Source organism: Rhinichthys klamathensis, unplaced genomic scaffold (genome assembly GCF_029890125.1).
Source record: "Rhinichthys klamathensis goyatoka isolate OS25496 unplaced genomic scaffold, OSU_Roscu_1.1 h1tg000241l_1, whole genome shotgun sequence".
In the NCBI taxonomy this organism is placed as follows: Eukaryota; Metazoa; Chordata; class Actinopteri; order Cypriniformes; family Leuciscidae; genus Rhinichthys; species Rhinichthys klamathensis.
In genome coordinates this window covers 594,806-654,616 of record NW_026606763.1, presented here as the reverse complement: position 1 = coordinate 654,616, position 59,811 = coordinate 594,806, and the positions used below count along the sequence as shown (strand labels likewise).

At 37.1% G+C, this 59,811-nt stretch overlaps 1 protein-coding gene across 9 annotated transcripts; it reads left to right on the top strand.

Annotated features, from left to right (window-relative positions):
• Positions 1-678: 678 nt before the first annotated feature.
• LOC130100390 (R3H domain-containing protein 1) lies at positions 679-44,835 on the top strand. 9 transcript variants are annotated; one of them, XM_056265839.1, is made up of 27 exons: positions 679-808; positions 11,697-11,883; positions 13,176-13,383; positions 14,401-14,436; positions 15,107-15,193; positions 19,398-19,527; positions 19,639-19,717; positions 25,965-26,024; positions 26,460-26,600; positions 26,684-26,792; positions 26,939-27,034; positions 27,614-27,642; positions 27,762-27,815; positions 27,939-28,156; positions 30,512-30,784; positions 30,962-31,122; positions 32,154-32,234; positions 34,056-34,298; positions 35,134-35,251; positions 36,832-36,986; positions 37,071-37,222; positions 37,361-37,464; positions 41,520-41,668; positions 41,758-41,905; positions 42,023-42,147; positions 42,307-42,391; positions 43,461-44,835. In XM_056265839.1, the coding sequence occupies exons 3-27, from the start codon at positions 13,207-13,209 to the stop codon at positions 43,802-43,804; spliced, it is 3,354 nt and encodes a 1,117-aa protein (XP_056121814.1). In that variant the 5' UTR covers positions 679-808; positions 11,697-11,883; positions 13,176-13,206; the 3' UTR covers positions 43,805-44,835. The 9 variants fall into 9 exon arrangements, with proteins under 9 accessions (XP_056121814.1, XP_056121815.1, XP_056121817.1 ...); XM_056265840.1 differs by lacking the exon at positions 679-808 and adding an exon at positions 6,675-6,823; XM_056265842.1 differs by lacking the exon at positions 679-808 and adding an exon at positions 6,675-6,857 and having other exon boundaries at positions 41,523-41,668.
• Positions 44,836-59,811: the final 14,976 nt, after the last annotated feature.

Sequence of the window (59,811 nt, the reverse complement as noted above, 5' to 3'; positions counted from 1 at the left end):
AATAAATTCAATAAGTAAAATAACATATTTACTATTATTACTGTTTAGTTTATGAATTATGACATATTGAAAGCTTATTCGCCATTAGATTAAATTAAACAATTATATTAAATTATTAAAGTGTTTATAATAAAGATAATAGGAAAAATAAAGGTTTAAGATTTAAATAAAAAATATTCTAAATGTATTTGCTTAAAGTATAATATTAAAGTGTTCAATGTAAATATAATAAACTTGTTTTAGTAATTTCTTTACTTTCCATATTATTTGCATGTTATTTTTTATTTAAAAAACGATTCTTTTTGTTTTTTAATTAGTGTGAAGTTCAATTAAATTTAAGCTCACACGTTGTTTTAAAGCTTAATATTTGTACTTATTAATTAAATAAATACACTGTATGAGAATATTACAACTTAAATTGTTTTTCCACAATAATTAGATTAATTATTTTGGGTTTTTTTGTTTACAATATTTTTTATCAATCTTTGAATTCTTGCAAACCTTTACTACATCTCAACTTAAAGTGGCTATAAACATATTGTTTTTTTTTAAATAATAATTTATAATTTCTGATAAAAAATATAAATTTATTTTTCATTCTGTTGAATTCTTGAGCCACTCTGCGCCCTCTTTCGGTATATTCATGCTACTTCACCGAATTGTATTTTATTTTCCCTTCCAGGTGTTTGAATATTGTGTCTTCAATGCCGCTGACAGACCGACAGCTTTGACTTGAGCCTTTAGCAGCCATTAGACTCATTATTTCTCTTCATTCCTTCAAATAGTTATTCGTCTATCTATCTTACAGGTAAGACTCAAGCATATTGCCATCCTTAACCCTTTAATATCTCGATTTTTGGTGTTATTCCTGTGAATTTGAATGATCTGGAAAAGCTGTATGTGTGTTTAAACTCATTTAGCTTTACCATGTGTGCTAACACACCACAGTGTTTTAGTCTCATTTTTATGATTTCAAAGCAAATATCCGCCTCAGATGACTGACAATGTGTCGTTTTCGTGTCAAAGAGTGTTTTATAGACAGGCTGTGTGTTTTGCTCCTCGTATATTTGAAGTAAATGTGATAAATGATCTTGTATATCAAGGGCCCAGGAGAGATCAGACACATGAAGAGTAAATAAACATGCAGGTTTATAAATCACAGATATGTTCATGCTTTGATATGCTTTATTTCATAATAAAGTAGTGCTGATATATTTTTGTAGCTTTAGGGTTGATCTTTGTAGGTTTGTGAAGCTCCAGGCTTCATTCATAAGGGCCTTTGCAGGTGATTAAACCACCAGGAGGAGATGTGTCAAGACAATTGTGTTTTTGTTCTAAATTTTTTTATTGAATGTTATTTTTTACTATTGACACTTATCTAACCTGTTCATTTACACCGATTTTAGACTCCGATGTTTTTTTTTTGGTCTGTTCAGATTTCAAACATAGCAATTATTAATCTTTTTTTTCTGCACATTACCCCCGCACAAATGTGCAAACTATGCACAGTATACATACTGCTTTGGTACAAATTTAGTGTGCTCCCTATCTAGACAGCTTTTTTTTGTGTCATAAGTAGTGAGCTGCTTTCCTAGACTACATTTTTGCACATCAACCCTAGATAGCAGCTTACCTGCTTTTTTATTTCATTTTTCAGTACTAAATGTTATTGAATACTTGAAAATATTTTTTTTAGGAAAATGTCTTGCGCTATTTTTTTTCCATATATACATTTATATATATATATATATATATATATATATATATATATATATATATATATATAGTATATTGCGACAACAATTTCACCAGATGCCTTCATGAATAGCTCTATTTGGAAAGAATGAATGGATGATTTGGGTGATTTTGTATTGGAGTGAATATGCATAGAAAATAAACAAATTACAAGCATCAGATGAATACAATAGAGCAAAGGTACAAATGAAATAAACAGTGCTTTAGGTTTTTCAGGTAGGCTAAGTCTAACAGTAGTATTCAGGTACAGAAATTGAATAATCAAATATAAAATAACAATGTATAAGTCTCGACTGTTTAAATTTAATTTAATTCATCTTTGTCAAAGCTATAAAAGTGATTTTCTCTTTGTATTTTGTTGTTTGATTAACATTAATGACACAGACATCAGCAGGTTTATTAGGCTGCTGTCACTTTAAGACCGAATGCACGGATCCAATATAATGTTACGCATCCGTTTTCTTTCTATATTGTGTACGTTCTCGTAAGCCATAAGCGACTGTGTTTACGAGGATACACACCGAGGCTGGTATTTTAACTTTGCATGTATGTGTCCGTTCACGCTCAACTAGAGGTGGAAGAGAACCGAATTCGGTGTTCATGTCAAGTCAAGTCATCTTCATTTATATAGCGCTTTTAACAATGGATTGTTTCAAAGCAGCTTTACAGCGATAAACATAATTTAAGGTAACAGAGATTGTTTTGGCTTTATAGCGGTTCTTGAATAATGTTATTTCCAGCTAAAGTTAATTTTGATTGATACACCTCCGTCGAAATGATCAGACTTTAAACGCGAACCTGTGATTAACGCTGACGGCGTTCACATGCTCATTCAGAATTGATTCTATAGTTATGTGCTTTTGAAAATATGTGCGCATTCACATATTCACAATTCCATACAACCCATGCCTAAACAAACTACTTGTCTTGCCTATAAATTTTGATACAGAATTTTGTTTTATTTTATCGCTTCGGGGTACGCGAATTCACAATGCTTTATCTGTAATGTTACAAAATGAGTTCTCTTTCTTGCGCTCAATTTGGCTTAAAATCACGTAAATGTTTAAACTGACAGAACCTAAAACCAATGCAAATAATATTTCACTCTATGATGGTTAAACTTTGAAAATTGTGTGCGTTTCGTACTGTGGTGCCTGGTCCGTACATATCACATATCCAACTATGATCGTCTTGACATCGCACATCCTGTGATGTGACATATCGCGGATGCACACATCGCAATATCGATGCTAAACCAATTTATCGTGCAGCCCTAATTCAGATCAATTACAGTGACAACTCAAGGTCACATCAGTGATTTCACAGATATTATAATCTGCAGCATTTTGCATTTCAAATCCAGATCTTTGACCATATTCCAGCCGCCAAACAATATAACCTGTATCTGGTACATGAACTTAATTTTTCTTGTGAAGCGCTGACATGATGCATAGTCTTGCGCTGGGGTTCTTTTTGACCTTGTGATTGTTCAGCTGTTATTTTATTTATATATATTTTTAAACACTCATGCGGTGTATTGTTAGGCGTCCTGGTTTCCTGTGCCGCCGGCCTGTTTCTGTCACGCCGAATATTAATGTTCGTGCGCGAGAGGCGCTGCGGTAAGGAATGATCCACGAGCTCCTGTTCGTACAAGCTCATCTGCATCACCACAGGAGAATTCTCACCTGCGCGCCCCTCTCCCCCCTTTCACCCGAGCATCACTTCATTCTGCAGCACCGCATTCATTATAGACAATGAGATGACTTTTATTTAATGACTTTTTAGCAGGCTAGGTGGACTGCCATTTGGGTTAAGAAATTAAACTAGTGCTGTGAAATGCAGTTAAACTGGTGTCCATAGGAGTATACAATATCAGTTTGTTAAATTTTTCTGTCATTGTGAACATTACCTGTTCACCACATGTGCCCTGTTCACCCATTAAGTTCTGTGAATTTAAAGCCGGCCATTTGTGTTGAGTATCATCCACTGTATCCTTACTGTTTGTGATATGTAGTTGAATTGGTGCCCCAAAGACGCCATAATCCCTTTGATAAGTTTTTAGCAAAATATTAGTTCTAGTTTTGAATGCTACCTTTTCACCCTGTGTGCCTTGTTCACCCAAAAAGTAGTGTGAATGTAGAGACAGACTTTAATGAGAGTACTGTAATATACAATTTTATTGGGTCCAAAAAAGATAAAAAAAATATATAGAAAATATAATAAATAGAATTGCATCTGTTATACTTGTGCATCTTGTTCACTCAAAAAGTACTTTGAATCTTTCTGCCAATTTTGTGTGTGTGTAGACTGTGGAGTGAACAGTTATATACAGTTGAATTGTTCCAGAATAGGCCATACTCACCAGGTTTTTAGCAAATGCCAGTTATTGTTTCGAATGTTACCTTTTCACCCTGTGCGCCCTATTCACCCAAAAAGTAGTGTGAATGAAGAGCCAGACTTTGTTAATGAGAGTACAATGATATATAAAGTTGAATTGGTGCCCAAAAGAAGTTATAATCATCTTGTTAATGAGAGTAGAGTGTTTTATATAGTTAAATTGATGTCTGAAATAGGCTAAAATCAACTTAATACGTTTTTAGCGAAATATTACTTTTTACCCGTTCACCCTCTGCACCCTGTTCACCCAATAAGTATTGTGACTCTAGAGCAGGACCACTTTATGTTTTTCGGGTAAGATTTCTTATCGCCTTTGCATCCAGATTTCCACAAAACTCTCGTCGACTCATTTTTCTCTGAAGCATCCAGGTCTCAGAGCTGTCCAGAGGTGTCAAATAGACCAGAGAAATGACCGTTGTGACGGTCACCTTTAAATGTCAACACGTTTTCTCATTCTGTTCTTACATGGCTGGAAAAGCCAGTGGACAGCAGACCTTCTCTCTTCCCCACGTATTAACGAGAATAATGGCTAGTTTGGTGAATTATGGCGGTGTGGTATTTTGGGGCGCTACAGAGTTATTGACCTATTCTATCTTTCGGTAATCAGTGTGGAGCTGGACATTTCTCCCTAATGAGATAATATCCGATACAAATTACTACTGTGCTACTTCTCGCTGTCTCCGCTGCTTCAGTAATCCATATCTTTTTAATTTATTCTTGTTGTTTTGCATAGGTAAAGTTTTTTTTTTTTTTTGTCAAGATAGCCCAGAACTTCAACGCTAAGTGCCCCTCCCCCAACATGCTTATTAGAAGGTGTCTGCAAATCCCGACCCTTATCCTGAGGCTATTCCCACCGTTCTTGCAGACACCGTCAGGGGGAAAGCAGAATAAACGCGGCTGTCACATTTCCTCCGCAGGCTAACGGCATCTTGGGCTACAATTAGCCAGCAGTGCCAGTCCTCCCCCCTCTGGTCTTTTGTTATGCAAATGAGACGCATGTAATGCGGCGTTTAGCTGGAATTTTTGCAGATTTTCTCTTTCACTGAAAGGAGCCGCTTGGTGAATGGGGAGTTTTACTTTAACTTGACTGGCTTTGTGCAACTGTCAGTTCGACTTTTATTCCTTTTTTTTTTACACGCAAAAACAGCGGTACTTGTTGTCAAAGTCAGTCACCATCATGTCAAGATTATGATTGTTTGTTAATTTGTAGTGTTGTCTGGATATGTTGTTTTGTCTGGAAGCATGTTTGGTTTGAATTGTCTTCCTAGACTGCGGTGAGCATCAAGCCTAGTGAGCTACCTACCTTGATGACATTCTGAGCATCAAACATTTTGACCTTCCTTCCTAGACAGAGTTTTTGAGCATTAAACAAGAAAGCCGAGGCGGCTTTTTTGCCGGCATACTTTGTCAACTCCCTACCTAGACAGCATTTTTAGACCTCAAACCTAGTGAGCTGCCTAGCTAGATAACATTTCTGGCATTGAACTTAGTAAGCTTCTCATCTAGGCAGATACTTAGTGAACTGCCTTAGTAGACTGACATTTGGGCATAAATCCTAGTTACATTTTGGGGGGTAAAACCTCCTGACCTCCCCATCTAGACAGCATTTTTGAGTGTCAAACCTTGTAAATTGCCTAGTTAGCTCCCTTTCTAGACAGCATTTTGGGCCATCAAAGCTAGTGAGTCCCCTACTACATAAATGGCATTTATGGGCATTTTACCTAGTTATCTCCCTATTTAGACAGCATTTTTGGACATCAAACCTAGCGTGCTCCCTGTCTAGATAGCAATTGTGCATCACAATCATACCCAATAAGCTGCCTACAGAAATAAATTTGGGCATCAAACCTAAGACCGCATGTTTGGGCATAGACAGCATTTTGTTAGTTTTGTCTGAAAATCGTTTAGTCTGAAAGCTTGTTTGTTTGGCTGTAGTTAACCTTTCGTTCATATTCAAAGCCATTTTTTGTCCTGCCCTTTGTTTTTGGGGCGACTTTTTAACAGTAACACGTAAATCATTTTCCGTGACCCACTTTTCTCCATGACCTCACGTCCCTGCGTCAGTCACCAATGGAAAGGGTGCTTGCTTGTTAAACCTGGGCGTCTACCTAACCACCAGGTATTCTTTTTTTCTGCAAAAATGTGCACGGAAATGTGGAGATTTGAGGCACAAGGGGACATCACTTTAAGTAGGGCGTGTGTGCGACTGCGGCACTGAGTTCGATGAGTAGCTTACATGCACCCTTTGCAACCGAATAAGGTGGATTTGCAGTGCTGGCGTGCTCCTACCCTGACAGACTGTCCCACAGTGGCACTTCGCCACAGTTGGTCGTGTGTGTGTGTGTGTGTCTTCGCCGTCTGCCTCTCTCTCCGGTCCACAGGGGCCATCTGATTGGCTCTCGAGGGTGGAGCCCTGCTTAGCGCTGACATACTGCACCCAGCCCTCAGGGCGTTCTGATTGGCCAGGGGAGGGGTGACATCACAAAGGCCAGCTGTTGATTTGGCGGCGAGTGTGTGTGTGTGAGAGAGAGAGAGAGGAGAATCAGGAAGGATTGCGGCAGCGATGGCTTTGGGCAGGTACGCGAACGCTCCACGCTCAGACGGAGGAGAGCAGAGCTGCACTGAGCGCGCTCCGTTTGATGCCACTCGGTCTGCTATGGAAACTAATGATGTGAGTCGAGCAGCGGATCATGAACGACAGGCAGGTGTGTGTGTGTGTGTGTGAAGTCTTGAACGTGTTGATTTACATGCTGGTGTTTTTTTTTTTTTCTTGCTCATTTTAATTGAGGTGAGCGTAAAAATAAATACGTGAAGTAGTAAAAAAAAAAAAAAACTTTTGAAATTTCCTACGTTTATTTTTTACAATGAAACACTTTGAAACGGAAAACATTGTAACATTTGAGCTTGGTCTTCAAATAAATATTTGCAAAAGTGATAAAATCATCTAAATTAGTTTTTAGTGCTAATTCCATAATAATTCTAAACCTTGGTTAAATTCATTGTGACTAAATTTGCATGTCAGCAAATTGCAGTCTCTGCTCGTGTGTGTGTGTGCGCACGCGCACTTTGTAATGACATTCTTGTAATTGCTCTATTTTATAATTTAAAAAAGCCCCCGAGGCGGCTATCAGCAGAAAGCTGGGTGTTTGTGTCGGTGTAAATTACAGCCGAAGGCAGCCCGGATAATATCGTTAATGTGGCGAATCGTGTAAATGAACTGATGAGGAGAGGAGAGGAGAAGAATAGCTCGACTGTGACAGCGGCCACACACTGAGAACACGGATTGTGACGGGAGGAGGAAAAGAGGGAAAACCATTAGCAACGCTTTTATCCAGAAATATGGGCCATTTGCATATTAGTCTAAAACAGGGGTGAAGTGAAATATGTGTAGCCTGGAGCTCGGCACGGTGGTGCGCTTCTTTTGTCAGGAGGGTAAGTGCTCGTTGCTTCCTGAAGTATGGTGATTAATAATTGATAATGGGAAATTACGGATGGGCTTTATTGTCTCGGACAACAAGGTTAAAGCGAGATGATGTTGCATCCATTTTTGTGGAAAGTTGTGGTTGTGTTTGTCTTTATTTATTGTACCTTGCATGTGTTAGTCTGTTTTTTTTTCTTTGTTTTTTTGTGGTTTGTTGAGACAAACTGATGTTTTTAGTTTCGTCTAAAGAAAGTCTGTATGTCCGTCCCAGATTTAGTGACATTATGACGGTCTCAAAAACCCAGTAAACTACCGTGGAAGCATTTTTGACCATCGCACTTAGTGAGCTTCCTACTTAGATGCCAACAAAGCTTATTAACTGTTTGCCTAGATGGCATTTGTGCATCACAATTAGTGCAGTTGCTTCTTAGACAGCATTTTTGGGCATAAAACCTTGTGAACTGCCTTGCCGGATGCATCTTTTAGGTATCATACATAGGAGGCTGCCTTCTTCGACTGCATTTTCGGGCATCAAAAGCTTATTAACTGTTTGTCTAGACAGCATTTGTGGGCATCATACTTAAGTTAGAGCATAATTTTTTGTCGGCTAAATACATAAATGTAAATGTAAACCCTTATTATACGCCTACCCAGACAGCATTTCTTGCCATCAAATCTAGTGAGGCATTTTAGGGCATTATACCAATTGAGCCACCTACCAAGACGGCATTTTCAGGCATCAAAAGCTTATTAACTGTTTGCCTAGACAGCAATTGCGGGCATCATACTTAGTGCACTGCCTTCCTACACAGCATTTTTTGTCATTATTCCTTGTGAGCTGCCTTTCTAGATGCATTTAGAGCATTATACCTTTTGTGCTGCCTTTAAGTAGTAGTTTTGAGCATCATTTTCATCTGCTAATGCATAAATGTGAATGTAAAACCTTGTTATACACCTACACAGACTGCATTTTTGACCATCAAATCTAGTGAGCTGGATGCATTTTAGGTCGTCATACCTATTGAGTCGCCTACCTAGACTAGGCATATAAGCTTTTGATGCTTGCAAATGCAGACAGCAATTGTGGGCATCATACTTAGTGCGCTACCTTCCTAGACAGCAGTTTTGGGCATTGTATCAAGTGAGCACTGAGCTTCCTACCTACACAGCATGTTTTGGCATCAAACCAAGTTAGCGAGCTGTCTACCTAGATGGCCTTACTTACCTTGACAATATTCTTGTGCACTACCTTTCTAGACAGCCATTTTGGGAATTGTACCCTTACTAAATGGCGATTCGGGGCATGAGACCTAGTTAGCCGCCTTTCTAGAAATCTTACCTCGACAACAGTACCAAGAGAGCTGCCTAAGACGGCAACATTTTTGAGCATTTTATATTGAAAATTATTTAAGGTGCCTATCTAGACAGCAGTATTTGAGTATTTTACCTTTTGAGACCTTGACTGTTTTTTGAGGGGGCTTTGTAGTGTACCTAGTGAGCTGCCTAGCTAGAACGCATTTATGGGCAATCTAGCTTTTTTGGGGCAACATACGTTATTCTTGTGCATCAATCGACTGGAAACACACCAATTATACCCAAAAATGCTGTCTAGGTAGTCAGCTGTGTCGTTTTTGAGAGACAGCCGGTGTATTTGTGTGTTTCTGCGGTGGTTGATTTTTGTCTCTCTTTTTTTTAATCCTCCAGCGTCAAACTCGGACATCTGTACTGTCAAGTTTGTGAAATATGCAGCCGCCGATATCCGCGGGGAGTATTTTTTCTCTAGTGATGCTCGGAAGAACTTATTGAATATGGAGTGAAAACTGTTGTGCTTGCAGGAGGGGAGGGTAGTTGCGGTGGAGGGCGTATTTTGAAATGCAGATTCGGATTTTTCTCTTCACCTCGACATAAGCGCTGTGTTCAGAGGAAAAGATACGGTAGCGCTGAGATTAGCCTGCAGCAAGAGAGATGCTTGGATATTTATGAACAGCGCTCGTGTAATTCCTGCCAACAGTAGGTGTTTCAATCCATGTGTGGGAGGAAAAGCACTCTCATAAGTCATAATTGTCCTTGAAAGCGTCAGTTGGTGCACGATTGTGCCGCTCTTTGTCCCTGCGCCCCAGATTGGTCTGTTCTGAGCCCAAAGAAGATCAAGAGACGCATTATCCACTCCTACTTCCGGCGGTGTTGTGGGATAATGCCAGTGACCTGTGCGCAAACACTCACGAAAAAGTCATGGCATTGTCTTGGATAATTCTGAGGGACCGTCTGGCTGTTGTCTTGAGTGTGGTCAAACCCACCTGTTCTTGTCATTACCACCTGCGCTACTGTCAAATCGCGCGTGATGCTAATCGCTTGAATTTTGATCAGTGTGTATGTTTCGTGGTATGATGGTTTTGGTAACTTGAATCTCTAGCAGGACCCTACCATGGTCAGATTGTACAGTGTATTTGGACCCAGTTGGTGTAGCTACCTTGCGGGATTACTGAGGCAGGTTAGGCCCGTTTGACCTCGAGATATATGGTGGGTCACAACTTGGCACAGGTTGCTAGATTGGCGGTGGCAGGATAGGCGAGGGCGGGGGCAGAGGCGGAGGTTGGGTGTTTTTGGGTCATTAATGCCCAGGCGAACACTGGCACTTATGTTCAGTTCATTCAGACACAAGCTTGAATGAATGAATCATACTGTTGGGAAGGCGTTACTTTAACGTCATAGGATTATTATGAAACAACTTATTAATATTCATTATTTTCTTGACTTGTCAGAACACCAAGTAATTTGAAAGAACTAAACATTCATTAGTAGGCTTGGTATTTGGTCATCTGTATTGAGTTGGCACCAGGGTTGTTGTCGAAATAAAGCTGAAATAAAGAAAAAAATACTAGGGATCGTTCACCCAAAATACATTTTTGGGTGAACTATCCCTTTAAGTTTTGTGAACGGAACCTATAGAAAGCTTACGTAACACTCTGACCTATTAAATATTCATATATTTCTTGACTTATCAACTGTGATGTTACCTTTTTACAGTATTATCATAATTTTTTATGATAATCATCCATAATGTTTTTTTTCTTTCTTGTGTTAGTGTTGCTTGGATACTACTGATGCAAATCGTTCATCATAGTAGTGCCCAAACGTTTTTTTTTTTTTTTTTAGAGTTGGTACTACTAAATATTTCTTATAGTAGGATTTGCGATTTCGTGGTGCGTTGAATTAACGATACTAATCATTCATCACAGTAGGATACCTGTATTCAGTCGGTACTACAAATTCTTCATTGATGGATTTCCAATTACTCCAGTCAAATTAAGTTGGTATTATCGATACTAATTGTTTGTCATAGTAGGATTCATAATTTCCCCTACTTGTGTTGAGTTTGTTGTACTGATAATTTCGGCAGTCATATTGTTCGTAATAGTAGGATTTCTAATTTCGCAACTCTTGTTGAGTTGATACCAATGGTAATTGTTTGTGACACTTGGATTTGTAATAAATTTGGTTTGTTTTTAAATACGTATTCGCCTTGACAAGTACTGTACCAAATGTCACTAGCTTTTTCTTATTAAAAGTCTCTTTCTTTTTGACTAGCAAGATATAAATTTCTCAGTTCGAATATGAATAGGGCTTATCTCAAGTTAATTTATCTCAATCTGTTAATTAAAGTGATTGCACTACATAGGAATGTTAAAGATGAAACATCACAAGACCTATCGTGAGCTATATTGACTTTGAGTGAAAAAAATACTATTTTTATATTCCAATCAACAGACTATACTTTTAAATTGAGAATGGAGCCGTATTTATCGGCTTAGTATTCCTTATAGCTGGTTGAAATGCTTAAAATGGGTATAAGGTTCAGCGTTAAACGTGACTTCTTCTCAGTGTATTTTAATGTCCCTGTTTCTCTGCAGCACAGTCTGTTCTCCATATTCATGTCACCACCCTGACACTTTTTTAAAAGCGCTGCAGTGCTTCTGCTCCCGAAAGACCTTTTAGACTTTCCATCAAACAACCCACACACAAGTTCAGTTCTCCCTCACGGATGCTACTGTATCCATGCATCCCTGACCTCTTGACCTCGCTGTATTTGACCCCCTGACCTCTGTCCTTGTGTGTGTGACAGGTGTCCGAGGGTGATGCGGAGCGTGTGCGTGAGCCGTGGCTTGGCGACCCGACCCAAGCGCTGGTGACGGGGGTCATGGGACTGCTGCTGCCCCCTGTCCGTCTCTCAGTCCGCCCCTCTGCCTCCGGAGGCCCCAGGGTCCTACGCTCCCTAAGGTTCCTGCCCAGTCCTGAAAACAGCACAGCCGGTAAACACCAACATTCGTACTGATGTCGTTTGTGCGAAAACATTTACGTTTAAACAAAATACCAAAATGTTTTTAGTTCATGATAATTTGTTAGAATATTACATTTGACGCAAATGGTGGATAGAAGTACCCAGTTCTCTTTCACGTACCTAGATTTCAATAGTTATGTAACTCCCGGAACTCATAGTTACAGACTACGTAAATGCATCTTTTTTTCGACAAAAACTTCAAAGAATTCCTTGGAATTTACTGAACGACTTATTGTGCAAATGTGCGTACGATCTTGTTTTCATTTGCGTCAAATTAGTTATGGCGGCTAACTAGCGAAATTTGACGATTCTCAATATTGACATCCAAAAACTGTAAAGGTATTAACGTTTGCGCAAATATTTACCATCTAAACAACTATAATTAAAACACAGACTTCCAGGAATTTACCTACAGTACTTTTTTCTTGCGTTTCTTTTTCGACTAGCCTGCGCTGATTGTTTTTTAACACAAGCTTTTCTAACAAATTAGATATACAAATCGTTCAAAGTAAAAGGTTTGGAACGTGAATATTAATTAGTTTACTTGATTGCTCAATTCCAGTTGTAACGTCAGCAGCTAATTAATATTCATGAGCTAATATTTTGCCATATGTGGCGAAATTAGGAATCCTACTATGGTAAAGTTTTAATGAATGCCTTGTGCCTATATTCATTTGTTTGTGACTGCGTGTTCCATAAAGCATGACATTAATAAAACTTATGATTAATACATTTTATGAAATAATCCTTTTAGTTAAGTACCGAATTGAGTCCCACGGCAACTATCCTGAAAAATTTGGTATGACATTGAGCATGATTTAGCCTAAGTTCGCAACCTCAATTTTATTCACATCAAATAAACCATAGGTGCAAATTTATCTATGAAAAAATGTACTTATGATTTTTAATTATGTATATTGACATTAGCCTGCAGGCTTAACTGATTGGCCGAAAGGCATATGATGATAGTTTTGCGCTAGTCAGCTGGCTAATTAACGAACACTACTATGGGAAATGAATATTAATTAGGTTACATGACACATGCACATTCAAGGAATTTTACGAAGCAGCTTCAAATATCATTAATATTCGTGATGTGAGCCTTTGGCACTGCAGAATTCGTAATTTCACCCAACCTGTGTTACGTTTTTACAAATTTAACATCAATTTGGTAGCAAAGAACCAGTATTTTTAACATCGCAAGTTGAAATCAACATAATTACGCTGTCAACTAAATCACCAGTGTGTCTGTTTATCTCACAGGTGGTGATTTTCGGCCTTGCGTCTGAAGATAATGTCTAAATCTTCTCTGGACACCACAAATTGTGACGTTATGAAGGTTCTGGAGAGTGACGGGCCGCACATGGCCGAACCGCCTGCGACCCTCAACGACCCCCAACACAAGCCCCAGAACAACGGCACACACGCCCAGGAGTGTGAGACAGACCAAAGTTCCTCGCATCAAACTCAGGTAAACTTGTGCATTGTGCATTATGGGTAATATAATCCAAAGCCAACAGAAAATGAGATTGTAGCCTCTTGCTAATGACTTCTTATGGGATCTTAACGACCACTGAGTGGTATGCTGTTGCTGTGGTTTCCATTGTCTCTGCTTAAAGACAGAGATAAGACAACAAGATGAGTAGAATCAGCCAATCGAATCCAAGCTGGCGTGTTATTGGCTAATGCCAGTAAAGAGAGGAAGGACAGTTAATCTGCACCTGAAATCCTGCTGGTTTATCTGCAAACCCTCAGGGTGTGTGAGTGCGCGTGTGTGTGACTTTGCCACCATCTGCTCTTGGTGCAATGAGAAAGGGCAGCGGCCAGGTGCATTGAAACACATGCTGATCTCAGCTCTATTCCTCTCTCATTGTTCATTTCTCTCTCCTTTCCTGCACAATTAGCTGCTTCACTGGTGCACACACTCCTTTAACGATATATTACCTGCAATAACATGCATAACTCAACTTTTTGACCTTCTGGATTTGCCATAAATTTCCAGGACTGGGCGATACATTGAATCATTTAATATATATATATATATAAATAAAAAAAAGCATTTATTTGATGTAGAAATCTAGAAAACATTATAAATGTCTCTACTGTCACTGTCGATCAATTTAATGCATCCATGCCGAATATTAATAAAATAAAATAAATAGTGGTGACATTAGTAGTGTAAAAAAAAAGATGCTTTTAGCTTAGACATAATGTTTAAGGTTTTTACATGATTGCAAAGGCAGTTTGGTTGAAATTAGGGTTCACAAAAACTACATAAATGTATATCCTAATGTCTGAAAACAAAATATATTTTATAATGTATATTTATATTATTTTAATTAATGCATTACAGTTCATATACCGATATATATATATATTTATATATACACACACATTTTAAGCATGTCATACGTTAACAAGCAATTGTGTATTTTAAATATTTAATAACATGATCCAAATTTCCTCCTTTTTTCCTTTTTAACAACAGCTCGGCCAATCAGCACAGAGTATTAAACGGTCCAAGGTACGGTATGATCACAGCATGAGTTGGTTCGTTTTTTTTTTTTTTTTTTTTTTTTGATTGATTGGTTGGTTGTTTTGTTTGCCTGCACTCTGTGTGCCTTGCGAGAAAAAGAGAGAGAGAGAGTTCGGCAGTGCATTGTGGGAATAAAAGCCCCTGCTTGAGTCAGTAAAGAATAATAAATGTGCTTAGGGGGGATGCTGCGTTTAGCACTTTTGCAGCATGAACCAAAATGCCGGGGGTTTGTAAAACCCAAGCGCCTCCTCTGGAGATTTTCCCACCTAGTGTCGAATTCTGCTCTGCTCTTGATGTCGGTTTATCTCTGCATTTTGAACAGCCGCTGTTTTTGTGATTTCGTTGAGTTTGTGCATTAAAACTGTGTTCTTTTTGGTTGTTTTGACATTGCCTGCAAGAAATTGTCTCTTGTGTTTATTATTATTTCTAAAAAAAGAATACGTTTGAGATTTTCAGACTTTCAGGGGGTTCAGATGTGTTTATATAAGCGTTGGTTTTAATAAACATGCCTCTAATTAACACCGACCCCTCCCAGAGCTCTGAAAAGTCTCCTGAGACGTTGCAAAATGGTGCTTGTATATTTTTAGTCATGCGTTGTTGGACGTTTTTTTGCGAATGAGTGCCAGACGTTTTGGTAACCATAGTTACTCTCCTCCAGTCCAACGGCAAGTTAAAGTTAGTTCGCAGCTTGGCGGTGTGTGAGGAACCATCTCCACCTCCGCTCCGAGAACTGCCACAAGAACAGGTAAACGTGTGTGTGTGTGTGTGTGTTCGTAATAGGATACTCTTTACCTTTTAGGTCATGTGACCTAGTTTACTTAATTATTCACATACTATTGAAAATAAAAATAGCATGCCGTTCATACTACAAAGTATGAAGGCCTTAGGGGACATTGTGATGGTAAAAATAAATTAGGAAAAATTATATTTCGATGATTTTGCATTCGCTCACAAAACTTTTGCAATGGAAATAATATGAGGTGGGAGGACAAACTATATTTCAGTGCTTTTGCGAGGGAACGCAACGTTTCTTGGGGCAACGCAAAGGTTTTTATGAGAAAATGCAAATGTTTTGCGAGGGAAGTAATTTTCTCGGGGGAACACAAATGTTTTGCGAGAGAAGTACATTTTTCTTGGGGGAACACAATAGTATTGCAAAAGCGCATTTTTTCTCTGGGGAACATAATGGTTTTGCGAGACAATGCAAAGTTTCGCGGGGAACGCGATAGTTTTGTGAGAGAATGCTACATTTCTTAGTGAACGCAATAGTTTTGTAAAAGAGGATGCGAAGATTCTCTGGGAACGCAATTGTTTTGTGAGAGAATGCAAATTTTCTTCAGGGGAATGCAATTGTTTTGCGAGAAAACGCAAAAGTTTTGCATGAGAAGGCAATGTTTCTCAGGGAAACAATAGTTTTGTGAGAAAATGCAACCGTTTTGCGAGACAATGCAAAGTATCTCGGGGGAACGCAATAGTTTTGCGAGAAAATGCAAAGTATCTCGGGGGAACGCAATAGTTTTGCGAGAAAATGCAATAGTTTTGCGAGAATGCAAAGTTTCTCCGGGAACGCAATAGTTTTGCGAGAGAATGCTAATGTTTTTGCGAGAAAACGCAAAAGCTTTGCAAGAGAAGGCGCATTTTCTCGAGGAGCGCAATAGTTTTGCGAGAATGCAAAGTTTCTCAGGGAATGTAATACTTTGCGAGAGAATGCAAAGTTTCTCAGGAAACACAATAGTTTTGCAAGACAGCTAAAATTTTCTCAAGAGAATGGAATTTTTTTGCGAGAAAATGCACATTTTAAGGGGAGCGCATTTTTTTGCGAGAAAACGGTAGTTTTGCAAGACAACACAAAGTTTCTCTGGGGATCGCAATACATTTGCGATAGAAGGCAAAAGCATTGAAATATAATTTTTTCTTTGATTTTCATATATTTTTTTAAATCGTTCCCCTCAGGGGCTTCATAGCAAAGCACGTAGATTATGATCAAACCGATGTCCTTGCTCCAGTGCTTCCCACATCAATAACGCTGTCAAAACATCAACGCTGCTCTTAGTTATAAAGACGTTTTGCGCGAGTCGATCGCATGTGTGCACGTTTTATAGAGCTGTGCGTTTATTAAAGGTGTGCGCGTCCCCAGCACAGGATTGCATTCATCCATCATCTATACCAAATACAATTTTCCTGTCTCAGCTGCCTAGCTCAGTGGATTGCTATAATTGCCTGTTCTTATCCAAACCCCATTTTTGTTCTATTTATTAGGTTAGTGTGCAGCTCAGAGCCACTATTAGGAAGCCCAGAGCTCGCTGTAGGCAGTCAACACCATCAGCTCTTTGTACAAGGATGCAACTTTCTTTTGTGTGTTGCTTATTTCATAGGGAGGGTTATTGATAGTGATCTGCAAAAATATGTATTTGGTAAAAAGGGTTGTGTAATTCAGTCGCATATGGATACATCACAATTACTTTTCCACAATAATACTTTAAGTGTGTGTTTGTGTGCATATATATATATATATATATATATATATCACACACAGTATGTTTCTAGTAACAGGCACCGACTTCATTAATTTATTTTCTAGATCTATTTACTCATGAATCTATTTATAACACTTGAAATGATCAAATAAATTATAATTACATATTGCATTCATCATATTCATACATTTTTTAAAACTTTTCATTTACGTTTTTCAAAAGTAAAGCATATATTGTTTTGTTTTTTACCATTATTGATGTAACATTTGAGATGTAAACCAAATACATTGCATGTTATATCATACTCATTGTTGGCTTGCATTTATTTTTATAAGCATGTCAGTACTTGATCATATAATATTTCAGAGAAAAGCTATGTACGGTGAATACATTTGACAACCTTGCTTTTAAAGACGTTTTTGTTAAGAACCCCAGCCGATCGTTTCGTTTTTATCTTCTTCTTTTTTTTTACCGGAAGTCATGCAGTGCACGACCAGGTGAGGAAGAAAAGAACTCAAGGTCTTTGTGGACAAACCGTCTGAAAGACGAATAAATGTCCTTTATCAAGTTTACGTCCTTGAACGAGTGAACGAGACTTCCTCCCCGAGGAAAGAGGGTCTCTATTCATAGACCTTTCTTATCTCTCTGTATCAGCCCCCCCACCCCCCACGATCTGTCCATTCGTCTTCTCTCTCGCCGTCCCTTGTGTAGCTTGAGATTTTTGTCCTCGTTCAGGTGAAGACAAAAGCCAGGGAACGATTTATAAAGAACATAAAAGGACCCAAAAATGAAACCTGTCATCATTTTCTATGTACAAAATCCAAACAATTTTAGAGCTTGACAGCCCTGGTTCCCGTTTACTTTCATTATATGGAAAAGAACAGCATGAACATTCAGCTAAACATCTCCTTTTGTATTCGGAAGAAAGAAAGTCAAAAGATTTGGGATCACGAAAGGGTGAATAAATGGTGAAAGAATTATAATTTTAGGGTGAACTATCTCTTTAAAGCCACTGCTGTTCATTTGGCTGGCTCTTTCTCTCGCTCTCTGTTTGAAATAAAGCCGAGTTTTAGCATCAGAGTGAAGGATCATGGTGGGATCGAGTCCAAAGCTCACAGAAGGGCAGAATGATCTCATAACCTCCACAATCCTACGTCTTTCTCCTCAGGGGAGTTTGTAAATCCCATTCATAAAATATAAATTCATGTGCAGTAGAACAGGCCAAGATACCCTCTAAACCCAAAAGCTGCGTACCTGAATGGAATGTATTTACTATAATGAACATGCACTTCTTGTACTATCACTATCGAAAGTTTTTAACAGTTATAGATAGGGTCAATTTAATACAGTTTGCCATTACATAATAGAATGAACAATAAGCATCATTTATGAGCAAAATGAAATTCTGTTTAAATCGTTCATGAAGTGGGATTGAATAGGCCTGGCCTAAAAAAAAATCACTTTTTAATTTATTTTTTATTTGTTTTATTATTTTGGTTAAGTTTTTGTGTTTGAACAAAAAATATTTATTTATTTAGCGCTTTGTGAATGTGTTATGTATTATTATTATTAGTAGTAGTAGTAGTATTGTGGAATTATATTATAATGTGTGGAATTTGGTTTAGCTTTTTCCATTTTATTGTGACTTTTGTCCAAATGTCATTGGATATGTCTCTAATTAAAAACTAAAATGATTGATTTTATTTACACACACACACACACACACACACACACACACACACACACACACACACACACACACACACACACACACACACACACACATATATATATATATATATATATATATATATATATATACATATACATTTTATTTAATATGCTGTTTTTTATTATCAATATTATTGTCCAATATAGTATATATAACTATATAGTGTATATATATATAAAAATATTTTTTCTTATTGATACTCTATATACTATATATTATTGTGTGAAATTTGATTTAGCTTTTTTATTTATTGTTATTTTTATTCTTTATTTTATTTATAGCCAGAATTGTGATAGCATCCATAAATTCATAAATTACTAATCTAAACGTTTTTTTTTTTTTTTATTGTGCTTTTATAGTTAGTTTATAGTCTAGGGTGTATGTTGAACTTTTTTGTTCTCAATTGTGATTGTTATGTGAGAGGAGGCAAGTCTTTATTACTTGAGATGATTACAAGTCTTGTGCTAATTGTTTTCGCAAAGTATTTTAATCAAACTCCTCTGATTAGCTGCAGCTAAGGGAAAGAGATCATAATTAGCTTTAAATTACCCTCCTCACTTCATAATGACAAAAATGAGCTGTTGTTTTTCTTCTAATTATCAAAAAGGTGTTTGTTGTTTTTAGAAACTTGGGAAATGCGAATGTGTTCATATTATCAAATATATCTATAATTGAATGAATAACTTTTTGCTATTGTTAAGATCTTATTTCTAAATCGGTTTTATTATTTGTTTTAACAGGAAATGATTGATATTGAGCTCAGTCAGTCTTTTGAAAAAGACGAAACGTCCATCAAAATCGAGGACAGTGAGAAAATCTCAGAAAAGCCAGAGAAAACAGACCGACTGTCCAAGAAGACACTCTCAAGAGGTGTGTTTGTGTGTGTGTGTCTTTGTTTTTTTGGCAGAGGAGGTGTTTTCTCACAGGCCAGATGGATGCAACAGAATGTGTGTGATGAATCTCTCTCCATCTCTCTCTCAGATCCCAGTCAGGAATACACAGACTCCACGGGAATAGACCTCCACGAGTTTCTGGTCAACACGCTGAAGAACAACCCCCGGTGTGTGTAAATCCCCCCACCGTCTCATTTACACACCCTCGTCTGAATGTTACTGCTACTTCCTGTCGATTCATTGAGTTTTTCTTTTTTTTTTTTTTTTTATGCGTGCTTTTTATTTCTAGAGTAGGTCATTTAGTTCGATAGGCCATTTTACACATTCTACTGACTATAAGTAACTTTGCAACTACATGTCAACTAGCAGTCATTAGAGTATTAGTAGACTGTCTGCTTAATATCTGCTAACACTTTATTCTGATGCTCCCCAACAGACAGCATACTGACTGCAAGTTAGTTTGCAAGTACGTCAACTCATTCTACTAACCTAACAGTCTACTAATACTCTAATGAGAGTTAGTTGACATGTAGATGCAAATTTGCTAACAGTTTGTTGACATGTAGTTGCAATTTTTTTTATAGTTAGTAGAATGTCTAAAGTGGACTATCGAAATAAAGTGTGACCTAGGTCACTTTAAATGGGACATTTGCAGTTTATTTTGTTTTGGGGTCATTTTCTATTTAATATTTGTATATAAATAATATATTTTTAGTAGGGCTGTGAAATGATTAATCGTGATTAATCACATCCAAAATAAAAGTTTTTTTTTACATAATATATGTGGGTGCACTGTGTATATTTATTTTATATATATAAATACACACACATGCTTGTATATATTTAAGAAATATTTTCATGTATATACTGTATATAGATTTATATATAATTTATATTATATATAAATATTTTATATATAAATAATATTTTTTTCTTAAATATACATGCATGTGTGTGTATTTATATATATATATATATATATATATAAAATAATTATACACAGTGCACCCACATATATTATGTAAAAAAAACTTTTATTTTGGATGTGATTAATCACGGTTAATCATTTGACAGCCCTAATTTTTAGATATTATGGTTTAATAATAATTTTAAAGGGATAGTTCACCCAAAAATGAAAATTCTGTCATTTTACTCGTGTTGTTCAAAACCAATAAAACTTTTGTTCATTTCTGTAAAACAAATGAATATATTTATTTGTCCCTCCATTGAAATTCTCTACACCCAAAACTAAAAAAAAGTTCATAAAGAGATCGTAAACTAAATCCATATGAATCGAGCTGGTTCAATCCAAGTCTTCTAAAGAGACACAGTCGCTTTATATGATGAACAGATTTAATTTCGGCTTTTATTCACATATAAACATTGATCAGCAAACATAAATGGAAGCTCAACCGTACTTGCTTGACCTGCAAGAACAAACCTCATTGGTTCTTGCTGAAGCTCAAACGTGCTGCGTAACACGAGAATGAACCTCATTGGTTCTTGCTGAAGCTCAAACGTGCTGCGTAACACAAGAACAAACCTCATTGGTTCTTGCAGAAGCTCAAACGTGCTGCGTAACACGAGAATGAACCTCATTGGTTCTTGCTGAAGCTCAAACGTGCTGCATAACACGAGAATGAACCTCATTGGTTCTTGCAGAAGCTCAAACGTGCTGCGTAACACGAGAATGAACCTCATTGGTTCTTGCTGAAGCTCAAACGTGCTGCGTAACACGAGAATGAACCTCATTGGTTCTTGCTGAAGCTCAAACGTGCTGCGTAACACAAGAACAAACCTCATTGGTTCTTGCAGAAGCTCAAACGTGCTGCGTAACACGAGAATGAACCTCATTGGTTCTTGCTGAAGCTCAAACGTGCTGCATAACACGAGAATGAACCTCATTGGTTCTTGCAGAAGCTCAAACGTGCTGCGTAACACGAGAATGAACCTCATTGGTTCTTGCTGAAGCTCAAACGTGCTGCGTAACACAAGAACAAACCTCATTGGTTCTTGCAGAAGCTCAAACGTGCTGCGTAACACGAGAATGAACCTCATTGGTTCTTGCTGAAGCTCAAACGTGCTGCATAACACGAGAATGAACCTCATTGGTTCTTGCAGAAGCTCAAACGTGCTGCGTAACACGAGAATGAACCTCATTGGTTCTTGCTGAAGCTCAAACGTGCTGCATAACACGAGAATGAACCTCATTGGTTCTTGCAGAAGCTCAAACGTGCTGCGTAACACGAGAATGAACCTCATTGGTTCTTGCTGAAGCTCAAACGTGCTGCATAACACGAGAATGAACCTCATTGGTTCTTGCTGAAGCTCAAACGTGCTGCGTAACACAAGAATGAACCTCATTGGTTCTTGCTGAAGCTCAAACGTGCTGCGTAACACGAGAATGAACCTCAATGGTTCTTGCTGAAGCTCAAACGTGCTGCGTAACACGAGAATGAACCTCATTGGTTCTTGCTGAAGCTCAAACGTGCTGCGTAACACAAGAATGAACCTCATTGGTTCTTGCAGAAGCTCAAACGTGCTGCGTAACACGAGAATGAACCTCATTGGTTCTTGCTGAAGCTCAAACGTGCTGCGTAACACGAGAATGAACCTCATTGGTTCTTGCTGAAGCTCAAACGTGCTGCGTAACACAAGAACAAACCTCATTGGTTCTTGCAGAAGCTCAAACGTGCTGCGTAACACGAGAATGAACCTCATTGGTTCTTGCTGAAGCTCAAACGTGCTGCATAACACGAGAATGAACCTCATTGGTTCTTGCTGAAGCTCAAACGTGCTGCGTAACACGAGAATGAACCTCATTGGTTCTTGCTGAAGCTCAAACGTGCTGCGTAACACAAGAACAAACCTCATTGGTTCTTGCAGAAGCTCAAACGTGCTGCGTAACACGAGAATGAACCTCATTGGTTCTTGCTGAAGCTCAAACGTGCTGCGTAACACAAGAATGAACCTCATTGGTTCTTGCAGAAGCTCAAACGTGCTGCGTAACACGAGAATGAACCTCATTGGTTCTTGCTGAAGCTCAAACGTGCTGCGTAACACGAGAATGAACCTCATTGGTTCTTGCTGAAGCTCAAACGTGCTGCGTAACACAAGAACAAACCTCATTGGTTCTTGCAGAAGCTCAAACGTGCTGCGTAACACGAGAATGAACCTCATTGGTTCTTGCTGAAGCTCAAACGTGCTGCATAACACGAGAATGAACCTCATTGGTTCTTGCTGAAGCTCAAACGTGCTGCGTAACACGAGAATGAACCTCATTGGTTCTTGCTGAAGCTCAAACGTGCTGCGTAACACAAGAACAAACCTCATTGGTTCTTGCAGAAGCTCAAACGTGCTGCGTAACACGAGAATGAACCTCATTGGTTCTTGCTGAAGCTCAAACGTGCTGCATAACACGAGAATGAACCTCATTGGTTCTTGCTGAAGCTCAAACGTGCTGCGTAACACGAGAATGAACCTCATTGGTTCTTGCTGAAGCTCAAACGTGCTGCGTAACACGAGAATGAACCTCATTGGTTCTTGCTGAAGCTCAAACGTGCTGCATAACACGAGAATGAACCTCATTGGTTCTTGCTGAAGCTCAAACGTGCTGCGTAACACAAGAATGAACCTCATTGGTTCTTGCTGAAGCTCAAACGTGCTGCGTAACACGAGAATGAACCTCATTGGTTCTTGCTGAAGCTCAAACGTGCTGCGTAACACGAGAATGAACCTCATTGGTTCTTGCTGAAGCTCAAACGTGCTGCGTAACACAAGAATGAACCTCATTGGTTCTTGCAGAAGCTCAAACGTGCTGCGTAACACGAGAATGAACCTCATTGGTTCTTGCTGAAGCTCAAACGTGCTGCGTAACACGAGAATGAACCTCATTGGTTCTTGCTGAAGCTCAAACGTGCTGCGTAACACAAGAACAAACCTCATTGGTTCTTGCAGAAGCTCAAACGTGCTGCGTAACACGAGAATGAACCTCATTGGTTCTTGCTGAAGCTCAAACGTGCTGCATAACACGAGAATGAACCTCATTGGTTCTTGCAGAAGCTCAAACGTGCTGCGTAACACAAGAACAAACCTCATTGGTTCTTGCTGAAGCTCAAACGTGCTGCGTAACACGAGAATGAACCTCATTGGTTCTTGCAGAAGCTCAAACGTGCTGCGTAACACAAGAATGAACCTCATTGGTTCTTGCAGAAGCTCAAACGTGCTGCGTAACACAAGAATGAACCTCATTGGTTCTTGCTGAAGCTCAAACGTGCTGCGTAACACAAGAACAAACCTCATTGGTTCTTGCTGAAGCTCAAACGTGCTGCATAACACGAGAATGAACCTCATTGGTTCTTGCAGAAGCTCAAACGTGCTGCGTAACACGAGAATGAACCTCATTGGTTCTTGCAGAAGCTCAAACGTGCTGCGTAACACAAGAATTAACCTCATTGGTTCTTGCTGAAGCTCAAACGTGAGGCGAAACACAAGAATGAACCTCATTGGTTCTTGCAGAAGCTCAAACGTGCTGCGTAACACGAGAATGAACCTCATTGGTTCTTGCAGAAGCTCAAACGTGCTGCGTAACACAAGAATGAACCTCATTGGTTCTTGCAGAAGCTCAAACGTGCTGCGTAACACAAGAATGAACCTCATTGGTTCTTGCAGAAGTTCAAACGTGAGGCGAAACACAAGAATGAACCTCATTGGTTCTTGCAGAAGCTCAAACGTGCTGCGTAACACGAGAATGAACCTCATTGGTTCTTGCAGAAGCTCAAACGTGCTGCGTAACACAAGAATTAACCTCATTGGTTCTTGCTGAAGCTCAAACGTGCTGCGTAACACAAGAATGAACCTCATTGGTTCTTGCTGAAGCTCAAACGTGCTGCGTAACACAAGAATGAACCTCATTGGTTCTTGCAGAAGCTCAAACGTGAGGCGAAACACAAGAATGAACCTCATTGGTTCTTGCAGAAGCTCAAACGTGCTGCATAACACGAGAATGAACCTCATTGGTTCTTGCAGAAGCTCAAACGTGCTGCGTAACACAAGAATGAACCTCATTGGTTCTTGCAGAAGCTCAAACGTGCTGCGTAACACGAGAATGAACCTCATTGGTTCTTGCAGAAGCTCAAACGTGCTGCGTAACACGAGAATTAACCTCATTGGTTCTTGCAGAAGCTCAAACGTGCTGCGTAACACGAGAATGAACCTCATTGGTTCTTGCTGAAGCTCAAACGTGCTGCATAACACAAGAATGAACCTCATTGGTTCTTGCAGAAGCTCAAACGTGCTGCGTAACACGAGAATGAACCTCATTGGTTCTTGTTGAAGCTCAAAGGTGCTGCGTAACACGAGAATGAACCTCATTGGTTCTTGCAGAAGCTCAAACGTGCTGCGTAACACGAGAATGAACCTCATTGGTTCTTGCAGAAGCTCAAACGTGCTGCGTAACACAAGAATGAACCTCATTGGTTCTTGTTGAAGCTCAAAGGTGCTGCATAACACGAGAATGAACCTCATTGGTTCTTGCTGAAGCTCAAACGTGCTGCATAACACAAGAATGAACCTCATTGGTTCTTGCAGAAGCTCAAACGTGCTGCGTAACACGAGAATGAACCTCATTGGTTCTTGTTGAAGCTCAAAGGTGCTGCGTAACACGAGAATGAACCTCATTGGTTCTTGCAGAAGCTCAAACGTGCTGCGTAACACGAGAATGAACCTCATTGGTTCTTGCAGAAGCTCAAACGTGCTGCGTAACACAAGAATGAACCTCATTGGTTCTTGTTGAAGCTCAAAGGTGCTGCGTAACACGAGAATGAACCTCATTGGTTCTTGTTGAAGCTCAAACGTGCTGCGTAACACAAGAATGAACCTCATTGGTTCTTGCAGAAGCTCAAAAGTGCTGCGTAACACGAGAATGAACCTCATTGGTTCTCATGCTTGAGCTTCCATGACCAAATTTCAATACTAATCAATGTTTATGTGAAAAAAGCCTAAATTAAATCTGTTCATCATTTAAAGCAATTGTGTCTCTTCAGAAGACTTGAATTAAACCTCTCGATTCATATGGATTTATTTTTCAATGTCTTTATGAATGTTTTGTAGTGTCAGAATTTTGGGTGAATAGACTTTCAATGACAGAAATCTCTCAGATTTCATTAAAAATATCTTTGTGTTCTGATGGAACGACATGAGGGCGAGTAATTGACAGAATTTTCATTTTTGGGTGAACTGTTACTTATATTTCTATTAAAGTATTATTTAGAAAACTACTTTTTGCACAAGTATTGCATCTCTTCTTGGTTGTCAATGTGGATTGATGCGGAGCTTGTAGGCACACATTTTGAATACTCTGGCACTTGTGCGCTGATGAGCTGTAATAAATGCTAATGAACGCTGTTCTTACAGGGATAGAATGATGCTGTTGAAACTCGAGCAAGATATTCTGGACTTCATTAGTAACATCGAGTAAGTCGAGCCAAAAACAAACAAACTGAAGAACTGTTTAAACTGACGTGATTTCTTTCTCTCACACACACACATATAGCAAATTACTTAAAAATTAAAATGTTGTTTCTTAATTTTTATGCATATCAGTCCTAGGTTGAAATATCAGCCAGGCTGATTATCAAAAAATGACATGTATTTTAATATTTGGCCATTTCGAGTACATTTTCTTTTTTTTTTTTTTTTTTTGAATTTTGAGAGTTAATAATAAAATTGTATTTATGTATCCGCATTTAATTGATTGAGGGGCCGTTTACACAACTCCGTTTTCAACTAAATTGGATTAATGCACATAAATATAAAATATTAGGATTTATAATAAGTATATTTATTATATTATCATCCTTAAATTAATTTATTGATGAGGTAAATAATTGTGGTGTTTTCCCCGCACAGAAGTCAGAAGAGGAAGTTCCCCCCGATGACATCATACCACAGGATGCTCCTTCACAGGGTGGCGGCGTATTTTGGGCTGGACCATAATGTCGATCAGACTGGGAAATCAGTAATTATCAACAAAACCAGCAATACTAGAATGTACGTGTGGATTTAATGGTTACTAGCCTCGGTTGTTATAACTATGAAAGTTTTAATGTAATTAAATTTTTTTCCTCTCACAGACCAGATCAGAAGTTCTCTGAACATATTAAAGATGATAAAACGGATGATTTCCAAAAGCGGTACATCTTAAAGAGAGATAACTCCAGCTTGGACCAGGAGGATGGCAGGGTAAGAAATATAGTCTAACTTAAATATATTACTTACAAATAAATAAACTACTTGCAAATTCTGATTGAAATAATCCAACAACCAACAAATGTATACAATAACTTGCACAATATGAAGATAAAGTGTAGGTGTATGTGTGTGTTTAGCTGCGGATGCGACTTAAGGATGACAGACGGAGTAAATCAATAGAGGAGCGAGAGGAGGAATACCAGCGCGCCAGAGACCGGATCTTCGCCCAAGACGTGCGTCTCCTTACCAAAATATCTTCTTATAAACCTATCATTTAGGGGTTTTTTTATAAGTAGTGTTATTTATTACTTAGTATAAACCACAACTTTGTGTTAGAAATGTCTATCATTTATCATATAATAGTTCATTTAAGCATGAATAATGTTTTGTACTTTAGCTGTAATGTAAATGTTAGAAATGTAGTTTGCTTAAATTTAATCATTTAGATAAAGCTTAAAAAAATTAACTATATATATATATTATATATATACATGTATATGTAGCACTTTACAATAAGGTTCTATTTCTTAATATTAGTTAACTGCGTTAGTTAACATGAACTAACAATGACAAATACTTCTAAAGCATTTATTAATCTTAGTTAATAATTTCAACATTTACTGATAAAGATGTGTTAATATTATTTAATGGATTTGAGCTAACATGAACTACCAATTAACAATTGTACTTTTAGTAACTAACATTAACAAAGATTAATAAATAATGTAACAAAAGTAATGCATATTGTTAGTTAATATATATTTGTTTGTTTGTGTTTTGTTTTTTTAATGTGCGTCTATTTTTGTCTGCAGGGACAAGAACATTTCCCTTTTGATAAAAGGTAAAAATATTAAACACAGTTACTAGTGAGTTATATGTGGGAGCTTCTTTATTGCTTTCTTGTTAGTCTGTTGTCTTGTATACAGTATGTCATAATTGTAATGCTTAAATTCCCTCTAGAATTCAAGAGGACATGACTTTCATTAACACTCAGCAAAGACGACAGATATTCAGGTAGAGGTTTTTTGTGTACTTTGTTTATTAGCTTAATTACGTACCAGTTATGAGGCTTTTGAGTAAACGGTGGCCATGTTTGTTTATCGCCGGGCTTTAATCCATGAGTTGTTGTTTTTGTAGATTGAGAGACGGGCGCTCGGGAAACAGTCGTCAGAGCAGCTCTGAGAACGAGCTGAAGTATTCGGATCCTCGGCCCTGGAGCAGCACGGATTCAGACAGCTCCCACAGAAACCTGAAGCCCGCCATGACTAAAGCCAACAGCTTCAGCGGCATCAGCCTGCTGATTCGAGGAGACAGTACGGCCAGCAGCAAGAGCATGGGGAAACTGTCTAAAACCAGTAAATAACACTCCTTCATTCACATAACTGTCTAACTGGGGACTTGGTAATAGACTTGTAGGGATGCACAATATAGAAGATCAACATGAAATCAAAACAATGCCTATTTGCCTTTAGTCGTTTGCGAAAGATTCATTAAGTTATTCTAAAGGAAAAAAAAACTTTTATCTTTCATCAAAATATACCTGTTCCTGCCTCTGAAACGACTTTCCATTTCCTCTGACATCATCAGGTCTTATTTTTAAGGCCCTCTCCTTCATCTTTTCAACAAAATATAATTGTTCCTGCCTCTGAAACGACTTACCGTTACCGCTGGCATCATCAAGGCCTTATTTTTAAGCCACTCCCCTTTAATTTTTCATCATAATTAAATAATTGTTCCTGCCTCTGAAACGACTTTTCATTAAAATGCTTTTCACCATCCAATGTAATTCTTGATAAATAAAATCAAGTCCCTAATATAATTTTTTTTTTCGCGCTGAATATTGTTTCACTCTGAACATGATACAATATTGAATAGATTGCGAAAGCCAGTTCATGTTAATTTTTTAAAAAAGAAGAAAAAAAAGTGTTCAGGCTAGAGCTCCAGTTTCGAACGTACAAGTTTAAAGTAAAATGAGTAAAGTTAAGCTACATTTATAGCTGAAAACATGGATAACAAGTAGTTTTAAAACCTGGCACAGAAAAAGAGAAAATTAAGTTTTTGTTATTATTACCGGTAGTTTAGTTTGAGTAATAAATTATAATAATGATGTCTGCTATGAACTGTTTTTTACATCAGCCTAATCAGACCGATACAGATGGTTTAAAGTTCAAATTTAAAATAATAAATGATACTAAAATTAATATATGCAGATTGACTATGGTCCCTGATATATCGTGCATCCCTAGATGTCTGAGGTTTTTAAATGAAGCCAATATCATAATTACAGACTACAGTTTATGTCGGAATTACCGTAATTAGGAGACATGAGATTCTGCTCCAATCGGATCCCTTCCCCGGACTCAGAAATGCTTTGTTGTGGCAATGCTCATAAGGCCTGTTCGGTATTGTTCTTTATACTTAATTGCTACACATAATTCATATTTATATATTCTTTTGAACAAATAAAGTGCCATTAACTAAAACACAATGGCATATCAAAAATAAATCATGTAGTTTTGTTTTTGACAGCGGTCAAATAGGACCAGTCAGTATTTCCGAATTTCCAAAAAATTACAGTAATTCCAACATGAACCCTAAAACACAACTTTTTAGAAGTTGACCGTACTTTATTGTAGTTTGAGTTCTTTTCTAGTTTGTCTTGTTCAAATACTACATGAACTGACCGTGTGTATTTTCACTTTCACTATCCCAGTCCTGCTGTCCTATGCTCAGCGTTTTGTTCTTTTGAAGTCCATTTTTTGTTTCATCATTTCGTATTCATGCTTTAAGCTGCCATGCATTGAGTGTGTGTGTGTGTGGTGAATCTCTCTGCCCTCTTTTTTCACCTATTTCATGTCCATCGAGGAACAGCTAAGAGAACACATTCATATTCAGAGCCGTCTGCTCTCTGGATTCATTGGTTATTTATGCTCTGGCATTTAGAAGCTCAAGGAGTCGACGCCAATATATATTTATCACTTTTAATATTTAATGGCACTGCTCTTCCGTTCAGCAACCGCTGGATCTCTCCTCATGGCCAGTTACGTTTGGACAGCCCTCTGAATGATGACAGATTCTGTTGCTGTTATACATCAGTGGTTTCATCCAGATATAAACGCATCAGATAAGAGTTTTTTTTTTTTTTTTTTAATTATTCACTATCAAATCTAAATTTAGTATATTGATTTGTTATTGTTTTGTTTTATTAATTACTAACAAAAATCACAGATGTGGTTTGCAGACAGATTCATATTTTAACGATTTTATTTTAATCATATTATTTTAAATCAGATTCAGTCTGAACAATCATATTTCAAGTAGTTTTCATCGGTATGAGACTATTCTGGATAAATACGTTTTTAAAAAAGTAGCCGTAATAATAATAAATAACAATTTATTAAAACTGTAGTCCGTAACTTTTTTGGGTTAAATATTATCCAAAATACATTTTTGAGCAAGTACGTATTAATAATCAAATTAATTAATAATAAAACAAATTAATTAAATAATTCTGATTATTGAAAAGAATATCTAGACGAACCATCATTTGGCATGATTTTTATTTGGACCACCATTCATGGTTCCACTTCCTCTTTTTGACGACATTTCCTGTCATATCTGTTTTTAGCCCCGCCCATCATCCCCTCTTCATTCATTTCCTCATCTCCCACCCGACAGTAAAAACTCTTTCGCTCTTCACCCTCCTTCAGGTTCAGACTCCTCTAGTAGCGTAGGTTCCTCTTCCGGGTCGCTCTCTCGGCCTGCTCAGCTGCCGTTACCCACCCCCGTCGTTCCCCATCCCGGTCGGGGCTTCACCCCAGCGGCCCCTCTTCCGGCCGTGCCCATCGGGGGCAGCGCAACCGTCCCGGTCTCTCAGAGCGCAACTACTAACTCTAACATTAATACTAACGCTAGCTTCTACATCGTTCCTCTGGACACCACCGCCATCCCACCGGGCAGCGTTCTGCTCAATCCACAGACAGGTGGGTACTTCCTGAGTCCTGACCAACATTCACTTCAAACGATGGAGTTTACGCTGCGTATTCGACATACTAACTTTCCTTACTAATTCAGTGTTGCATGAATTAAGTAAAGATTCGAATGTAGCTGTTTTGCGCTAGTGTTTTTGTAACTGTTTGTTTGGTTTTTGTCCCGTAAAGGTCAGCCTTTTGTTAACCCCGATGGCAGCCCGGTGATCTACAACCCTGCCATGACATCACAGCAGGGGCGGGGCCAGCAGCCCATGTCTCTCCCGCCCCCTCCTCCTCCCCCTCTTCCTCCTCCCCCTCAACCTCAGCCAGCCAATCACCTTCTAGCACAGGTCAGGAAAACATATTTTACTTTATAGTTACATATATATATTTTACTTTGTCTTATATTTTAATATTAAATATTTAAATAACTATTTTATATAATAATTTGGTTGAATTAATTCAGTTTAATGTGTCCCGTTTTGTAGAATAATATTTTTGTATTTAAATTATTTATTTAATTTAGTTACTTTTCTTATTTTTAGTAATTTTCTTAATTTTTTTTGGTAAATTATAATTTTCTTTTTAATAATATTTTTATTTACTTGTTATATTTATATGTATCTTTTTAATTTTTAATTAACATTTATTTTAATTATTGTAGTTTTTCATAATATTTAAACAGTATTTAAATATATACAGTTAAATAAATTTGTAATATATTCATCATCATATTGGTTATTGGCCGTAGTGTGAAATAATGATCAGCTGTCACTATCTCTCATAATTGAAATATATCAGGCAAAATTATTCTTGTATTAATTTTTTTAACATGTTTAAGTTTTATTTACTTATTTTTTATTTATTTTTTATTATTCTCATTTCTTCTTTCATTTAATTGTATGCATGCAAAAATGTATACATTTTATCATATTGGTTATGGTTCAGAGCTAAAAAAAAACAAAATAAAATATGGTATTTAATATGGTTTGGTAATAGGTAATTGAATTTTTTTTTCACTGATATAATCAACATTCATCACTTATGGTGCTAGCGAAATTGCATTGTAATTTTGTCTTTTATCAGTTCATATTTCTTTATAATCAGAACATTAACGCATTAGTTTAATGTTATTGTTCTATGACGTGACTTCCGTTCTCATTCATTCGGTCCTCCCTTTTTCCATTCAGTGCTGTTTTGTTCTCTTTCTCTTTGTCGCTGTGGCCTGATCCGGTCGTTCATCCTCTCTCTCTCTCTCTCTCTCTCTCTCTCTCTCTCTCTCTCTCTCTCTCTCTCTCTCTCTCTCTCTCTCTCTCTCTCTCTCTCTCTCTCTCTCTCTCTCTCTCTCTCTCTCTCTCTCTCTCTCTCGGTGTCTCTGCAGTCGTCTACTCAGCCTGTGCAGTTTGCTGCGGTCTCTTGTCCTCCTCTCCTGCCCGCTGCTTTCACTCAACAATACACTGTGGTACTTCTCTCCTCTTTCACTATGCCTCTCCTTCTCTAAACTTCACTTTTCTCTTCCCTCGATTTATTAAAGAGGCCGTATCTTGGAAAGCATGGAAATAATTTTTCGGTTTATTTGAAATAAAAGTTCAATATACAATGCACTAAAATTCACAACTTTTAAAATGTCAAAAACTTTGTTGTATATTTTATTTTATATTTGATTTATTCATTTATTTATTTTTAGATTTTTAGATTTTTCTGGTTAATTTGAAATGTTCAATATACAATACATACTCTAAAATTCACAATTCTTGAACTTTTAAAATAGTTTTTTTTTTATTTGAGTTATTTATTATTTAATAATTGTATTTAATAATATATTTTAGTTTAGTTTTTCGACTTTTGTTGTTTATTTGAAATATTTCAATATAGAGGACATTCATACAACTCTTAAACTTTTAAAATGTTTTGTATTAATTGAATGTTTTTATTAATGCTTCAATAATTTTTTGTTTCGTTTTATGTTGTATATCATTTTTAGATTTTTCTTTTTCATTTGAAGTAAGTTCAATACAAATCCTAATAGGATCTATTTAAAATTAATTAATTTATTTTATTAGATTTTTCCTGTTCATTTGAAATGAATGTACGATACATACATGCCCTAATATTCACATTATTTTAATGCTTTTAATTGAATTTTACATTTTATTCATACATTTATTTATTATACTTTATATATTGTGTGTTATTTTATCTATTATATTTATTTATTCATTTATCTATTAGATTTTTCTTGTTATTTTGAAACAAGTTAAATCTACAATATAAATAAATATTATTACAAAAGTGCAGAATACGGACCCTTTAATGTTTGTCCTATTTTTTTCTCCCTATTTTCTATTCTCTTTTTTCAGTCTTTAATTCTATTCTTTGTTGGTTTGTTGGTTTGTCCCTGTTCGTTTTCTTTAGTAATTTTAACTTTTTTATTTTTGTTTATTCATTTCCATATTCTGTGGCATCCTGTGATCAGAAACTGGATGTCAAAAGAAACTCTGTTCTCGGTTTATTTCCGTTCCGTCAGTTTCATTGATTAATCTCTCCAAAGTTTCAAAACGAGCCCCATGTGATTTGTTGTACCCAGCGGAGCCTTATGACTGAATTGGGTCACTTCAGTCATATTTCTCACTGTGTGACCTGTTTCTACCAAATATAACACCCTCATTAACAAATTCAGACCACATGAATAATTAACCACACCAGATGTTGTTACTACTTTAATAAAAAGATGTCTGCCCGTGGTGATGTCCTGGTGGATGAGGGGCAGGACTTTGATCTGAGCTTAAAGTCCTTGCTGTGATGCCCTGGTTCAGTTTTTCATAGACTCCCATGATCTCATGACACCTTCAGCGTGTGATCCACTTCAACTTTTACAAAAATATCTCATTTAGTTGCGTGATCAAATGAAGATGGACTCTTGGGTTTCAAATGAGAGAAATTGATTATAAAAATGACCCAATTTTAATTTAGCATAATTTAATTTTTTTAGATTGAACTGTGAAATTGGACTATTAGTTAATATTATTTTTTTACCAACCCACAAGGCCTTGATTAAATAATTTAAAATAAATATTACATAAGTAGGCAATGATTTCCTACATAGCTTTGTTATAGTCACACATTTTTCTACATTTTATTTTGTGTGTGTGTATGTATGTATATATATGTATGTATGTAAAATATCTAATAAAATAATTTTTCTCAGATAATTATCATTTTTTAAATATTTGTTTTAAAAGTGAATTTGAAAGGTTTTTTTTGTATTTGTGTATTAAAACAGCAACAGGACGGTTTAAGTGCCCAGTTCAGCCAGATGAATCTAGTTCGGCAGCCTTCAGGTGACGGTCCGGACCCCCACACGGGCCTCTACCCACAATCCCTGGTGCTCCAGAACCATCCGCCCAGCGGCTACATGCTTCCTTCAGCAGGACAGCCCATGAGCGGCCATCCCTACCCCCATCCCACACCCGTCAATCAACCCATCCTACAGCCACACGGATACATACAGCAGCCCGTGCAGCAGGTATAAACACGCTTATGGTGCATTATAAATGATTATTTTTAACTTAAGTAAATCATTTTCATCATTTATATTTTATAAGTATTTTATGTCAAATATGTATTAAAATCACATTTACAATAGTGTAAATTATAAAATGTCTATATAGTACTTTTTTAACACAGAATGAATTTTATAAAGGTAAATACCATTTATTGTAAAATTAAATAACTTCATTTTATAGCATTTATATTATATTTATATTGCAACAGGGTTTTTTTTAAATAAATGTATAATTGTAAAATATGTATTATAAAATCAGATTTTATATTTTTATATTTTTTTCCTCATATAATGTTTAACTTAAATGTTTATCATCAAATAAAATAATTACTTTTATTTGTATGTGTATATATACATATACATATATATATATATATATATATATATATATATATATATATATATATAAAAATTATTAAAATTGTAAAATATGTATTAAATCACATTTAAAGTAATGTAGATTATAATATATTTATTTAGTACTTTTTTCTTACATAATTTAATAAAATCATATAATTTAATAAAATTAAATATGTAATTAAGTAGCTACGTTTTAGGCCATTTCTTTAAAAAAAATGTATAAAGGTTTTTCAAATACATGTATAAATGTAGATCACATATAAAAAATGTAGATTATAACATATTTTTTATTTAGAATTTTTTTCTCACCTAATTTTTTACAATTAAATATTACATTTAAAAATATTTAAGAATAAATTGTGTGTGTGTGTATATATATATCAAATGTATACCTGTGGAGCCGGAATAATCGGACATTAATGGTGTGTGTCCGCAGGTGTCGGCGTGTTACTGTGCTCCGGGTCAGTACTCGCACTCAAGCCAACACTACAGAGCAATGACGCCGCTACACTACAGCGCCCCCCAGAGTCAGACACTGCCACCGCAACAGACAGGTACAAACACAACTACTACACACTCACTTTCTGTCGAAGTGTCAGCTGAAACAGGGCTTGGTGTCGGTGCGCTCTGATTGGAGCGCTGGGAGACGGGGCCGTGTCACTGTATGAGATTCGTAGTCATTCTCACAGTGAACCGGTCTCTTTTCCCAGCCCTCACTCCTCAACCTTTGACCTCATTTTTAGTATTTCCAGAAACAAATAAATTGGAATAATTTATTTAAATAAATTATATTTCATTATTTTTAAATACTTGCGTTACAATTATGAAGTATTTATAAATATTTAGCTAATTATTATAATACTAAGTATCAAGTGGCATAATTGCCATACATTTTTATTAGCATAGTGACATGCTAACAAGCTCTCAGAGGATCATAGCAAGAAGCATGCAGTGCCGAGTGGAAATGATCACTTACGTTTCCTCCGGAAAATGTAAAAACCTGGTTGGAAATAAAATTGGGTGAACCTGTAAGAAAAATGAAAGAAATAGAGAAAGGATTCAGAGGTGGTATTTTAGAGAGTGTGTGTGTTTGTGCCCACAGTGACATTGAAAGAGCCCCTTTCACAAGCACTTGAGTGTGTGTGCGGGGCTTGTATGGTCGAAATCGAAAGGCTTTTATTCTCTTCACTTTGGCCTTGCAAGGGCAGGTAAAAATAGCTGTGCACTCGCACACACACAGAGGAGGAACGAGCCGTCCCGTCATCTCTACTGGATCTGATGAGAGGAATGAGAATCACTCGTTTAAATGCTCTGTCATTGTCCATCGTAAAGATCTCAATCTACACACTAGACGTCTCTTAAAAAATGACTTATAGTTATTATTGATCATTACAAGTGTGTGTGTGTGTGTATTCAGTGGTTGCAGAAATAAACTTTATTAAATTATATACATTTCTAAAATTAAATATTGTGAGACTATTATACTATATGCAACTGCAATACAATAATATGACATACTTTTATTATATTATTATTATTATTATTGTTTTTATAATTATGTGAAATAAAAATATATCATTACAATCCAAAATTATATTACATTTTTTAAATGTATTAAATGGAGTATTTAAGTTACATTTTTAAATATTAAATATTACAATAATAATACTATTATCATGTATAAACATTATCAGTCTGGCTCATAGATATTAATTAGGTGACATTATTTACCCAGACATCCTGACAGATTTGCTGGTAAATAAAAGACTATTATTACTATCACCAACTATTTTGCAGACATCACAAACTTCTATCTATTTTTCTCACGACTTGCATTTGAAGCCCTGAACTTCACTCAGCGACTCTCTCTCTTCAGAAGCGCTGCTATTTGCCTGCATTAACGTCCATCTGTTCCCGCTCATTTCCACACCAGCCAGCGTCTTTTACTTCATTTCACTTATTTCAGTCTTTTCGTAATTAAACTGCTATTTAAAAGTTGTTTACAGCTTTAATGTTGCATAAAACCCCTCTTTGTTTTTGCAGTTAATGTTTCACTTCCAGATGTTGTTTGTTCGTCGTTTGTCGGATTCGCTGTTGTTTATGCTAAAGAGTTGCTGTGTGAATGTCATTTCAGGTTTCCAGACGGTCATGCCCGGTCAACCCCCCAGCTACCAGGGCATGATGGGAGTTCAACAGACTCAGAACCAATCGCTGGTCAGCTCTCAGGGCGGAATGGCCAATCAGATTCAGAGCGTTATGGTGCAGTATCCCACAATGCCTCCGTATCAGGTCAGTGCTCCATTTTGCAAATCTCATAATTTTTTTTCTCAGTACCTGGAGGGATTTTGATGAAGTAACGTGTGCGTTTGGCAGGTGTCTATGCAGCAAGGTTCTCAGAGCGTTCAGCAGGCAGCCTATCAGCAACAGATCATGCTGCAGGGACAGACCAATCAAGCGCCAGCGCCCTCCGGCAACATGCAGGTGTATTACAGCATGCTGCCGCCAACACAACACTCTAGCATCAGGTAACACACTGAGATTCATCCAGTGCATGTCAATGCATTTAAAAGTGAATATTTGCTTTCAACCAATCAGATTGAGGCATCGCTGATTTGATTGGGCCTCTAGTGTGTCTCATGCCGACTTTCTGTGTGTGTGTACAGCTCAGCCGTTGGCTTCCTCCCGCCGCCGGGTTCAGAGCAGATGTCGTTTCCCAGAGCGCCCTCCCCCTGTGGCTCTCAGCCAATCACAGGCCAGCAGTGCACAGGTATCATAGCCGCCTTCAGTGTACAACTATCCATCCATAATGTTGCAAATTAATATATATAAGTTTTATATATATATTACCGCTAGCCGACTAGCTTATAACAGGATATTTTTGGTATATTTGGGCCAAATTTTGGTATATATATATATATATATTAGGGCTGTCAGTTAAACGCGTTATTAACGGCGTTAACGCAAACCCATTTTAACGGCGTTAATTTTTTTATCGCGCGATTAACGGCTTTTTGGCCTAGCAAACTTTGTCGTTTTTTTCACATGTTTCTGCAACAGGACGCGGCATGCGCTGCGCTATGAAACCCGTTCATTTCAATGGCTTTGCGCCGCTCGAGGACGTTTTGTTGCTTCGTCGACCAAAGCGCAAGCGGATCTAGCTAGACCGGAAACAAAACAACAGGCACGACGCACACACTCGTTTGGGCTTGCGAGCCGGCCAAAACGTTAACGTTACGTTTTGAGTGGATGACGAGCGCGAGACGCCGAAATGGTGCCAATAAGATTCTGAATGGAAAGTTTACTTTTAAAAGGTTGCCAAATGGTTCCATTGACGAGACCAAAGTGATCTGTGTGTTTTGTCGTTGTGAACTGAGCTATCATCATCGCAGCACGTCCAGTCTGAAATACCACTTCAGCACACACACACACAGCTGATGCGAATTCTCCGCCCCCTCGTCAATATCAGAACCTCGTCAGGATTTCTTTCACCCTTTTATTGATGGACAGTGTTACATTGTGTGAGAGATTATTTTCTCCAAGTGAGAATGTTAGTGTGAAATTGAACACAGCATATGCCAATGCTGTTTTCAATAAAAAAACATTTGCACAAAGCAAACTGATCCACTTTTCCATGCTGATAAGAGCATTAAAATGAATAAAAATAATGGGACAAAAAGAAATCAAGAGACATTTAGAATAGATAAAAATGTGCGATTAATCGCGAGTTAACTATGACATTAATGCGATTAATCGCGATTAAATATTTTAATCGTTTGACAGCACTAATATATATATATATACATATTATATTTCTAAATTAAATAAAACTTTATCAAAAATGTATTGTAAAAAAGTAAAATATATATATTTTTTTGTTGTTGTTGAAGAATACCTTCAAAGTAGGTAGGAATTTTATTAAAAAAAAACTTTTTTCCAAATTTGTTTAAACTTTCTGTATATATCAATGCATAATTAAAACGTAAGTACTCTGATAAAAAGAGTATAAAAATCGAGTGACTAGACCGTTTAATCTGCACTAAACACAGCTCATTATTTCCATCCGAGACGAAACAAAGGATTGGCTTAGGCGATTGTCACTCTCTCGCAACCATGGCAACCACCATTTTGCCACACACAAGAGGTATGGAACCTAGGAATAGCAAAACAATGGCAGAGAAAGACCAATCAAATTTCACATATGCAGTTTGCGAAGGCAAACCAGGCAAAAAAAGGAAGACAGTAACGTTACTAGAAAAGGTAATGAACAAAAAGTCTTTGGATAAACAACGAAATAAAACGCGTGTCAATATCGGCGTGGCTTTCCAGCGATGGCGCGAGAACTGAGAGACCTCAAGGGGCTGAAAAGTGACGCTGTGTGACGACCTCCTCTGCTTCGCCCTCGACCCCGGATCTGTCCTCGAGCTGATGATGCGGTACTTGTCTCTGGAGTGTAGTCCTCATCAGAGTCAACAATGCTTTCATCATGGAAACTCTTACATGCAGAACACCATATATGTTATGAATGTTACACGAAATTCATCTTCATCACAGTGTAAATGATGGCAATGGAAAAACGTGTATCATGCAACCTGTTTTTAGCTTTGCCTTATAGATAACTAGCTGGTTAGCGAATCAATTATATATATTTTAAACTTTACCAATATCAATATGCTAGCTTGATAGTGAGTACTAAAATACATCTTATTTGTTTATCTTCATAATGATACAGTTAGATTTTTTTATTACATGTGATTCTGACATGATGTCACTACATGCACTGCGCTCCTTCCTCTCCGCTCGTCTCAGGTAAATAATGCGTCTTCAGCTCAGCGGTCGGAGTCGCGCGTTCATGTGTTTTTGGGGCGTGGCTTTGGAAGGAGCCCAGAAGGGAGGGGGTGGAGTGAATGGAAATAATGAGCTGTCTTTAAAACAGTCGTGAGACGTCTACAGACACTCGATTTTTATACTTTCTTTTTCAGAGTACTTGCATTTTAATTATGCATTGATATATACAGAAAGTTTAAACAAATTTGGAAAAAGTTTTTTTTTATAAAATTCCTACCTACAAATACCTTTAAATGTAAAACGTTTTTTTTTTTTTTTTTTATGTGAAAACTCGAACTCACCTCTAAAGCTCAGTGTCATTTACTAACTAACGGAAGGTTTTTTTTAATTAGATATATAGTCTTCGTACATCTTTCGGTTAATAAGTCGAGTACATATAATGAGCTTTGAGCAGTTTATTTCTCATTTTCAAAATGTTTTACTTAGCTGTTTAATTAAATGTTGTTTACAATTCTGGTTTCTGTCTGTGCCTTACGGGCGTTTGTGAAGAGTTCATCACACGTTTCAGAAGCTGCGAGAAGACTCTGTTTATTTGAATAAACCTCAGTGTTAATGAACGCTCAGCTAGTGTGTGTGTGTGTGTGTAGATGAGGTGATGATTATGTTGCTGAAGAACAGGGTGTTTTTAATGAGGAAGAGGCGAGACCCACACACTCTTTGACCTTTCACTGTTTAATAAAGCGCTTTAATTGGCTTGTGTGTGTGTGTGTGTAGTGGTACATTTCATTTTTGCCTGCTGTCAAATAATTCAGTAGCAAGCAGTTTATTTTCAACGCCACTGATTAATATACATGTCTGCTATAATGAAGCTGTACAGTTCTAAAGGTTAATAAGAATAAGAATATTGTGTGTGATGGTACTATATTAGATCTGCAATGATGTTAAAAATAATTGAGAACAATGTGACGTCTAAAAGTTTTAATAAGTCGTTCGACTGTAATGGTTGACTTTAATCAGTATTAATTGTGGATTTTATTTGTATATAAATTCATATTTATTATGTATTATTATATATAATATAATTAATAATATAAGAATAATGCTACTATGTGTGCAATAGTACTAGTCTATATAAGACAAAAATATTAAAAATAATAGAGAACAATGTGGTGTCTAAAATGAGTTTTAAAATAAATAGTTTAATATTTTAATAATTTATATATTGATTTTAAAAAAAAAATATATATATATACACACATTGTATATGTATTAAAGTAAACATTTGTATTTTATTGCAATCTGTAATTTAGATTATTATTTCATATATATTTTTACAATCCATAATTTATATTAAAACACACTGTACACACTTACTTTATATATACTTTATTTTTTAAACATTTCTAGTTTCTTTTATTACAATACATAAATTATTGTAAAAAATATGAATAAATTAAAAAAAAAAATTAATAGTATTTCTGTTTTTTATCACAATTTATAATTTAAGAGTAAATATTTAGTATTAAATGTAAGTAGTTAAACGAATGTGTGCGTATATATATATATATAGTTCCTTTTTTAAACATTATTTTATTTTATTACAATCCATAACTTATTTAAAAAAATAATTAGATTAAATAATATTTAGATAAATATGAATAAATTAATAAAAGTAATACATTTTAATACCATTTCTGGTTTTTTAATCACAATTTATAATTTAAGAGTAAATATTTAGTATTTGGTATTAAATGTAAATAGTTAAACTAATGTGTGCATGTATAATGTGTATATATATATATATATATGTGTATATATATATATAGATAGATAGATAGATAGATAGATATAAGACAGAAAATATAAGATATGCATATCTATATACACATCTTATATTTTCTGTCTTATATTTTAATTATACATATTATAATATATAATATTATATGTAATATTATAATACATATAATCCCTTCTCATTTCCAGTCCAAACACTTGTGGTTTAAGTATGTATAGTGAGATCTGTGCTGTGATTTCCAGCAGTGCCTCCGCCGCCCCCTCCTGGTGGAGTGGTGATGATGCAGTTGAGCCTTCCTCACAGCCAGCAGCCGAGAGCCCCGTCTCCACCGCACTGGAAACCGAACCGCTACTACAAACCCAGCGATCTTCCCCCACAGGACGCCACGCAGGTACAAACATCTGCATCAGATCCCATGTGACATCACTCTCACGTGACGCAACACACATGACCTCTCTCTCTCTCTCTCTCGCTTTCTAGAATAATCCGCAGCAGCTGCTAAGCTCCTCCCCATCTCCAGCGCAATCTCCTGTTCCTGCCCATCTGGTCAATCTGAAGGGTCCTCGTCCTGGCCACGCCCCCTTTCCCATCATGCCCCAGTTTTCCCGCCCTTACGCTCCAGGCCAAGGTGAGCCAATCCGAGTGAATCGAATCCGATTAGCTCATAGCTTTTAGTACATTCTGTTATATATCTTGGTATATTTTGGTGTGAGTTTAGATAACGCTCGTGTTGGTGTGTTCACAGGTGATGGCAGGTATCCTCCTCTGATTGGGCAGCCGCTCCAGTATAACCCTCCCATCAGACCGCCACTAATGCACGGCTCTCATGTGGTCAACCACCACCATCATCATCATCTTCATCACCACCAGGTTGAACGCACACACACACACTGCTCTCACACTCATGTATGTTCAGGTGATCTAACAGCATTAATGTGCATTTAGCGTCATCTTCATCACCATCGTCATGTTAAACACAGGAGTTTCTTGTTGTTCACACGCATCAGCTCACCTTCGGCTCTTTCTCAGGGTCCTGTGGGTATCCGGCACGGCGTGCGTAGTCGAAGACCCCCAAAGAAATCACTGTCTACTGACATGAGCACTGGAGAAACGGGTACGAGAACATGAATTCTGAAAATACAGATTAATATTCAGTTAAGTATTGATAAACTTTGATAAATTGTCATGATTAGTCTGATCGCTGAAATACAATTTTGAAATACAATACAATTATGGGGACCAAAAAATGTCTGGATAAATACATAAATCCTGGTTTGGAGCAAATCCTATTTGTGTACACTTATGTGTATACAAAAAAATTCACACACACACACACACATATATATATATATATATATATATATATATATATATATATATATATATATATATATATATACTAAAAAAATATATATATATATATATATATATATATACATGTGAGTGTGTATTTGTGCATGTCTGTTTTATATATATGTATATATATAGATATATATAGATATATATAGATATACATACACACACGTGTGTATATATATATATATATATATACACACATATATACATACAGTAAAACAAAAATTTATTCAGACACCTTCAACATTTCTCACATTATCACAGTTTATTCACTATAGTTTAGAAAGTGGTAATAAAATATGAAAACTCAAGAGTTATCAAATCAGTTGATATTTCACTGTTTTGGCCATCCTTCTGTTAGACTGTCTCACAAATGAATTAGCTGTCAGCTGTTAAATTTACGTACACAATTAGATAATACCAATTTAGGTCAACCAATTACTAAGCAATGCTTAATTTTGTTCAGTCTGTGGTGTAAAAAGGTCGCATTAGCAATTAAAGAAAAAACACTTAAGCAAAACATGGTCAGGTCAAAGTGTCTGAATAATTTTTGGTCCCAAATGTTTATACATTTTACTGGTAGTCCACTGTTTGAAGAATTTTTGGGTATAATATGTCACAGTTTACTTTATTTGGCTATCCTCACTTACATAAATGAATTATAGTGTCCTGCACCCCACTAGTAAAGAAATTTCAAAAATGATATCTGGTGTCTGAATAATTTTTGGGTTGACTGTATATAAAATCCTATATGTATGCGAATATCACTATCATGAGTTTTATTATACACAATCAGTTGTTCAGTAACATTATTTTTGTGCGTCCAGACACGGGCCGTGTTTTGGAGGTGACGGACCTTCCGGCTGGCATCACTCGAGTGGAAGCGAACTGTTTACTGGCAGAACTGAGCAAAGTTGGCGCTCTCATAAAATGGCTGCCCGAAACCCCATCCCCCAACCAATCAGAAGGAGCGGACGTTACGAACTCTGACCCTCCCAAACCACCCCCTCACGACCTGGCGTCCACGTACACCATCCTGGCCTTGTTCCCGTCGAAGTACGCGGCGCAAAGTGCGCTTCAAAAACTCAACAGCTCCATCGCCAAATTCAAACTGAGAACTAGCAGGGGACATAATGAACAGCACACGCTCGCCAGATCCAGCTCTCAGTGAGGCCACGCCCCTTCCCCCTCTCTCCACCAATCACCACCATTGCCTCAGGCTCACTTCCTGCCATTTCAGTCACACGCCTTCCTGGTTTTGTTTGTTTGTTTGTTTGTTTTTGCACCACTATGGCTTGATCCAAACGGGTTTGTTACTTTCGAATGTGGTTTTCACGCTAGTTTGTAAAAAAAAAAAAAAAAGAGAACATTTCGAATGTTGTAGTTGAATTGTTCTTTCACGGTTTCAGGTGAATTTGAATTATCTAGCTTTGTTATTTAAAAGAAACCAAAACGGAGGCAAAATAAGAGGTTTGGCTTATTTTTATTACATTTTTGTTGTTCATTTTGAATAGATCAGGATTGCAAAACTGAAACCGGAGGATGTTGTTTGGGGGGTTTTTATCGCAAAAACGCATCTTATTGTTCGTACAAATTTTTTGGCCATTTTTTGTTAAACGAATGGAAACAAGCAACCAAACATGTTACAACTGATCCATGAACTTAAAGACGGGACACAAGGGAACACTTCGACCTGTGCCTTTAAACAGGGACGCGTTGTTTACACTGAACAATGACTAAGCCAGAAAAACAACGTCCAAAAATGCGTAATTTATACTGTAGCCGAATCCAAATAAGCAAGTCATTTTTTTCCTTCGTCCGAGTGCCAGTTTTTGGCTCTCCAGAATGTGGACTGAGTGTTTTTGAATTTTTAACTTAATTTAAACGTTGATGGAAACGGCGAAGTGGCCAAACGGAAGGTTTTATCGCTTTCTTTCTCATAACCTGTCTTTGGGGCGACGGACATTCAACAGTCCATTTATGGGTTTTTAGATTTCTTATCCTATTAAAAGTCACTGGAATAAAGGTTTGCACTCTCTCTCTCTCTCTCACGTCTTTCCCCTCTTCTCTTTAATGCGTTTTTTTTTCTCTTATTTTATTTTGGTTGTGAGATGTGTGGACTATGAAAGGCTGTAAAATGTTTGCTGGAGCAAGTTGTTTTTATCTCAGTTTGAAACCAATAAATGTTTACACATAATGGTTTTTCCATGTCCCAAATGTTTTTATTGGCTATAAAAGCCCAATTGGATTGACAACTTTAAAGAGGGGGAGATATAGATATTTTTAAATATTTATTTCAAATATGTTTGAAAATTACAATTAAATTAAATATTATATACATTTACCGGTAAATTAAATACATTTAAAATGAAAAAATACATTATTATTAATATTTTATTTTATTTAATACCTTTTATACATTTTCATTATTTATTTATAGTTTTATTTAAATATTATTCTTAATGTTTCTCAAAGATGTAACAACTATACACTTTTTTGTTGTAATTTACAGTGTAAGTTGTATTTTTCATGTCTTTAAATATATATTTTTAAATGCGTTTAATTACAGGTATAATGTTATTGATTACATAGTATATAATTAAAATTCATAAAATATATTTTATTTAAGTTGTAGACTACATTAAAGAAGAATACATTGTGTAATGATACTTGCTTAAAATGACAGTGCTATTATGGTGCATTGTGGGTATTAAGTGTCTTAGGTCTGAGATGGTGCAACTAATTCCATGTCAAAACTAAACACTTTTGGCATATTGAGTTTCCTGTTAAATTGAAAACAACCAAATCAAAACAGGTGAAATCTGAAGAATGTGTGTTTCGATTCATTATGTGTATCTTGACGTTAAGGATCTTCAATAGTGTTTGCATTTTACAGCCTCACAAAATGTCTTGTGTCCTTCTAGTGTAGGCTATTATTTCCCATTGATCAACTGTTAAGGACCTATATTTAGCAATGGTAAGTCTTACATTTATGCAGCAGAATTTTATCCAAACCAGTTTACATTGCATTGAAGGTGTCAGTTATCAGAGGCCATGATTTGTTACAGGCATAATTAAGCGAGGATTGATTTCTGACGGTTCAGATTAAGAGAACAGGGTGTAGCTACAAAACATAACGATGAGTGACCATCGCAAGATTTGTTAGAGCCAAAATCAAATCAACCCACTGATTAAAAGGGAGGATAACTTAGAATAGTTATTACATTTTAATTGGATTTAGTCCTCCTCAAATTTGATTGGTTAATTAATTGTAATTAGCTACATTTGTCTCAAGTTCTACATTTCATAAAAAGATAGTCGATAGTCACGCAGGTTAGACGCCATTTTGAATTTAACGCGGATGAAAACGAGACAAAAAGAGAGATCGAGTACAATGACACGCACTAAGGCTCTCCAAGCACGTAATTTTCACATCTCAGAACTTTAAAATATATATATTTTGTGGAGTTTAATATACATCGAAAGCACTGTAATCCTATCCTTCGCAGCCTATAACGTTACTTTTCATTGCTGTCAACAAATAAATGGAGCAAACTTGGCCTATATGTTAGCTCAATTTACATTGACAAAATGATTTTTTTTTTTAAAGAATAGTTGTTTTTTAACTTTCAATTAAATTAGCTTTAATAACGACCTACGATCAATGTTGGACTAGAACAAAATACAGCAATTTCACAAAGAAACACCAGCACAAACAACAGTTCAAAGCGGTATCGTGAACACACACATAGCTACTATACCAGATGGGGTACCGTAGCCCCGTAGTAGCCTATCTATATTATAAACTACAGCATATGTTCTTGTGTGGATTTGCTACATGTTGTCAAAGTTCTTGACCCACATTCCCATGATCATTGAACCCAGATCCACAAAGACGGATGTTTGCTTCAGAACCTGCTCAGACAGGCTGCGGAGACGAACAGGATCTGTCAAGCCCGGATAACACACCGGAGGATCCGCGGAGGTGTTTCGTCTTTGTTCACATGCCTGTCTGATATCAAACAAAGAAACGCTTGCTTTCATTCAGACACCCAGCGGAAGAGCCTGACAGGATGTGGGCGGTTTAACGGAGCAGCGCGTGAACTGATGCTGCAGCTGCAGGTACCATAGGAAACTTCAACTCACCTGGAATGTTAAAACAGGAAATGCTGATGAATGTGTTTGAAAGGTCTGTTAGGAGTATAAACCCTACAAAACATTAGCACAGGGATTGCATAGGGGTCATGACAAAGATGTCAGAGATGATAAAAACACATAGGCATAGAAATGTAATAGACTATGTTCACGCAGCTTAAACGAACTACTCATGATATTTTTAGAGCCCTTAAATCTATCAAGTAAAAAGTACTAAAATTCAATCATTTTGGTGAAATTACTCTGATAAAAACACACACGTGTGTGTGTGTGAATATTTTAATATTTAATAAAAATATAACGAAATCGGATAATATCTAATAATATGTTGTATAATTGAATGCATGTAGCTGTGATATATTTAATTATTTGTTAATAATCATATTTTAACAATTTCAATGTTTAAACCATTTTTTAAGGAAAAAATGTATAATAATAAAAGACTGCCAAACTAATAATGGCAATATATTTTTTTCAAGTATTTCATCATTAACCTTCATTATAGACCCACAGAAATCTCAAATTTACTTGTAATAGTTTTAAGAACATAATTATGTCATCATCAAAGAAGACATGTAAGTCTATTTAATTCATTTAATTTCTAAATAACTTTACTAGATTCGAACAAACAAACAACAAAACGAGAATCACGTCATTGACCCTTAAACTAAATATATGCATAATAGCCTACCTATCCACCTACTCTCTAAATACGAAAGCTACAGTAGAGAGACGAGAACGAGACTGAGGAGAAAAGAGCTGAATTCACAGACACGGTACATTATACTGTAACTCTTCAACGAAACACCAGAGGGCGCCATTGTACTAACATTAATAAGGCGTTAAACAGCTGTTTTCTATTATAGGCTAGGCTACTGCACACTAAATTGTACATGAATATTACGAGAAACTGTTGCAGTAAGTGTTTTACGCGATATATTATTGTTACACGACGAATTTCGTTGCATGTTTAATTAAGCGCGTGAATTAAATACAGATATTTTGTGTTTTTAATCTAATTTTGTGTAAAAATGTCTTAACTTTTGGCAGCAGATTCGCTTAATGAGTCACGAGGACGAAGTACATTGATGGATATGGAGGCTGTCCGTTGAGGTAGGCCTATGTTCTGCTTTGACAAATGTAGAAATTTTATGGCCACTTTATTTTCTAATAGCAGAGATAGGCCTATCTTTCTCAAACACATTTAAGATTCATAACCTTTCTTAAGGCTGTTTTATTGGACTACGTCTGTGTTTGGCTCATTTCCATGTGATTAAGACAGTAGGTGTTGGGTACAAACGACCTCATCACTCAAAACTAATACCATTTTAATAACACCCCATTATTTACTGTCATAACTGTTTTGTGATTTAAAATTGTCTTTCCATAGCCTATTCAAAATATGCTCTTTTTTAGTAACAAATTACACTAAATTTAAAACTAAATCATACATTAGGACAGTTATATCACTGTTTATATGAACTCAAAGTGTTTAAACCTCTATTCCCTGGTTTTCTGTCATATAATTGATGCCAGATGGAGAATTTGTCAGGACAAAATATGGGGCAGCGGCTCCCTGCCAGTCGAGAGCGAGTGTGTGTCCTGCATAAATTAACCGACAAGCGTGTCTTGCCATTATAGCAGGTGTCAGAAAAGGTGTTTTGCATGGGGCGAGATCAGAAAAGTGCTGTTTAGAGCTCCGAATAACCAGTTTGGGCCCAGACGGTGTTCACAGTCTTTATTTTTCAGGATTGAAATGCTGTCGATTTGGATTTGATGGATAATTGTGGCACTCCGGTGGCCGTGGGCCCAGAGGAGGAGGAAGAGGGTGTGATGACAGACCAGCTGTCCTACAAACTCCAGTCGGTCAGAGCCAATGGCAGGACGAGTTTCTACATGCCTAGACATGTTCACCTGATACTCATTGTGGCAGATGTAATTCAATTCTCACTGATAATGAGAGACGCTAAAAGTTACATTTGAAATTCACCTCATAGATAGATAGATAGATAGATAGAGTGCATCTGTCATTGTAATCAGTGTAGTGCTATAGCTTGGCCAGATAATGACTTGTAGCTTGACCCTCTGTGACCCTGTTGACCTTTGACCCTGGTTCCACAGGGGTCACATGTCAACTGTCCACCTTGCCGTGGGACAGCAGAGGCATCTCGCTCACACAGAAAAGTGCATTACAGCACACAGCTGAATATCAAACTTTTCATAAAGATAATGAATCCTATTTAGCACCATACTGTCTATATATAATACATTGTTTCATGATTTAATTAAAAAATGAAATGCAATTTTAGATAAATTGAATTTTCCACAGTTTCACACAATTGTTATAAATAAATTAAAACAATTTTTGTACAGTAACATGAGCAAACATATTGTTATATTTCAGTTGTAAAGTTTTTTGTCTATCTATCTATATATCTATCTATCTGTCTGTCTGTTTGCCTGTCTGTCTGTCTATCTCTTTGTCTATCTCTTTATCTGTATATCTGTCTGTCTATCTATCCGTCCGTCTGTCTGCCTACCTATCTATCTATCTCTCTCTCTATCTACCTGTCTGTCTGTCCGATATCTTTCTATATATCTCTGTCTGTCTGTCTATCTCTCTGTCTATCTCTATCCATATGCCTCTATCTATCTATCTATCTATCTATCTATCTATCTATCTATCTATCTATCTATCTATCTATCTATCTATCTATCTATCTATCTATTTGTCTGTCTGTTTATAATATATCCATCTGTCTGAGCTCTGTAACTCTGTGAAATACTGTTACAAACCCTTCATCAGGCCACTCCATGTTGCCATAGCGACGTGATGGAAGCCATCACAGCTATACAATTTTAAGGGGGAGGGGGGTAATCATAAGAGGTTTAGGGCCAATTTTGGACACAGAAATACCCCCCCACGCACACACTCCAGTGCCGAGGGTCCTGTTGTTCGGGGCCTCTCCTTCACTCTGGGGGTCTTTCATCTCACTCAAGGCCTCCACCCCATTGATATGTTTCTCGCTCTCTCAAATGTTGAACGACTATGGCCACCCCCACCATCATCCTAATTGCTTTTGTCTGTCCAAGGCTCTCGTCATTTCTCCATTTCTTTGACTTCCTCTCCAACATTTTTGTCCCTTTTCAAAACCTGCAGATTCTTTGTGCCGTAGTTTCTTTTTATTTCCTTTTAAAGAAAGATTCGGAAATGGACATGTGGCCTCTCGGATGATTCTGCAGGTCAGAGGTCTTAATTCACTATTCCTGAAGGTAACCAGTGGGGCGGGGGGGGGGAACGGAATTGTTAATATATTATTTATTTACTCATATTGATTTTTGAGGGGAAGGTCGCACTTAACTGTTTTAAAGGTTTTACAAATCAATATTAGCATTAGTTTGGGGAAAACGCCTGCATAGTACTGCTAGCCATTTTTATCTCATTTCAACAAAATTATATATATATAATATTCTCTTTTAATATGCTAAATTAATTGATAATCAGAAATCTGGGGTTGCGATGCATTGTGGGATTTCCTAAGCTTTATGCAGTGTTGCCTTAGAATTTGGCCAACATTAGGAGTGCCTGCTGTTTTGAGGCGCCTTTATTGATCCCTGCTATGAATTATGGGCAGAGTTATTCGCTAGGTCCTGCTCTCACTCAGGTCCTCTTTTGGGGGTTAAATGCACTAGCTGCAACCACTGTCTCAATGTGCAACGGCAGGTCACAGATCAGCTGCAGGGGAACAATTTATCTGCTGTGGTTACTCTACCTCCCATATCTCTCTATCTTTCATTCTCATGACCCATGACGGTTTCTCGATAGGTTTTATAAATTAAATGATTGATAGATCAGAGATAGTTTGAACATCTTCTCTTCTCAGGTTTTGATAGGTGCAATCCCCCAAGTGCTGTTGTTTGTCGGTGTGAGTGATGGCGCAAACTCCAGAAAACGCACTTCATTGCCTCCGTTTTTTTCCATCCAGTCTGCACGGAGATCCCGCAGAGGAAAAAAAAGAGAAATGAGACTGTTTCCTGAGGTAACAGATGGGTAAAGATGGTAGGAACCATTTCTTTCCCAGTCGTAATACATCTAAAAGTCCATATGTCAAAAGCACATACAAATGTCCTGAAGCCCTTCACAACAATACAGTTCCTAAAGTTTATACTGCTTTACTAACAGCTTTTGGATCAATCAACCACCTATCCGAGACGATTTATCTCCAGAAGAGATTTCATTGGAGACATCTCTAGTTGCCTGGAAAACAACTCGCACTGATGCGTCTGCAGGCGACTGGCAGCTGGCCTGAACGGACAGGATTTTCTTGCTATGCTAATGTCCATAGCTGCAGGCTAAGCGTTCTAGTATAATGATGCTAATACGCCAAAGCCATATGGAAAAACAAAGGCAGGACTTTTACAGAGAATACCAAGCACAGTATGCATCAGTACAGAGGGTTTGATTCAGATGACAGGTTTTAATAAGAATTCCTGACAGAGCACAAACACATTTTGGCATGTTGTTTTGCCGTATACGTGGTAGGACTGGAGCGTGTTTGGAAAGGTTTGCTGGCTTACGACTTACCAGATGTGTTTCAGTAAACGCTGTTTACAAATTTTGAAACTGTATGCATATGCAACATTTTTAATATTAAAATATGGTTATTTAGCATTTTTAATAAAATTGTTTTAAAAAAAATGTCCGTTGGAAGAGTGATCAAAGAGAAATGATAACACTGGATGAAATTCTTCAGAAATGTAAGGTAGTCTAAGTATACTCCGGTGTGTAATTCACATTTTGCCAAAACAAGTTGGAAATTTGGGTATTTCATGCTTACAAATAATAGCGTAATAGAGTATTACTGAAATGTTAAATGTAGCTAGTATGCTATTCCATTTTCATAGCCATAAGGTATGTGTGAAATCGCATACTTAGTACTACATTTGATGAGGAATGAACTTCTTGACTGCCAAAAGAGTATGTGCTATGTAGCATGAATAAAATCTTGATGTACTACATCCGACATGTTGTCACTGTCATGTGACTTTTCGCGTTACTTCACTGCAATTTACAAATCCTCTCATATGGCCTCATGGGATAGTACAATGTTTATCAGATGCGCACTTTGGAATCTCATAAGTTATCCGCGTATTTTGTTGTTTTATGAATACTATGTATTCGGACTTACTCATTTCACATTCTGTTTTTTGCCTACTATATAGTAGGAAATTAGGTATATTTGGACGCAGAGATCATTTTTTTTCTTAATAATTGCAACAAAAACAAACTCTTGAGTGTTAATTCTTGACACAATATGGCACAATACTTTGGTGAAATGTTATGCTAAAATCGCATTCACAAAACAATCTCGATTAAGGTCAATTTGAGACGCGTTGAAAACACGAAACAGCCTACATTGAGTTCTTTACTTTTCTGAGTAAAAAGTTTCAGTGCATATTTAAAACGGTGGGTGGTGTTTTGGTGACTTGCAGTTCGCTGTTGTAATATTTTCTCCCAAATGGTCTGTAAATGGGACAGCGTTATTAAAAGTACTCCTTATACGAGTTTAAAAGCACCAAGCAACACCGCATATTTGCATAAAAGCATCATTTTTGTGTGGTTCATCTCTCTTGGGGCTGGTTTTGTGTGCGTGCTTGTTCATAAGGTGTCTCTCAGAACTATTAGCCGCAGAAAAAAGAAACATTAAGAGTTCTGTTATTTATCACAAGCAAAACTCGCCCACGCAGCGGCACCTGCATGTACACAGGATTCATAACTGCAAATTCAATAAACGATTATACGCTTGCTAATTGGCTTATAATTAAATATTCAGTGTGAGAGAGTGAGTGATACTTGGGGAGAAATGAATGGCTGACATGTTGTCCATATCTATTTTTGTTAAAAGAAAAAGTAAGAATAGATCCGTAAACATACTTTTGCATTTATTCATTTAGCAGATGCTTTTTTTAATGCAAGCCCTTCTGTTGCTTAAATGTGACAGTTTTTCTCTCAACAACATCTTTTTGTGGGTGGGTCCCACATATAGGAGGCCCTTAGGGGGTCCCAGCCCCAGTAATTGGCCCTGGCCCAGGCCCCTGGACAGCTTTCCCGGTTGTCCCCCGCTGTCGATGGCCCAGATTGGATGTTGCAAGAGCCAACTGACCAAATGTTTGGAGATAATCCAAGAATTGTTGTATTGGCTTATATATTTGGATTGAAACATGGATTGCCCAGCCATATCTTTGGAACACTCAACCGTAGAAATTATTACTGAATTTTTGTGGAAACTATGCTGCTTTTTCTGATCTTTTATGTGGTTTGGGAACAATATTTGGCAAAGACCAAAATCAGGCATCCATTAAGCCTGCATGGCAATCATCTGAATTGGGTCAGTGTGAACGGCTAAAGTCCCTGTTTGAGTTAGGCTCAGACGTTTTAAATCATAATCACGTTCATTTGGCCACTGGGCATGCAGGAGGACCTCCGTTAAGACCATGTGAGGTGAAATACTGAGGAATGGCATCCGGAAGTGCTAATCGGATTAATGGATTGGGACTTCTTGGATTTCCAGCTTTGTGGAGTTAGCCGCTATGCTAACAGGCAAAAAGTCATTATGTATAGGCATGCTATTTTTTAATCTTTTTGCCATTTCTTTTTAATCTATAGGAAGGTAGAAAGATGACAGGAAAGAACTGGGAGAAGAAAATGGAATGGTATTGGAAGGTATAAAAAAAGCTATATTGATGATACCATTGTTGCCAAGTTTTGAAAATTTCTCATTTCAAAATTAGTAAAAGCTGCCTTGGATACAAGATGGCCACCAAGTAACTAGATGCGTTTAAGTCCTCCTGAGAAGTTAGTATTGACATTGACATAATTTTTTCACTGTTTTTAGTCAATCTAGGTACTGTACACTGAATCGTTATATATTCTATCATACTTGAACAATATCAGATTTTTCACATGTAACTTATAATTTTATAGTAAATTAAGAAATTTACTGACAAATACAGACACTGCATCCCTTGCATCCACTCGTTTCCCACTTGTAATTCCGACTTTGTGGTTCCATTCATCTGCTGTCAACTCTTAAAAATACAATCTTTTTGAACCCACCATTTGTCTCTGCGCTACTTAAATTTTTTGAATGTTTGATTACGTTTACCATTGTTTCGCAAATTTTCAAGTGAATCCACGTGATGGGAATTTCGCGTGAGAGCGAAACCAGATTTCACACTAGGTTCAGTTGGTCATGTGAATCACCTTGTTGAGCAAAAGACAGTGACTTATGTGTGAGCGATGCTTAATATATCGCTACAAAAAGTCAATTTTATTTTAATATAAATATGATTTTCTTAAATAAATTTAATATAAACCCTGACGTTTTTCTAAGACATACTTAGCAGCTTTTGGCAACTCTGTGAGTTTTAAAATAATTCAAATAAATCATTAAACTATTGTAAACTATTGAAAAACTACAAAATAACTTATCACACTATACTAGTCAAATTGTTTTCTTTCTCTTTTCCAGAAAAGCTGCCACACCTTTCATAAATGGCTCAGGGCCAGCGTGTAAAGACGAGCTGTTTGAGTAAACTGTTTGTCCTGTGAAGGCGGCTAGGAAATGTAAGTGAAATCATTAAATGAGCAACTTCCATCATAAAAGAGGAGTTCAAAGAGATTCCTGCTGTAGTGCCTTTATTAAAACGGCCCTGACAGCATGCGGCGTCAGCATCTGTATCGCAGCATGCAGTTTATGGAGAGAATTACAGAGAGTGTGCCTCCGTTCCAAAACCTAGCGAGTTGCCTTGTTGTCCACCGCCTTAAGACAGCAACAACTTAACTAGAAATGTAGAAACAAACATCGGCAGCAACTTTACACAGTTATGTCTGCAATTAGCATTTATAACAGGAGGCTTGATTTAAATAGTTTTGAAATGGTGTTAGCATGTTGCTAAGCTAACTATATATAATACTCTTATAAGCATAAAAAACACACAGATTGGGTAAAATAGTTGCATTTTTTGCATTTTAATTGGATTGAACTATTGTTTTATCACTAGTTTCGCCTTTGAATTAATTATATTTCTATCAAATTGTCTCTAATCTTAGAATGCTGCCTATGTAGCTCACTCTCTTTGTAGTTTCTAAGACTTTCTCGTCTCATTGAGGTTTGTATGCTGACAGAATTCTGTGTGAGAAACTGTTCTCGTAGAAGAACCCAAAACCGTGCCCCTGTTGACCTTTTTCAATTGTGAACCATAACTTAATTATACTAACGCACACACACACACACACACGCTTGCCTAAAACCAGAGGACGCTCTGAGAACCCTCAAAGGATCAAAGGCTGCATGCCAATGCGATCTCCCGGCGTGTGAACCGCAACTGAGCCCTTTAAACACACGCAGACCGCCACCGTCGTCAACAGGGACCGGCACGCTGTTGCTCCGGAGGGAACGCCTCCTTCTGCAGCTCACAGAAAGAGGGCGAAACAAAAGACTGATACAAACAAAGACAGATGGATAGAGAGAAAAGTAGTGAACAAGAATAGAGCATTAAGAAGAATAGTTACACCCACTATTAGAATGGCTAAAGGATGGATGGAGAAATAGTTACTGAGTGAGAATGGTTACTTTTTTTCGTTTTAGAGTCTCCATCCACATTCATTGTATGAAAGAGAGCAACCTAGAAGTTCTACTAATCACCTCCTTTTATGTTTAACAGACCAGACGAAATAAAATCATGCAGGTTTGGAATGACATAAGGGTGATTAAGAAATGATCACAATTTAAAATGTCAAAACTACTCATTTAAGCGTTGAAAGCACTATATTTTTCCCTGCTGCATTTATTGAAACCCATTTCCTGTGTGCCAGAGTGGAAGTGGTCCACGCTCCCTTCCATCTCTGTTATCTGAGTGTGTGGTATCGCAAATCTGCATTGCAGCTGTCGACTCGCTCTCTCACGACCTGCAGTTTTATGGCATTTACCACAGACGCTTCCCTCCACATAGTTTTCTTCTTCGTTCTGGTGTACCTCAGGGTTCAATCTTGGGCTCCCATATTTGTGGAGGAAATGCTGGGCCAACAAACGGCAGTTTGATGCAGTCGCCTTTCTACAGTGAGATCTGAATGGGCCGGTAATGAGATTTCGCTCTTATTGTTGTGACACTGACAAACGACATATCCTCGACTCCACATCAAAGACCTCAGGGATAGATTTACCACAAAAGACTTTCCCCTATGTCACTACCGTCCACACCCAGGGAATTATGGGAGTCTTGTAACACAAGCATAACTCACAAGCACTGTATGAAGTCTCCAATCAGTTTGTCACGTTCTATGGATCAAAAGCGTAAAATACCACATATGTAGACAATCACGGGGAACTTGCACAAACCAGCCGCCAACAGAGACACAGATTAAGAGCTTCTTTGACAAATCCTGATGGTTTAATTTAGCTTTGTCTTCATTTTTATGAGACTTGAAGTGAAGTGTATAATTTTTAGGAAGTTAAAATAGGCTACTTTCTTTTTTTCAGGAACTTGATCAGATTGGTAATTTGACAATGATTTGTTCAGGTTTGTGAATTAATGGTTCAGTCCGATTTGTGAAGGATTCATTCAGTCTGATTTGTGACCAGATCATTCATTCCGATTTGTGAATGATTTGTTCAGTCTGATTTGTGAATGAATGGTTCAATCAGATAAATGATCGGATTGTTCAGTCTGATTTATAAATGTTTCATTCAGTCTAATTTGTGAACAAAAGGTTCAGTCTAGATTTGTGAACAGGTCATTCTGTCCATCTTATGAATGATTCAGTTTGATTTATGAATGATTTGTTGAGTCTGATTTGTAAACAAAAATGTCCAGTTCTGACCAGTTTGTGAACAAATTCTTCTGTCCACTTTGTGAACGAATCGTTCTGTCCAGTTTGTGAACAAATTCTTCTGTCCACTTAGTGAACAAATCGTTCTGTCCATTTTGTGAATGAATGAATCGTTCTGTCCAGTTTGTGAACGAATCGTTCTGTCCACTTTGTGAACAAATCGTTCTGTCCAGTTTGTGAACAAATTCTTCTGTCCAGTTTGTGAACGAATCGTTCTGTCCAGTTTGTGAACAAATTATTCAGTCCAGTTAGTGAACAATTTCTGAACGCAAATCATTTTTGAATAAACTGCACCTAAACATAGTCTCTCCAGGAACTGTAGTTATTGTTAGCTATTTACTTCATTCACCCTGGGGGATTTTTGGAGTTACTCATATGTCAAGCTGACACGTTGTATTTAATTTCATTAGACAAGTTTTTACAGCAGTGTCCGCTTATTTATAATGTCTTGACAAAACTTGGCTTCATGTTAATGACCTTTAAATGAACAATTCAGCCTCTGAAGACAGACTTAAAACTGAACGTAGGGACATGTTTTGGTATTTTGTTCTTACCCTGTGATTGACAGGTGGAATAATTGTGAAATGCTTCTGGATCATTCCACCGTCGCAGGAGAAATCTGTACTACGCACTCCCTAAAACCACAAACAAATGTAAAACATAAGATCATATAGTAAATAATGCCCATAAATGTTCATTTAAAGTGAGTAGAATGTATGGTAGTTGAAATTTGTCTTCATTATATATTCTGTGTCTTGACAACGTGAAGCGGAACAGTATTAACTCCCATTTGGAACAATGTAATGCCGTAATGTGACACTTTTCTGAGGTAAAGTTCAGTTGAAATTAAACAGGATGTATTACTGTACTTGTGTATAAAGTAAATGGTGTCAATTGTGATCTCAAGTTACTACTAATTCTGTGTTTAAGACTGGACAGCCCACTGACAAACCTCTGAAGTGATAGATAAGATCTGTTTCCCATTCCCAGCGCAAGCCGACACCTTTTAAAGTTGACCGGCCCCAACAAGTGTGTGTGTGTGTGTGTGAGAGAGAGAGAGAGAGAGAGAGAGAGAGAGAGAGAGAGAGAGAGAGAGAGAGAGAGAGAGAGAGAGAGAGAGAGAGAGACAGAGAGACAGAGAGACAGAGAGAGAGAGAGAGAGAGAGAGACAGAGACAGAGACAGAGACAGAGACAGAGACAGAGACAGAGACAGAGACAGAGACAGAGACAGAGACAGAGACAGAGACAGAGACAGAGACAGAGACAGAGACAGAGAGAGAGAGAGAGAGAGAGAGAGAGAGAGAGAGAGAGATCCTTCTAGGAGAAAGCCCAGCGAGCTCAAACCTGGCTGCCAGATATGTGAGGTCCTGTCACGAAGAAAGAGCCTCCGGCAGGACAGAGCTACCGACTGTACGCCTAGAGACACTGAGATAGATACTAGAAGATTGAAGATTTTTAATATTATTATTATTATTAATAATTTATTTTAATTTTTATTTATAATTATTTATTTATTTGTTTGTATTGTATAGTGTTATGAGTGCTTTGGCAATGTAAAGATTTCTTTCACCATGCCAATAAAGCTATTTGAATTGAATTGAATTGAATTGAAGAGAGAGAGAGAGAGAGAGAGAGAGAGAGAGAGAGAGAGAGAGAGAGAGAGAGAGAGAGAGAGAGAGAGAGAGAGAGAGAGAGAGAGAGAGACAGAGAGACAGAGAGACAGAGAGACAGAGAGACAGAGAGAGAGAGGGTTTTGTTCAGGGGAAATGTCAAATTTTCAGTTCGCTCTTATGTTGTATCAACTTGTCGGTGATGTACATTTGAAATTCTCCCTTCAATGTGCCTCATCGCAGTCCTGATCTCATTTGCACTCTATCTCGCAGTCACCTCCACTTGAGGAAAATGAATCTTCAGTTTAAAGCGAGCAGGATTTAAGCAGTCTGAGGAAAATGTCAGCATGTCTGCCTGAACGACTATTGACAGAAAGATCTGTGAAGCAGAAAGCAATTTAAGAAGAAAAGGGCCATTTTACTGTCACTGTGCATCGCAGAATAACCATGACAATCTGCTATTATCACTAAACACAAGTCAATGGACATGCCGCATAAACAAACAAATAACAGTATGAGGTTTGTTAAGTCGCTTACTGTGATAAAACCAACAGAAAGGTGTTTAAATTGGACAGATACTCAATCAAATCACTTCTGGTGTGTTAAGGCTAGCTTGAAGTAGCTTCACTATTGCTATTGCTACTAGTTAGCGTTAGCAATCTCTTCTGAGTTTGTCTATAAACAACCACATATAAAACACCCAGAACACCTTAGCAATCACATAGGAACACCCTAGAAAGTACTTAGAAGATGTTAACATAGTGGTACTTAGCATCACTAACATTTTCTTCAGGAAAGAGTTTTAATTACACTGAATAAAAAAAAACCACTGTATATATATATATATATATACATACACCATATAAATACAATTATAATACCTTGACCTCAACATTATTTGATATTAACACATTAATTTGACAGCTAATGGATAAGCTTGATAAAGATGTCTACCACACAGAAGTCGTTTAGCATTACTGATAGTTGTGCTAATTGTTCAGTATTATAGTTTGAATACTCTATTTTGTGAATATGTACATTGTTTTATGTGTTTCAGCTAGGATGGCTAAGTGGGTTTATTTCAGTGCTCTCAGACTTTGACCTTTGACCAGGAAAAGCATGGCATTACCAAGTGCGTAAGTTATTTCAATAAACTCCCAAAATCATGATTTAATTAGCATCATTGGTGACACATATAATGATCTTTGAGCTGGGATGTGCACATACTGGTCTGACCGCGGCACTTCACCTCACAGAGCGATGTGAGATGCTACAGACAAAGGGTTTTCATGCAGTTACCATTGGATACTGGAGCAAGGTAGATTCCAAATTATTAGCTGTACATTGGGTCAATATTTGCTCTCATTTCACGGAACAAACTTGAAGGAATGTGTGCCAATATACAATGACCCTCCCTCAACACACACACGCACACACACATCAGCAGCTACAGTCATCATCTCTCTGACGGCCTCAGCGGTTTGTGTGTTGTGGGTGAGAAGATTCATAGAGCTCATTGT

Bases quoted from the DNA above. Each gene is read 5' to 3' on its own strand.
- LOC130100390 (XM_056265839.1), top strand. From the start codon at position 13,207: ATGTCTAAATCTTCTCTGGACACCACAAATTGTGACGTTATGAAGGTT. The intron at 15,194-19,397 runs GTAAACGTGTGT...TTGTTTTAACAG, and splicing joins GAGAACTGCCACAAGAACAG to GAAATGATTGATATTGAGCT. The intron at 30,785-30,961 runs GTGGGTACTTCC...TGTCCCGTAAAG, and splicing joins TCTGCTCAATCCACAGACAG to GTCAGCCTTTTGTTAACCCC.